This window comes from Prionailurus bengalensis, chromosome F2, assembly GCF_016509475.1.
Source record: "Prionailurus bengalensis isolate Pbe53 chromosome F2, Fcat_Pben_1.1_paternal_pri, whole genome shotgun sequence".
Lineage (NCBI taxonomy): Eukaryota > Metazoa > Chordata > Mammalia > Carnivora > Felidae > Prionailurus > Prionailurus bengalensis.
In genome coordinates this window covers 24,356,359-24,428,447 of record NC_057353.1, presented here as the reverse complement: position 1 = coordinate 24,428,447, position 72,089 = coordinate 24,356,359, and the positions used below count along the sequence as shown (strand labels likewise).

The window sequence follows — 72,089 nt, the reverse complement described above, 5'->3', positions numbered from 1 at the left end:
GGAGAGATCTTGTGCTTTGTGTGGTGGGTGCCGTTGGATGTCAGTGAAACATGACTTCCTCGGAAGGGAAAAGAACTTTTGGCCATGAGATAACCCTTACCAAAGTTTTGATGAGTTAAGTGTAAATGAATCGGAAATGTATCATATTTCCCTTGAAATGTTCAAGGATTTAAAAATTAAGGAGCAAACGGCTTGGTAAAAATGTGTTAGGAGGCTTTGCCAAGCCCAAAATATTAAAAAAAAAATCGTCTGGATATTTTCAGAATTCTAACTGCCACCAGTTTTGCCTATAACTGATGTTTATAGTTTGATATTTAATCATGGAATCTAGTGGAATAAGATTGAAAATTTCTGGAGAAAAGTAGGTTTTACTTTTTGCAATTTATTCTGCATTGTGTTTTCTTATAACTAGTTTCTAATACATTTTAAATCTACATTCAAAGCAAAAATTTTCTATTCCATCTGGGTTCGCATACTGCCTCCTCCAGTTACTAGCTGTTTGACCTTGAGCAAGTAACCTAACCTCTCTGTGCTTCAGATTCCTTATCTTTAAAATGAACATATTTGTGATGAACTTTCGGTATTCTATGTAAGTGATAAATCACTAAGTTCTTCTCCTGAAACTAATATCACTCTATATGTTAACTAACTGGAATTCAGGTAAAAACTTGAAACAAACAAACAAAAAAAGAAAATGAACATAATTATACAGTATTACTTGTATATATATTTAAGGCTCCTAAGCAGTACCTGGAACATAGTATATGCTCAATAAATATTTTTAGATTGTACAACCACTTTGGTTACCAAAGATAAGCCACTTATAAATAACTTTGCTTCCCTGATCCCTACTGAAATTGGAGGAATTAAATAATCAGATTCTGGTTATGATATTTGGCTTCTAGCCCCTACCCAGTTTTGTTTATGAACTCTCTAGTTCCTTTTCTCCTCTCTATACTTCTTCTGTGAGGTTGCTCTTGAACATTCCACCTGCAAGAAGGAGTTGTGGCCATTAGATGTGTACGGGCAGTTGGGACCATGTTCCATTTCTCTATTCCTGCTCTTCCGAGATTTATAACGTGGCAGTAACTCTATCTCTGGTTCCTTCTGTTGCTCTTTCTGGGGAAGAGAGGTGCCATCATAACACAACCCCCAACTCCTCCATACTCTCCCACTGCAACCCTTGACATTGTTAGTAGAAGCATTGATACCAGAAAGTCATAATCTCATCTTGAGGTGATAGCAGTTCCCTGAGATAGTGCTCAGAGCTAATCTTTTGTCATTCATGCATTTATTAAATATAAATACTGAGCATAAATTAGTATTTGATCTATTAGAGGAACTAGATTTTATGAAAGACAGGCAAGTGAATTTATCCTTGCCATTCAGAAATATGCTGTGTAACTGAAGAGATGATACACCTGTAAATCATGGTGTTGTAGACAGACTGAGAAGAACAGCCATGTAACAGAAGACGACAAAGGCTTGGAGCTCTCTGCAAGCTGAAGGGGTCCAGAAAGGCTTGTGGAAAAGGTAGACTTGAAAGCTAAATCTTGGGAAGTCAGACAATTATTAAATAGATTGAGGGAGAAGGCAAGGAGATTCTGAGAACTGAGAAGACACAAACTTGAGATTAAAGGGAGGGAATTCTTGTGGGACAATAATAAGGCACAACTGCTAGAAATGGATATGGCATACAGTCTAAGAGTACAGACTGAGGTCTTTGAGGATAGTCTTCCTTGGGGAATACACACAAAATAAATCACACTTGAAGTATACATAGTCCTAACTGAAGCAATTAGCTGGTGTCAAATGACTAAGAACACCTAAGGTTCTGTGTGCACTGAAATTCCTAGACTTGTATCTTTCGTCCTCTGGGTAATGTCCAACAGCTGGTAGAGTCTAACATTATTTTTTTAATTTTTTTAAATGCTTTTATTGATTTTTGAGAGAGAGAGAGAGAGAGAGAGAGAGACACAGAGCATGAGCAGGGAGGGGCAGAGAGAAAGAGGGAGACACAGAATCAGAAGCATGCTCTAGGCTCTGAGCCATCAGCAACCCAGTGCGGGGCTCAAACTTGTGAACTGTGATATCATGACCCTAGTGGAAGTCAGACACTCAACAGATCGAGCCACCCAGGCACTCCTGGTGGAGGATAACTTTAAAGCATGCTGTCTGATCAATGTCCACAAGTAATGTATTTGGGTAGTCTGCAATGACCTGCAAGCTACGTCTCTGCCTGTCCAGCTGCCTTGCTAGTCCGGGATCTGAGTGAAAGCACTTAACCACTACCGTCTCTTCTCCTTTTAGGCTCTGAAATTCCTTTTTTTCTTTCTTAGTCCATATACTTTGTTTAAGAAGAAAAAAAATGGAACTGTAACTTATACTGAAAACTGTGTATCTGAGTTTATCTGCCATTATGTTGTGTTGCATGTTCTGTTTTTTAGATCATTGCAAGCAATTTGTACCCCTTCCCCTCGTATACAGATCATGCTTAGTGCTGTGAGAAGGAAGAGTGAAGAGATGGACTTAAAACCTCAGTGATTTTGTAATGAGCTCCCATCAATCCTTCAACATACACACACACACACACACACACACACACACACACAATTAGTACATATTCATCTCATTCCATTAATACTTATCAGGTACTTAATAGTGCCAGGCACTGCTCTAGGCACCAAGAATGTAGCAGTGAACAAAACAAAGAAACTCCTGGAATGTTCATTCTAGAAGGGGAAGGAGAATAGAAACAAACAGGATTAGATGTTTTGTCTTGTGACAATAAGTATTATGAAGAAAACAACCCCGAGAAGGTGGCGTGGGGGGATGATCACCATCATATACTACTCTACCATTACTTTGCTATTCTTTGTTTACAGGATAATTTTTTGTCTCTATTCATCTAAAGGCTTTCATTTCACCCAGAGATAGGACTGCAAAAGATAGATGAGTGACTCATATTCAAATGTTTTCCTTTGTGGATGATAAAACTGTAGCTCATGACAACAAACAAGTATTTCAGGTCCATTTGAACTCAGGGATTATATATATATGTATGTATATATGTGTATGTATACATGTATGTATACACACACACATACACACACACACACACACACACATATACTTCCTAGTGGAATTAAAATGCTAAGAGTCTTAATTTTGGTTCTTTGAGAGTCTGAATATTGGCCTCAACTCTCCTGAGATTTTCATCCACAGTACAAGGGTGTTTGTATGTAAATGAAAATCCAAATGACCCCCTTGACACACCAGGGTTCCTCAGTTTCAAGGCAGGAATTTCACAAATGTGTGTGATTAAATATAGGGAGGGAGCATGTGACAAAAGTATCTAATGTCAGTTGGGTCTCGTCAACTTTTGTAGGAGAAAAAGATATTAATGAAGAAGTGACATATACCAATTGATTAAAAAAAGTGCTTTTTAAATTCTGTTGACATAAATCTAACTGTAAGAAATGTTAACAAAATTTTACAAAGGTTTACAAAACAGGCCCAGGAAGAATTGTGTTACTAACCAGGAGAATTTGTTCCATAAACTTTTCAAATACACTCCTTGTACATGCTATTTCTTTGGCTTGGGATGCCCTTCCATTTAATTAGTGAAATTCTTACCATTTACAATTCATTTTATGATTTACTTCTCCTTAATTGATATCACCCCTATGTAGATTTCAGTGCAATTCTGTGTTCTCATCAAACACTAAGATTTCGTCTGTTGCTGACTTTTTTTTTTAGTTTTATTTGTTTAGTTTTGTTTTGTTTTGAGAGAGAGAAAGAGAGAGAGAGAAAGAGTGAGCCAGGGATGGGGCAGAGAGAGAGGGAGAGAGGAATCCCAAGCAGGCTCTGCACTATCAGCACAGGGACTCGGTCTCATAAACCATATGATCATGACCTGAGCCAAAATCAAGAAGTGCATGCTTAACCAACTGAACCACCCAGGCATCCCTGTTGCTGAATTTTAAATCAGAAGCATAAGAACTCCAACCTGACTCTCATTTCCATTTTTCGTGGTTGGTGGAAGTTGTCCTGAAATTCATTTGTTTCTCAGTTATATGAAAAGGGAGGCTCATTCAGAAGTCACATCATCCAATGTTTCCAAGCAGATTTGGAAGTTATAGGATCAGAAATTATGATCACCATTGTTAGACTGAGGTATAGGCTGAAAAATAATATGAACCTTAGGTTAAGGTGACGCATTCACTATAGAAGCAATGAATCAAATGGAGATTAATTTATGCATGCATGCGTGCCCTCATGCATTCAGACATGATATTAAGCAGAATAAAGAGTTATAATTTCTTAAAAATTATCTAAACACATGATATAGGAAGGCAGAATGGCCTGCCATTAAAGAAGTTGAGCATTTTGGTCAGAATTCTCATGGAAAATCTGAGATCATTGAAATGCGATGAGACATCTACAATAAAAACATAAAATCATATTAAATGGTTTTCTCAAGATGAAAGAGAAATTGCTCTTCCAGGCTTCTAATAGTTTTGCTCACTGGCAGGATTTTACTAAGAATCTTATAAGTCAGTTTCAATATTTGCCCATAAAGAGAAAGAAATTGAAACTGTGACTTTTAATTTTCATTATTCCCCTCTGAGATATTTGGCTAAAGTTGAACCATATTATTATAAAGTATTTAGCTGTTATTATTATTATTGTTTAATGAAGGTGGCTAAACTGTAAAGTATTGAGATTTAATTTTAATCATATCTAAGACATTGGAGAATCCAACTTGTTATTTTACCACTTGTATTTAAGATTATAATTCCTTTTCCTTCCTAATGTTGTATAATTACTAATTAAAATTTTGAATTTTTCAAAATTAACTGAAAAGATTCATGAAACAAATTAGGAGGTCTTCTTTTGATAAAACATGAGCATAAATATTACCAAAAACTCTCTGGCTTTAAAAGCTCCTGAAAATACACCTTTTTTTTTTTTTGGTCGGCTTTTTCCATTCAGTATAATTATTTAGAGATTCATCAGTGTGTGTTTATCATGTACAGCATATAATTTCACTTACATAAAACTCTAGTAAATTATACACAGAAAGCCAATAGAGGTGCCTGAGATCAAGGGAGGGGCTGAGGAAGACAGCACAAAACAACATAGGAAACTTGAGGAGTAATAGGGACATTGTGTACCTTATCTTACTGTGCTGGTAGTTTCATAGGAATACACATATGCCAACACTTATCCAAGTATATAATTTAAATATGGGGAGTTTATTGTATGCCGACGATAGCTCAAAAAATCTGTCAAAATGTTGTTTAAAACTCATGTATGTTAAGATTTTCACATTCTTTTTTCGTAAGAGAAATCACTCTGATACTTCTTAAAATTCAAGTCCATTAATTCATTATTTATATCATATTTTCAAAAATTTTGCCTCAGAGTCTATGAATACAAGAGAAAACAAAGATTCAAAACTTTCGCTAAACCATACATGAGCACACACACATCTACATGACAAAACTTCAGTCCAATCTATGGCTTATTTTTAAGAACAAATAAAGCTGAAAATAGTGACTCATGCCCTTCAAAAGGGCATAATAACCCTCTAAATCGACAATTCATCATTATGTGGTCAAGTTCTACTCCTTGTAATATTTGGGGCCACCTGGCTCTGTTCAAGTCCCTTCTATGAAAGCGCCGTTGAAATAAAAAACTGAGAGAGACCAATGGTTAACTAACTAGATATTAGAATATTCTCCAAAAATGTCAGTTTTTCTTAAATATCAGTTTTCTAACACCATCTAAATTAATCAATACATAGCTTAGTTAATCAATAGTTAGCTTATGATGCCTTAACCCCAAATAAACAAAATCTTGGAGTATTTTGACATGCATTGGTATTGCTATTAAAAATATATTTATTGGGACATCTGGGTGGCTCAGTCGGTTAAGCATCTGACTTTGGCTCAGGTCATGATCTCACAGTTTGTGAGTTTGAGCCCCGCGTCAGGCTCTGTACTAATGACTCGGAGCCCGGAGCCTGCTTCGGATTCTGTGTCTCCCTCTCTCTCTGTCCCTTCCCCACTCGTGCTCTGTCTCCCTCTCTCAAAAATAAATAAATATCAAGTAAATAAATAAATAATATTATTTATATATCAATATAAAATTAAAAATATATTTAAGTACACTACTACTAGTAACCCCAATACACTATTGGCATTTCCAATAGTATCTTATGGTAATACTAGTATGTTTTATTGAAAAAATTGTTGTGCAGTCTTAACACATGCATTTTTGGTAGATAGATGCTTCTGGCCAACAGAAGTTCTGGATTATTTGTCATGAAGTGGCTCTCATGCAGCCAGCCCTCGCAGCCTCAGCTCCTGCCTCAGCCTCACGGAACCCTTGCTTCAATCTCATTGTTCTCCTTGCAGTCTCTCCAATGTACTGTGCACCTTTCTAGTTGTCTTTCTTTTCCTATGCTGTCCTTTATCTCAAGCCCCAGAGTACATCTGGAGAAAACAGGTTTCAAGCACCAGATTTAAATGTCGAATGAAATAAGTTAAATAAGAAACAAATAGTGTCCAGAGGCTCTATGCACTGTGTGATAAATGGTAGTTAAGTAATATTTTTAACTGTACTTTCTTGGCTTTTGAATAGCAATGGAATTATCATAATATACTTAGCAATGTGTTTTATTATCTTTTTGGTGCATTTCAAAAAATTTTAATATTTATTTATTTTTGAGAGACAGAGCGTGGGCAGGGGAGGGGCAGAGAGAGCGGGAGACACAGAATCTGAAGCAGGCTCCAGGTTCTGAGCTGTCAGCACAGAGTCTGACGCAGGGCTCAAGCTCACAAGCCGTGAGATCATGACCTGAGCCAAAGTCGGCCGCTTAACCAACTGAGCCACACAGGTGCCCCTCTTTTTGATGTATTTAACAACTCTATTAGACTCTATCCTTGTGAAGTGTAGGGACAGACTGCATCTTACTCACCTGTATCCTTGACAGCTCACTGCATTATGCCTGCTCTGAGGCACTTAATAAATATTAACTGAATCAAGTTGACTTGACATTTAAAAAAGGGTTTGAAGATATAAAGTGACTCCTAGAGCATATAATCTTGGTGGAATATAAAATACAAAATCATCTACTCTAGCTTGTCTCTTTTGTTACAAGCAGGTAATTAACCCAAGAACAAGAGTATGAAGAAGCTGAGATGCATTTGCCCACTTGGAGAAGAACATGCATCATTTATAGTCTGGCTTCATCAGTCCCAAGTTTTCTTGGGTCAGGTGTAGAATTTGCCAACTGATCATATTTTAGACAATGCCTTAAGTACACTGCAATGTGATATCAACTTTCAGTTCCAGCTCACATATAACAAAGTTAGAGTTTAGATTTCAGAAAGATCAATAAGACTATAAAATACTGAATCAGTGTAGGGTTATTTGGGGGGAAAAACAGGTGAAACATTCTGAGGATTTTCTGAACATCTTCATTTCTCCAATTTTCCTCAAAGAAGCAAGTGTAACGTGGATGTTCTGTTTTGAAATTTCTGATGGTCTTGTAATATTTCAATATTTATTCAGTACTTATCAATATCTCTTGAATCTATTGTTCTATCTATGTAAAACTTGGTCCCCACTCTCATTAAATTTGCTATCCAGTGGGGGAAAGAGACCAAAAAGTTAATTATCAAATTGATGAAATAGGAATAAAGTAAACTGTGAGGAAAAAATAAAGACCAGAGATAGAAAACAATGAGGTAAAACTTTAGACAGCATAGCCAGGGACAGCGTCTTTTAAAGAGGTACCATTTAAATGGTGCTATGAATGATGAAAGGTAATTTATGTAAAAGTCTGGGGAAGAGAGTTGCAGGCAGAGGAGAACAGGTCTAGAACTGAGGATGGAAAGCCCTGTAATAACTTTCTGGACTATTGTTAGCTTAGGCTGTGCTGTGAGATGGGTAGATCTACCCAAGAAATTGCTACGTTTTCTTCAAGATCAAAGACCATATAAAATAGCCAACATTTCTTGAGAGATGTCTCCAGATCAGGCACTGTTTCGAGTCCTTTACATATAACTTTCTTAATTATCCCAATAATCCTATGAGGTTGTTTTTATCCCCATTTTATAGATGAGAAAACTGAGACACAATAAGGATGAGCAAATTCCTCAAGACTCAAAGCCAGATTCAAACAAGTCTTTTGTCTCCAGAGTCTATGCCATTATGCTATTCTGCCTTTTTTGTGTTCTGTAGCTTTTAGGAAGCTAGTATGGAAATAAAATCAGGCTTGCTTGGATAGTAGTGGAATAGACCAGAGAGGATATGGTGAGATGAAGTAAAATCTACAAAGGAATCTCTCTCACACATACTCCTCTTCTCTCCTGATTTTCCTCCAAGACTGAAAGAAAAAAAAAGGGGGGGGGGCATGAGGCTTAGTCCATTAGTCCACAGGATATAAATCTGAAAGGAGATCTAAAGTGGGGATAGTAATTAAAAGAGGAAAAGACATGTGTACACAAACTGTTAGTAAGTCATTTCACATTCTGGTACCCAAAAGTTCATTTATCTAGCAGTGGTGGATTGAACCAAAAAGGCAGAGCCAAACTCAGGGTTTCAAGTTTAATTGTATATGCATGGTTTCACAGAATTTTTCCAATTGATAATGGCTGAGTAATGACAAGATGACTGGAGTTGAGAGGTGGAACTTTATTCAATGGGAGAACTAAATTTTTTTTTTACATTTATTTATTTTTGAGAGACAGAGTGAGACAGAGAACGAGTGGAGGAGGGGCAGAGAGAGAAGGGGACAGAATCCAAAGCAGTCTCCAGGCTCTGAGTAAGCATTCAGCACAGAGCCTGATGAGGGGCTCGAACCCATGAACCATGAGATCATGACCTGAGCCAAAGTCAGACACTTAACTGACTGAGTCACCCAAGAACCCCTCAATGGGAGAATTAGAAGGACAAATTAGGAACTGAGTCAAAAGAGACCTGAGGGTGAAAAGGGAGACCCAGGAGAAAAGATGAGCTCTAAAGAACTGGGATACCAAGGCCCTAGAATATCTAGTAGTGTGAATGGAAGTTAACCTATACTGATCTAAGTTCCTTTATGGTCTTCTTGCTTAGATAGAAGGTACCAGACCCTCACTGTTACTCTGTATGTCTCCTGACCCAATCTGAGAGTCATGACACTTGAAGACTGAAAGGACAGTTGACATCACAGGCTATCCAATCCACACATCTGTTCTGAGACCCACCATGTGCCCACTAATGGGTGCTCCCTTTGTAGCTGTCTCTCCAGACAAGCCAGTGGAGAGACAAAGGCACCCCTTGGACTTTCTTTGGCTGTCTTCCCCAAGCTGGATCCTTACAAATAGGAGAAGTAGGCACAGTAAATAAATACTAAACTAAAATGATCATTGCACACAATGTGTACCTCTGCCAACTAGATGTTCCTGAATGGATCGGAGCCAAAATTTGGGGAATACAGAGCAATAAGAGAAGCCAGCAGCCCGAGAGCATTAGAGACTGCCAGGACAGGGGGATATCACAGTGTCACAATATCTTACTCTTAACTCATCCCAACTCACTTTCCAGAAATCTGCAGTCTGTTCTTCCATCACCTTGGCCTGCCACAGGTGTTGAATCTATGTAAAGGAAGTGCAAAGTATTCAAGAACATACCTTTTCCCACCTATTCTCCTGGACAAAGTAAGTGTGACAGACTTCACTGGAAAAACCTCTCCAGCTCTCTTTATCCATGACATCCAAAGGAGCTATTTTTTGCGTTGCTGTGAGCTGAGACTGCAGAAATCTCCACAAAAGTGTCCCCAAGACAATTGTGTGTGCACAGAGACAGAATATAACGGCAGGGGTATTCTGTAGTGTGTGGAAAATCTCATATACTTCTTGGAAACTGTACCAGTATGGACAACAATACCAAATGAGAAAAGGCAGATGGGATAATTAAAACAATACACAGTGCCGAAGCAAAGCCTAAGCATTGTGTTTAAACTTAGAAACAGTACAAATCATCTAGTCACTGAAACACTTTTCCAATCACCGTTTCAATAAAGTAAATAGCTCCTTAAAGAACATGAAGAGCTAATACAACTTCAGAGAGCGGAAGCCGTCCAGTTTTCCATTCAATGTGGTGGAGAGAGTGCAGAGAGGGGGAACTAGTATATTAAAATCAGGTGATCCCATAGACTGTAATTGGAAGATTGAGGGCGAATCCCCAGCTGTTTAAATCCTCAAAGAAATAATGGGCTAATATCCTGTATGCACAGATACGTTATATGTAGGTCAAAGAGAGGGTAAACTTTTTTCCAAAGCTTCCCCTAAGCCAGAAGCTAGCTCTCTACCTTTTGAAATAGTGTTGTGTACAAGCAGGCACTGAGATCTCTGCTCAAGAACCAGCCAAACTGCCGGCCGTGGTTAGTGGAAATGCTTATTTGTTCTGGGAAGCAAAACTAGTGGGAGAAAAAAGGCAACTTTTGAACAAAACCCTAAAAAGAAACAGATCTGAGGAATCTGGTGAAATTGAAACTTTTAATCCAAGGAAGATAATAATGACTGAATGGAAAATAATCTTCGTACCCTCATATTTTGATTTCAAACATTGGAAATTATTTTACGGTCTAGAGTTGCTGCCATCACAGTGGATAATTGTGCTTGATCTGCAGTTGCTTATTGGAATTATTTCTTCTCTTAACCTCAGGTTAACTGACAGCAGCAAAAGAGTTAGTTGGGGAAATTACTTTAAAGATAACTGTTTCAAGTGAAAGCCTGAAAACTAATTTTAGTCTCCTTTAGCTTCCACTGGAAGAGTGATCACATTGTAAATGAGGAAAAGAACTATACATAGGCATGGCTAGTTTCTACATGGAGCAGCTAGCTCTGTTCACCAGGATCTCTTCCAGGTACTCACATGATCTTATTCATGAACAGACTGGCTTACATTTTGGGGAAATATCAGTGTAGATATTTGTCCATTCATAGGCCATGTCCAAATGTGCCATGCCCCTTTTGGCAAATGCAGGTGGGGAAAAGATAGGTGCCACAAATTAGAACTGAAAAAAGCGCCTTTCCATTTATTGCTCATATTGAGCAAGGTGCATACTCTGTTTTTAGTTTAATGAGCTTTTCTTTCCCCCATTGGATATAATTTCTTGTTTAAATATTTTTAGCAGGAATTTAAATTTTTCTGTAAAATCCTCTTAATCCAATTCTCCATGGAAATATATCTTCTGTCTCTATCTATCTATCATCTATCTATCTATCTATCTATCTATCTATCTATCTATCTATGTGAAGACCTTAAGTGGAAGTGTAGTGAAAATTGTATCCACTTTTTTTAATGAATTAATTTTTTAATAAAATGAACTGATAGCAGTAAAGATATCTTGTGTTCACTCCTTACATTGTTTCTCATATCGTTCACTCTATCAAAGTGTTTGTTTGAATTATTCATTTATACGAAATGTAGTGCCTTTAAGGCAAGCCTCAGATTCAGATCTTTCTTTAAGTAACTGTGAACCTGAGATAGCCAGTAGAAAAATTCTATTTCATGATGAACGAAAAAGTAGTCTAGAGAAAATGTGAATCCATCTGGCAGAGAAGGAGCTAACATTAGTTTTCTTTTATTTTTTTTTTGTCATTATAAAAATGTTAACCTTGCATATTCTTTGACTTCTAGTTAATGTTCCCCAACTCTCAGTCTACCCTTTGTCCAATCCAGATGTCCAGTTAGTCTTCTGGAGTAACAATATAGCATTTAGTCAAAAATCTAAAGCTATGTAAATTTTATTGCATTGTTCTTAAATTACATATTATTCCTATTTTTATATTCCTATTGGAATCTGGTTAGTTCCAGCAACGGATGGGAAACTATTCCTACTCTCTTGAAATTTTAGAATGGAAAAAGGTATTCAAAACAACTAAAATCAAGTTCCAGTTAAGTGCTAAAGTCTTTTTAACTGTACTTAAATGTGAATGCACTTTCATTATCATGTTAAAACATTATGTTTGGGATTGTTTCTCAACCATCTGTTCATGAAAATTCAGATTACTGGAACATATTCTCTTTTAAACTTGTAGGGGAAAGGTATGTTTGACAAGAATATTAGAAATTTGATGAAATCTCTAAAAGGGAAAAATTTTAAGGGGAAATTACCTACTAATATTTCAACGGAGAATGTGGGCAAACTAGTAGTTTCATAAATGTTTTACAAAATTAAATCTGCAGAAATGAAAGATTTATTTTGATTTGGGAGGAGGAAAGTCAAAATGTAAAAAATGTTTTATTTTACAAATGATATGATTATACCAGAAATTGAATTACATAGAGCAAAACTCTTGACTTCAGAAGAGGATCAAAAATATTAATGAAAAACCGTTTGATGATTTAGAGTCAAATAGTGGATCCAAAGGCCAGCTCAATTTTCTTGATGTGATTATGGGTGAACACAGCAACACATGGAGAATATTTGTAAGACTTGGTTTTTTGTTTTTCTTTACGACAACTATTTTCGCTTCTATAATTACTTGGGTGTTACTATCTATGATAACAATAGTCATTATTTACAACCAATTATTCGATGTTTAACTAGGGGCAATGTCATTATTCAATATTTATCTACTTTTTACTAATTTACTAGTCTTTCTGTCAAGAAATCTACCTATGAAATTGAGTAATGGTTTAACAACACAGTCTGGAATTAATTTGCCTGGGTTCAAATCCTGACTCTGCCACTTACTAGCTAAAGATTCTCAAGGATTCTTTCAAATCCTATTTGAGAGGGGAGGAATCTGAAGAATGTGATAACCAAAGAGGAAACAGGTGGGCAGTGGGCAGTTTCCTAGGGGACTTTACATAAAGCTGGCCCCCATCAGTGTAAGAGAAGATGAGAAATAAACCCACCACACAGGAGGGGACAGCTTGAAAACTTGCCTGACTTCATCTTGGCACTAGGTGGTAAGAAAATACAATCGTCCTTGAGAATTGCAACCACAAACAAGCCCTTATTCCACAAACGTTTCGGGTCCAACTCCACTCTGTCTTTGTGGTCTGAAAAATCTGAATCAAGGAACTTAATTTAAGGTAGTTCAAGATTCGTAGTGTCCTAGGAGACTAACTGAGCAAAGGAAGCTCCTATTGGAGGAACTTGGCTTGAACCCAGGCCCCAAATAATCTACAGATAACATTCCTGGTTGTATGCATGACGTGGAGGAGAGAATCAGCAGATACAGAGTATAAAATAACTACACTTAATTCCTGCAAGAAATAAATGAAGCCTAAAATACCCATAAAAGGAATAAGATGCTTCAAATAATAACCAAGAAATTTTGAGTAAATGCCAATTGTATCTTTGAAAATAAAAACTCAAATGTTTTGTTACTTACAATTATGCCTTTTTTTGTACTGATTTACTTAATAGTTCTGTATACAAAAACTTCTAGAAGTGCACTCTAAACTGTTTCTACCAATTCATGCTTTGCCTTTTTATTCTTATTTTTATTTTTATTTTTTTTGATACTATAGATTTCAATATGTTTTATTGAAGTTTTAGATATAATGGATACAATATAACATAAATCATACATAGGTGTAAATCTTACATTTGATGGGCATCTATTTCTTCAGTTTCATCCTTTTACTTCCCATTGCTGATTTTTTTTTTATGAAATTTATTGACAAACTGGTTCCCATACAACACCCAGTGCTCAAAAAATATGGAACGCTTCACGAATTTGCATGTCATCCTTGCGCAGGGGCCATGCTAATCTTCTCTGTATCGTTCCAATTTTTAGTATATGTGCTGCCGAAGCGAGCACCATGCTTTGCCTTTTTATTCTCTTGATACCATCTTTTGATAAGCAGTAGGTCTTAATTGTAATGAAGTTCCATTTATCAATCTATTCTTTTAGTTTTATTGCTTATTTTGTTCTGCCAAAAATGTCTATCCCAAGGTTATGAAGATAGTCTCTTTTCTTCTGGAAATATGATTGTTTTACTTTTTGCTTATATGTCTATCAATCTATCCCAAGTTAATTTTTGCATATACTAATTTTTGATTTGTCCCTCCTTGTACCACTGTGACCTAACTCTACTAATTGTAAAATGTTAGTACTGGAATTTTAAGAGGGATATCATTGAATTTGTAGATCAATTTGGAGGGTATTGATGTCTTTTTTTTAAATTTTTTTTTAACGTTTATTTATTTTTGAGACAGAGAGAGACAGAGCATGAACGGGAGAGGGTCAGAAAGAGAGGGAGACACAGAATCTGAAACAGGCTCCAGGCTCTCAGCAGTCAGCACAGAGCCCGACGTGGGGCTCAAACTCACGGACCACGAGATCATGACCTGAGCCGAAGTCGGACGCTTAACCGACTGAGCCACCCAGATGATGTCTTAAAAATATTGGGTATTTTGGGGTGCCTGGATGGCTCAGTTGGTTAGGTGTTGGACTTTTGATTTCAGCTCAGGTCATATTCTCATAGCTTCATGGGTTCTAGCCCCACATCAAGTTCTCCACTGGCAGTGTGGAGTCTGCTTGGGATTCTCTCTCTCCCTTTCTCTGCCCCTGGTGCTGTCTCTGTCTCTCTAAAAATAAATAAGCTTAAAAAATTATATGTTGGGTTTTCCAATGCATGAGAAAATATGTACATTTTAATTAACAAACTCTTACAATTTCTCTCAGCATTTTTTATGCATTTTAAATTGAACTCTAACGAACATGCCGTGTTATATTAGCTTCAGGTGTACAGTATGATTCAACAATTTGATCTACATCTTAGTGCTTATCAAGATAAGTGTACTCCTAATCCCTTTTATCTGTTTCACTCCTCCCTCATTTTTTGGATTTTTTAATAGTAAAAATAGTAAATTTTTTATCTTGCATATATTTCTTTAAAGACTAGACATTTGGTATTTTGGTACAATTGTAAATGAATTTTTCTTTTAATTTTTTTATGTTTATTTATTATTGAGAGAAAGTGAGAGAGAGCACAAGTTGGGGAGGGGCAGAGAAAGAGGGAGACACAGAATCTGAAGCAGGCTCCAGGATCTGAGCTGTCAGCACAGAGCCTGATGCGGGGCTCGAACCCACAAGCTGTGAGATCATGACAGCCTGTCATGAGAGTCGAAGTTGGATGCTTAACTGACTGAACCACCCAGGCGCCCCTGTAAATGAATTTTTAAATTTTTATTTACTTTTGTTGCTAATAAGAAGAAATTCAAATGGACATCTATGTGAATAGTGACTTTTTATTAATTCTAATTATTTGTAAGTTCCTTTGGCTTTTCTAGGCATGCAAGCATGTCTTGCATTAATAATGACAGTTTTGGGGTACCTGGGTGGCACAACCACTGGGTGGTTGAGTGCTGAACTCTTAGTTGGGCTCAGGTCAGCTCGTATAATAATCTCAGGGTTGCTGAGATGAAGCCCCTCTTCTGGCTCCCTGCTGACAGCACAGAGCCTGCTTGGATTCTCTCCCCTCTCTCTCTGCCCCTCCCTCTGCTCACGCTCTCTCTTACTTGCAAAATAAATAAGTAAACATTTAAAAAAACAGTGACTGTGAAAAGATTCTTTTCTATTCTTTTTATCTTTTATTTCCTTGTCATTTTACACTGGGTAAGACTCAAGTACAACAGTGAATAGAAGTGATGGTAATGTACATCAATGTTTTATTCTTAGTAGGAAATTGTTCAATATTTAAGCAGCTTAAATATGATGATAGCAGTAAAACATTTGTCAATAGCTTTTATCAAATTAAGGGAAGTTCCCTTCTTTTCCAAACCAATGAGAAGTGTTTTGATTTTTGTTTTTTATAATAGTGTGCTAATTGTTATCAATGATCTTTGCGCCTCTATTCAGGTGATATATGAATTTTCTTTTATTTTAATGAGAATTATAAGAATTATACTGATTGATTTCTGAGTGGTAAATAAACTTTAAACTGTAAAACTTAATACCTATTGGTCATAATGTCCACATATACTGTCTTTTACATATGTTACTGGATTCTAGTGTTTTTAGTGTTTTGTTTCTTGAGAGGTATTGGCCTGTAGTTACTCTTTCATGTAATGTCCTTGATTACCTTCATGTATCAAAGGTTATACTGGCCACATAAAACAAACTGGAAAGTGTCCCTCATTTTACAACTTTTTGGAAGAGTCTTTGGAATTTTACTATTATTTCTTTTTCAAATGTTTAGCATAATTCACTTGGGAAATCATCTAGTCCTGAAGAGTCCTTTGAAAGAATGTTTCAAAGGAACATTAATTGAATTAAATGTTTAATTACAGATTCAATCCATTTAATAAATATGCTGCTATGCAACATTTTCATTTCTTCTTATGGTAGTTTTGTTGAATTTTTTCAAGTAATTTGCCTATTTTACTAGAATTTTCAAATACATTGGCATAAAGCCATTTATAACATATTTTATTATTTTTTAATACTTATAAGATTTATAGTGGGTTCTAGTTTTTCATTCTTGATATATCTTGTTAAGGATATATCACATTTATTAATGTTTGCAAAGAAAATTCTTTTTGATTTATCTGTGTTTCCTATCATACACCTGTTTTTCTTTTCATTGATTTCTGCTCTTACATTTACTTTTTTTTTCCTTCTACAATCTTTGAGTTTACTTTGCTGTTTTTATTAGCTTCTTGTGATAGAAACTTAAGTCATTAAAGTTTGACTTCTCTTCTGCTACATGCATTTAGAAATGTAATTTTATAGTGAAACACTTTTTTGGTTTTTGTTGCAGCACCCAAGTTTTTATGTCATTGTTTCATTATCATTCAGTTTAAAAAAATCCTATAATTTCCATGTGATTTAGTCTTTGACCCATGATGAACTCCTTAATTTCCAAACATTCGGGATTGTTCTCTTTATATTTATCTTTTTTTCCTCCTAGTTTAATTCCCTTGAGACAAAAGGACATACTCTGTGTTATTTCAGTCTTTTGAGATTTGCTAATTCTTGCTTTCTAGCTCAGCATATGGTCCAATTTGGTAAATGGTCACACGTACAAAACATTATTCTGCAGTTGTTGGATGAAATCTTCTGTATGTAGCAAATAAGTAATCTTGGTTGATCAGACCTTCTATGTCCTTCCTAATTTTTGTGTGCTGATTCTGTCACTTGAGACATGTGTTAAGCCCTCCCTCCCCCATGATTCCTGAATTATCTACTTTTTCTTTTAATTCTATCATCTCTTGATATTGAAGCTATGTTATTTGGTGCAAAAAAAATTATAATTCTTATATCTTTCTATAGGATCAAGAATAATGAGTCTTTAATGTAATTAAAGACTGAGATAATTGGATTTTAAAATAAACATGTAGCTATTTATTTCCTATTTGTCCAACTCTTCTTCGTTGAATTCCTCCTTTCTTGACCTCCTTCAATTAATCACTGTCTTTCCATTTTCCTTTTCTGTTGGGCTCTTATTTTTATAATCTTTTATCATTCCTTAAATGATTGCTCTAGAGTTTAAAATATGATTTCATAATTCATTACTTAAATTAATACTGCTATCATTTCCTCATGATACTGCTTACATGTCCTCAATGCAAGAAACTTAGGACAGTTTAATTCCATCTATCCCTGAAGGAGAACAGAATACACCACATCCAAATATACCATTTGGTATATTGATTATTTTGAATAAAAGCTACTTAAGCAAAATCCAGGGCAAGAAAGACACTGTGACCCTCCTTTGTCTTCCTGAAAGTAGTAAATAAATCTCCTTGTGAAAGGTCCCTCCCCTGTCTCAGGAAGAAGAGACACCCTTATGATCAAGGATAGCGAATTTAGGGCTAAGAAGGCTGTAAGCCTTGTTACTTCTTTACTAATTTATTACTCCAAGCCCAAACCCTTCTGTCTTGTCAATCCTTCACAAATTTATTGTTTCTTTGTTTAAATGATATGAAAACTGCCTACTTCGGCTAGGTTTTTTATTTCCATATTTTAATGAGCTCCCCTATGTATGAAATTAAATTTGTTTTTCTCTTGTCAATCTGTCTGGTGTCAATTTAATTATTAGGCCAACCAAAGAACCAAGAATGGAAGAAAGGAAAGTTTTCCTTCCCTAGACTATTTGCATTATTACATTATTGTCGCATATATATTATTGTATATATTATAAACTACATGAGACATTATTATTATTGTATTTTAAACAGTTAACATTCATTTACATTTATTCCAATATTTACTTTTCTGACACTTTTTATTTCTTCATGTAGTTTTATTTTCCAGCCAGGATTACCTTCTTGTATTTAAAGAACTCCCATTAGTATTTCTGAAAATACAGGTATTCAACAATAATTCTCTCAACTTTGTTGTCTTTTAATCTGCAATTTTGTTCATTTCATCTTCATTTTTGAAGGATATTTTCCATAGGTATAGAATTCTAAGTTAGAGGTTTTCTACTTCTAATACAATACTTTAAAGACAATATTCCTTTGCATTCCATCTTCTAGAGTTTCTGTTGGAAAGTCACCCATCTGTCTTATTGTTGCTCCATTAATGACAATGGGCCTTTGCTTCCTGTTGCTTTTAAGATATTTTATTGTCTTTAACTTGTAGCAATTTGACTATGATGTCCTTAAGGTAATATATATATATATACACACACACATATATATATATACATATACATAAATATATACGTATATATACATATACATATATATGTATATATATAGTATATAGACACACATATATATACATATACACACATATATATACACATATATACATATACATATATACGTGTGTATATATATATAGTATATAGACACACATATATACATATACACACATACATATATATATCACATATTATATGAATGATATAGGTAATGTATATATGATATGTATTGAGATTCTTTAATCTCTTGGTAAATGTCTCATATCACTTTGGGAAAAATCTCAGTAAATCAGAGGAATGTAAAACCTGCATTATTATTATGGATCAGAGAACAGGGGCATAGGGAGAGAGGACTTAATTCAGATATCAGATCTTTTAGAAAGTCTTTGGACAGTCCCATACCTACTCATAAACCCTATGTCTCCCCTAGGTGTTATTTCCTAGAATGTTGCATTATAGCACATTTAATAACGTACTGTGCCTGTCTATCTCTTTCACTAGAAATGAGCAGAATGCAAATAATATGGACCTTTTTTTTCCCCAATATGCACAAATGTGTGTGTATGCAAACATATGAAAAATAATTTTTATTAATCATATAATCATATTCATAAAAATGACTTTATTATGTCATTATTTATTTGTATTTTTGTGTGTTTTGCTTGTTTAAAAATTTTTAAAACTAGACGATTGAATACGTGCTTTAAAATGCCCTGAATAGGGGAGCCTGATTGGCTCAGTCATCTAAGCATTTGACTTTGGCTCAAGTCATGATCTTGTGGCTTGTGGGTTTGTGCTGACAACTCAGAGCCTGGAGCCTGCTTCAGATTCTGTCTCCCTTTCTCTCTGACCCTCCCCCACTCTCTCTCTCTCTCTCTCTCAAAAATAAATAAATATTTTTAAAAACTATTTAAAAATAAATAAATAAAATAAAAAAGTTAAATGCCCTGAATAGTATTTACAATTAAGAGCTACTTATTAAAATTGTAAAGTTATGTTTTCCCCTATCATTGAATTTACTGGATAAGGAGATCAATGGTTACATTGTAATTGATTTCTAATTTTTTAGTAAGTATAAAATGCCTACAGTAGATTCACCTTTGAAATTACTTTTAATTAAGCATAAAGTATAACACTAAACCATTATTTAATATTTACAACTCTATATCAATTATTCAAATTCTTAGTGTTTCTCTTCAACTACAACATCAAATATCTTCAAGAAAATCACCATCCACTTGCTTGTCCACCTGTGGAATGAATTACATTATTTTGTCAATGGCTGGGAATCTTAAAATCATTTGCATATTCTTGGCATAGATTTTATTAACATGTATTGATCATTGCTTCTATATTTAATATAAGTAACAGAAGAGAAATACTAAATGTCCTATGATTAAATTCTTCTAAGTTGCTGTGAGTTTTTTAACAGAAGTATGCTCCTACAGATAGTTACAAGAGTGGCATCTGTAGGTTACTCATGTATATCTGCAGATATGGGACTATTGCAAAAATAATGTAGCACCTTAACCACAGTCTTACATAAAAAGCGTTAATTATCTAAGTAGTGAAAGGCTGTTCTGTGCTAATACTTTGTGATACAAAGATGACCCTACCATAGGCCTTGTAGCATAATAAAATAAGAGTTTTGGAATATTTTTTTTTCAACGTTTATTTATTTTTGGGACAGAGAGAGACAGAGCATGAACGGGGGAGGGGCAGAGAGAGAGGGAGACACAGAATCGGAAACAGGCTCCAGGCTCTGAGCCATCAGCCCAGAGCCTGACGCGGGGCTCGAACTCACAGACTGTGAGATCGTGACCTGGCTGAAGTCGGACGCTTAACCGACTGAGCCACCCAGGCGCCCCTGGAATATTTTTGAATATGCAATAAGGGAGGCTAAGAGGTAATTGCAGTATTGAGATGCAGTTCAGTGCTATTGGTGCTTAAAGAGAACAAGCTTGTAAGGACAAGCTTGAATCCTAAGATTGCCAGAGGAGTATTAAAGCTATGTGAGAAGGATGTATGTCATGGAGGGCACACACATACACACACACACAAGCATCCAGAAAATGTTAATGATACAAGACTAGACAGAGATGTTGAGAAGTTTAGGTTAGTTCATCTATAGGAAATGTCTATGAAGCACAGCAGGAAAAAGCTGTCAACAAAAACTGTCATCTCCGCATAGGGGAGGTCAACTGTAAGGAAATGTTTGCATTTATTCTATGGGGGCAAGAAGCAAAGGAAAGTATGTGAACAGGGATGTTACGTGTCAGGGTTGGCCTCAGAAAGACTGATTTAGCAATAAGATGTGCCATAAATTCAGTTCCACATCATATTTAAGAACCTACTTATTCCTCACTTGAACCACAAAAAACTACCAAAGACAATAGAGGTCAAAGAGAGTACAGAACCCAAGGAGAAGAATTAAAAACAAAGAAATAAAAACAAAACAGAATGAAGAGTGCCTTGAACCCAACAGAGTGAAGAAAATAAGTACTTGCTCTTTTCAATAAATAGATCACAGATCTTCCCAGTCAGTTCCAATTTCACCTCTTCAGGGAGACCTTTTTTGACTGTAACAGTTGGGGAGAGGAGCAGAGGAGCAGAGGGAGAGAGAAAGAGAATCTTTAAGCAGGCTCCATGCACAGTGTGGATCCAAGCAGGGGGCTCAATCCCAGGACACTGGGATCATGACTTAAGCCAAAATCAAGAGTCGGTGGCTGAACCAACCGAACCACCCAGGCGCCGATACTTTTGATACTTTTTTTTTTTTTTTCTATTTGAACGTGTTTCTTCTTCAAATTGGTTTTATGGCTTCAGTTCATGAATCCAGTCAAAATAGAATTCTCACTATCTCGGTGTTTTGTGTACAAGAACTCCCTAAGTGCTTTGGGGAAAAGACCCAGGTTTCACACGCAATTAATTCTGTTATTTCCAGATTGTCCTATTTGATTCACATGGCATTACTGAGCAAATGCAGATGTTGACATACTTCTTTTTACTTATTGCTTCTTTCTCTTTTTCTGTAGCCTACTCTCATTTTTAAGTACAAATAGTGCAGGAAAAAGCTGAAGAATTTGGTGCTGTTCTCTCAGAACTAGCATTCTTTGCCTCATTCTTTCCCATATAAGGGTGAAATCAGGGGTGAACATAAAAATGTTTCTCTAGGCAATCTCTATCATAAGTTGACTATTCATACTACATGGACATGTTCCCAAAAGGATATTAATTTAATTCTGATTTCAGCTACAGATTAAAGAAAAGGTAACTTAGATGAAAGATATTGGTTTTCTGGAAAAACAGGCTTGGGTAACTGGTTCTGTGGTAAATTAATTCTGTTAGCAGAGATTCTCTAAGGATATAGATCCCATAAAGCACAAATTTACATTTATGTTGGTTTAAAAATGTTTGCTAATCATAAAGCTTCACTGTCACCAGCTAATATATCAAGGCAAATGTTCATTATTAATGAATATTTAATAGCATCATCACCATTCCAAGTAGGTTTGGAAAATTTTAATTCTTTGGCCAGTCTGCCATGTGTGATTGGATCATCAATATTTTTACATCATTGTGCAGTTGACAGAAAGCCTATTATCATAAGCGTGGTAGTTACAACAGTTGAACTTCCTTAGGGTTAACTTGGGCTTTCATTAGTAAATTATTCTGAATATTGGTTCTGCAGGAATTTTCCAAGAACATTTATTAATGTTCAGTAAAAGTTAGATCTCAAAATTAGATAATTCTCTACCTGACTCGCGAAAATACACTGAAAGGCCCTGAGAGCAAATAGCCAGATAAGGAGCATGGCAATGCTGCCTTGGACAGCTCCTTATTCCTTCAGGTCACCCCACTTTCCTCAGAAGACATGCAATCCTTATATGTGTGGACCTGGGTAGGGGGATGCTGTCTACCCCATTAGCCTGTAGAAAATCTTAACAATATTTTTTTTCCTAGGTAAAATTAAATACAAATAGAAGTTCTTGATAGAAGTTCTTGTGTTTTTTTTATTTTATTTTATTTTATTTTATTTTATTTTTTTTAATTTTTTTTTCCAACGTTTATTTATTTTTGGGACAGAGAGAGACAGAGCATGAATGGGGGAGGGGCAGAGAGAGAGGGAGACACAGAATCGGAAACAGGCTCCAGGCTCTGAGCCATCAGCCCAGAGCCTGACGCGGGGCTCGAACTCACGGGCCGCGAGATCGTGACCTGGCTGAAGTCGGACGCTTAACCGACTGCGCCACCCAGGCGCCCCAAAGTTCTTGTGTTTTTTAAGTACTTTTCTAAATGGTTCTTCTTGTGCACACTCTGGGAGCACAAACCCCACACTGGACACCATTAATCTATGTGAGAAACTATGGCGACTTGGATTAGGTCAATGAAAGTTGAGCTGATGCCAAGCATTACGTCTAGTGGTGAATGGTGTCAGAGACAACAATCTGTGCAGCAAATGGCACTTATTGCTATTGGATTGCCATATAGCATCTAGGGCTTTTTACCATTCAAAACTAAAAATATATTAATTTTCAAAAAGAAGATGCCTTGAGTTAATAATTCATATTTAATATTTCAAATTCTTATTTAACATTTTAGTGTTTCTTAACTTTTTGGAAAGTGTACTTATTTTCTCGTACATTGAAAAACTGAAAAAAAAGTACCCTAATTCCTTATTTGCATTTTTCTCCCTCAGTTTCCCACTAATACTACTATGGATGGACTACTGAATAAAGTTAAGTGCTTCTTTGCAGCTCTGTCTTTACAATATATTCTGCTAAAGATATACACTCATTGTGGGGTTCCTGGGTTGCTTAGTCCATTAAGCGTCCAACTTTGGCTCAGGTCATGATCTCATGATTCGTGAGTTTGAACCCCACGTTGGGGCTCTGTGCTGACAGCTCAGAGCCTGGAGCCTAGTTCAGATTCTGTGTCTCCCTCTCTCTTTGCCCCTCCCCCCTTCCTCCCCCCCCCCCCCCCGCTGTCTGTCTGTCTGTCTCTCTCTCTCTCTCAAAAATGAGTAAATATTTAAAAAATTTAAAAAAGATACATGCTTATTGTGTTTCAAAGTTATTTGATATGTTTTTGTCCTCTCTGTCCTGTTCCCTTCTTATTCCCATAGGTAATCATTTTTATTCTTCTTAATTTATAATTCTACCTCCATTTTTGCAAATAAGAACAAATGTATATTATAACTGCATCTGTATTTAAGTGTATTGTTTCTGCTAATATTTCTTACAAGGGCAACATTCTAGTTTTATAATTGTGTACCATGCCTTTTCATTTAGTATCATATCCTGGAAGACAACTCTCTACCAGTATACAGAGATTTTTCTCGTTCTGTTTTTTATTTGCATAGTATTCCCTTATGTGGACGTACTATTCAGCCATGTAACTTTCCAAATATGTGGATGGGAAACTGGAGGCTTAAAAGATGACAGAGTGAAGTAAACAGTCAGGACCAGCAGGAGAAAGAGAAGCAATTGACAGAAAGCCACAAGACTCCTGGGGAGACCCTCTGAAAAGGCTTAGGTTAGTGAGGCTTTCTTGTCTTGGGTGAATTATGGTAAATTGGTTGTAGTACCAATGCCAATGTATGTGTGTTAGGGGGTAGGAGGCTTCCCATACATCACCAGTCAATTCTTAGGCACCGGCAGGGTATCCAGGAATTCAACTCAATTCTGACACTGTCTAGCAGGAGGTAGCATCGGATCCCACAGGTGAAGGTTCAGTCCTACAAGATTGCCCCCCCCCCCCACTTCAGATGCCAGCTGGGAGCCCTATGCTTCCAACCCACCCAGCTATAGACTGGGATTCCCATGACTCCTTCCTTGTAGTTCAGATGCCAGTGCAAGTCCAGGTTATTACCTGCACTTCTAAGCAACTGGCTATAAAAAAGAGGTTCCCACCACTTCCTCCTTGTGCTCAATTAATTTGCTAGAGCAGTTCATAGAACTCAGAGAAATTTACTTACTAGATTACCAATTTATTATAAAAGTATGATAAGAGAGGATAGGACTCAGTAGGCAGAGAAGGAAAGATTAGGGACTGAGGTCCCTGGGTGGGGAAAAATGCCAATTTTGGAACAATGCTGGGAGTCTGACCACAGCAAACCCCCTCAGGCATAAGGTTTCTCTTAAGAATGTAACAGATCCTACCTATTCCCCCTCAGGTTTCCCCTCAGGAATTTTACAAAAGACCTAAATCTGGCCATAGACCACCCCTCATACAATGGAAATAAGCCAATCAGGAACGGACAACCCGGGGCCTAGAGCTGTCAAGCCAATAAGGGTAGAACCTCAGAAGGAACACGGAGGAAGGGATGGGGGAGGGCTGACCAGAGCCTTATAAAACAGTGACCCTTGCTTATAGTCCTCAGGCATTCATTTTCCAATGTCCCCTCTCTGTGGCGAGAGCTTTCCTACCATTCTTCCTTTCTAATTTTATACTCTAATAAATTTTTTCCTGCTGCTCATTTTGTATCCATCTCTTCATTCTTCTGAAGCTGCGAGACAATGAACCTCAGGTATTGTGGTAAAAAATCCTGCAACAAAAGGATATAACTCAGGAACAGACAGATGGATGAGATGCATAGGGCAAGGAATGTGGAAAGGGCAAGAACTTCCATTCTTCCATTCCCTCTCTTGGTGTGCCACTCTCCTAGCACCTCTACGTGTTCACCAACCTGAAAGTTTCTCAGAATCCTGGTGTTTTTGTTTTTTGTTTTTTGTCTTTTTGTTTGTTTTTCTGGAGGCTACAACAGATAGGCATGGTTAATTACATCATTGACCATTGGCTGTTGATTCAACTTACAGTCCCCCTCTCCACAAAGGTCAAAGAGTGGGACCAAAGTTTTCCACCCTTTAATCACACGGTTGGTTCCATTCACAACCAGTGCCCATTCTTAAGTGTTTTCCAAATGTAACTTCATTAACATAACAAAAAACACCTTTGTCACTCTCCTTCCAAGAGTTAGGAAATTCCAAGGATTTGGCAGATGTGAGCCAAAAACCAGAGGAAGACCAAATATGTATTTCTTATAATAAATCACAATATCACACATGGTAAGGAGAAATTTAAAGTCTTAGATTCAAACCCTTCTCAGTGAACTGGCCTATTGGATCTACATCTCACCAGAGTGAAAGGAATCAATCACCCTTCTACAAGGCAGAGCCACCCTGGGAATCACTATCCTTGGGCCAGCTAGTGGCCTGAGGTGTGCCTTTCTGGAACATTTATGGTTTCTCTTCAGGCCTTCTGTGTGGGGAGCATAAAAATATTTATGTTCAACTGCTGCAATTTCCCTCAGCCAGAACTTCTTGATATATTGTTCTTTTCTTCTCCCTCCATGGAAATGTCTTTTGTATTTTACTTCCAACTATTTTTTTGGAAAAAAAGGAAAAGAAAGGAAGAAGAAAGGGGAAAAAAGGAAAATAGAAGATTTTTGGTGTATTTAAGTGATGCATTAAAGGTATAATCATTGTTGCTTTAGAAAAGTAGTTCCTAATACACCTTACCAAAATTATCATGCCATCTAGTTCTAGATTTATTTTAAAAACTCTATGGAAAATAAAAGAATTAGATATACTTTTAAAACAAAATTATTAATTATAATATTTTATTGAAAGAATAAAAGTACAGCAGAGCTCACAAAGCTACAGTTGTTATGCTTTATAAGAACAGAGGTTTACACAGGTTTTATGTATGCACACATTCATGACATTATATCACAACATCAGAGCACCTTTCACTGCCACAGTGTTAGGAAGTGAATAAAACATCCAAATTAATCTTTTAAAAAATTTAAAACGATATAGTATATTTTAGGATTATGTACATGTTTGAAACATTTAGATGCTTTAAAAATGCATTATTTTCATATGTGCACCACAATTGTCTCCAATTCTCAAACTACTATGATACCAAAATTCTGTTTGTCAAATAACAAAACACAAGATCCCACGATCTATATCCAAGCACCAGTTAAAGTCAGCATTTAATTCTTCATCAAACCAGAAACTTCTAACATGTGCAAAGTGAAATGGGTATTTAAAAGAATCATTGAAATAATTAAGTGCCTCAAATTTTTTCTTGCTTTAATTAACTGATTATATTAGAGAAAAATGGGTGGGGGGAATTGGATATTTTAGATTCACGTTTTTCTAACTGATGGAATTCTAGGCCTCTCAGAAGAAACTTCCCAGGCACTGGGGAAGGCTTGGGTATAAGCAGGTTCATTTTATGTGTAGCATATGTTAGAGTTTTATATATAATTGAGATCATAAAAAGTATTCTCTTGCTTTAAAATAAGTTTGAAAATACTAACATGGAAAACTGCTTCAAAATATATCTCATTTGGTTGTACTAACATAGTTTAAGAAATATTTCCGTCAAAACAGATCATCACAATTATGTGATACACACATATAATGTCAATGACATACCTCAACCAGAAGTTTACCTAAGAATTTTGTCTTCATTAATTATATCAGGTGATAAACTTCTAAGCTTTTATGTATATTTGTTAGACTACAAGGACTTTGAAGGGAATAATACAATTTTATCATTAGCTAAATACTATGACCAAAGAACACTATCAAATTTTAGACCAACAAGTAAAAATGGAGAGATAATCTAATTATTTTAACACATCTCCTTTCAATCTTATGTACTATGCCAAATAAAAATAAACACTTCTGAAATGAGACACACTTATAACTTTGTTAATTTTAATTCTAATTGTATTTATGATGTAAACTAAATGAAAAATATACTTTAGCAATACTTAGTTAAAAAAAAAAACACTTCGATAAGCACCTCAGAACTAAAATATCATTAAAACACATTATTTAGGAAAGTGAATGCCAAGATATATTCTCTCTTTTATCCTCTTAGAAAATTATGTCAATAAAGGCAAGAATTTTCAAATGCTGTCAGATTTAAGAAGTATCCAAGAATTCTAATACTGTGCAACTTCAAATTTTTTTGAACAAAACACTGGCTTTTTCTTGCAGGCCAAGCAGCCATCAAAATTTATTTTCATAGTCACCAGAGGGCGCCAGTGCCTACAGCATGGTTGATGTAGGTGTGATCTAACCTTCAGGTGGTATTTGGACTTGGATGTGGCCAAGCTAAAAAAGGCCTTAAAAAGAAAATTGATAACCTCTAAAGATATGTATTTAAATTCTGTAAAATCTAAATAATGTTGGACTGTCAGACAAAAAGAGTTCACTGGCCTATTTATGGGTAACAGGATTTTATTAATATATCTGAATCAGGAATTAAATGGATAATACTTTTAACAATGAATAAAAAGAGCATTACTGAAGCTATTAACACTAACAATTCATTTAGCACCATATATTTAGCACCAGAATCGATATTGCTAGTTCACACTTAATAAAAACTTTAACTAAAAAGAAATCTCAAAATTGTAGTAAGGATATGGTGGTTTAACAGATTTTCAGCACCATTAATGAGTGAATTGTTAAACTTCCTAAGGTTTTGATTGACTTCTCATAAGTCAAAATTATATCATGACATAACTTTTAAAAAGTCATTTTGCATGGGTTTAAATATGCCTTTCCCCACACATATAATGACGATACAAAAAAAAAATATATATATATATAGTCAAATATACTGTTAGACATTGATAGAAATCTAACTTTACTCTCCCTAAACACTTTGGTAGGTAAAGGCTTCCATTTATGTCTAGATTTGCATCCTATGATACTGAGGAACATAAGGAATGATGTTATACAAGGGGGAGAACATATACCACAGGCTGAGCATTACTTTCCTTCCTGGACACATTCAAATGATCTGTTTAGCTTCTATATTCATTTCATAAGCATTTCACAAAACACTTCAACTGGCCTAACTGTGTATTAGATTTGCTTAGGTGAATGTTATAAGTTGATTTAACACATGTGTTAATGAGAAAAATGCATGTTGTTTCAATTCAAATAGTCGGAATAAATTGTAGTAGTTGAACTTGCCTTAGTGTTTGGTCAGCTCTGTGCTGAAGTTGCACGGAGCTTCCAAAGGAACATTTCCACAAAGGTTTCAAGGGAACATTATGGCGTCACAGCCAAATGAAGCCAGTAGGGATCCCCTCAAGGACCACAGAAGTCCCAATGCTTAGGCTACTGAACAGAAACAAAAATGATAATAATAAAAACTGTTCCCACCACATTTGAAAAGCAGATTGAAAAGGTGATCTGTCCTCACCAGGGACATTAAGACTGTGCCTACACAAGTCCTCAAATACAATTCTATAAAGAAATCCATCAGAGTAACATCTAAAATTGTCATTTTCCAGTCTTCTGATGACATGAAAGCCAAAAAAAAATCTATACTGTGACAGAAATTTTTTTACTTTTTTACTGAATAAAGGGTGATAAAAAATCTATACCATAGAGGATCAGAAGAATACGTAGAATATGTAGGATGTAGAATATGTAGGATGCGACTTCTTTTGAATGAAATCATTTGAAATGAAAACCTCAATATTGACTATTTAAAGCTGCTCTTAAGAAATATCTTCTACCCAGACTCTTTCTGCCCCTGGGAATTACAGCGAGAAATAGCTCTCTTAGCACCACGGTTGAATGCTGTGAAAAATATGACACATGGTGTTGACACCAGCAAATTTTCATTTGCTTTAGCCTGGAAAATGAAACATTTCACATGGCTACTTTATATTACTAACTTTAAAAAGTACAGATAGCATAACAAAAATACCCGTTATATTTTCAGCTGAGTAGTTAAATTATAAATAAATGTCTAGCTCTAGTTGTGATTTGGAAAGGACTGTGGTATGAGTTATACATGCAGAGACCCTAGTCTTCATCTGGTATGTTTGATGATTTATCTGGATTTTTGATGCATTCAGAGCTTTGTATTTAAGACATTTTTTTTTTGTTTTAATAAAACATGGAAAGGTGGGACTCCTCTACACTGTTGCAATTCTAGACTTTTTAGTTAATTCTAAAAATATATTTGTAGACACATTCATTAAACACTTACTGTATTATAGCCACTATATAAGAAACTGGGATGAACACAAAGAATCAGACAAAATTTCTGCCAGAGAGAAGCTCATAAGACTTAATTTTATCCCAAATAAGTTTCATAATGTTAATGATGCTTTTCATATTCATTAATTTCTATTAATATGGTAATTTTAGCCTCCTAGAAATCTCTGTGAAATGTGTAGCAAATATCATTATTCTTTTTCAGAACTGAGAAACCAAGCCACACAAGTAGTCCAGCAACAGAACTGGAACTAAGAACAGTCTTCTTTGTTTAATAGTACTTTTGCTACTTCCATAGAACTAATATAGGAAAATGAAGGATGGAAATACTTCCTAGATAAATCAAGTAAACATCCCACTAATTACTTTTTGCTCCAATTGCCCTTAGTTAGATAAAAGTTAGACTGGGGGCCGAGTCTTACAACTACTTCTGTTCTCCATTTTAGTCTCCAAACATATTTATGTTTAGTAAAGTCTATATATGTGCCCACAAAAGCAGAATATTATGATATGAAAACATTTGGTCACCACATTCAATTTGTAAAAGGAATCAGGCCAATTGTTTGTCATCATGTAAACCTAAACTCCAGATGGTGGATTTTTCCCTCATTGAATGGATTTAATTAACTCATCTTTCAGTGCATCCACCCTAAGAAACTGCAAATGTGTAGAGAATTTTAAACAAGTAGCTTCCTTCTGTTATTTGCACTCTGGAACTAACGCCGTTTGCTTACTCTGTAACTCTGTGGAAGCTTTACATAACTTGAATCTCTTTCTCTCCCTGTCTCTCTCACTCACTCACCCCCACCACACACATGAAATTAATATAAGTGTCTTGACCCAGATGTTGACTTTTTCTCTCTAAAGCGGTTTCCTGAATGAGGAAACACCGCATTTCCAAAATCTTATGAGTGAAATTTTCATAGTGACTTTGATTGGACTTCCACAATCAAACTTAATGGAGGACTGAAAATTATTCTTCTTCACAGACATAGAAATAAGATTTGGTGAGTAGTCCTTAGTGAACCATCTGAAGAGGGCTACTCTGCAAAGCCATAACTATGGTGTGCGTGCAGGATCTTTAATGTGATGCTCAAAGGCTCATGGTGATTGGATGGATTCTCACCAAATAATGACATAAAGAGACAGAAGTGTCCTGGCATCTCTCCAGTTTTTGTTTTTGTTTTTGTTTTTGTTTTTGTTTTTTTTCTGGCATCCTTTACCCTCTGCTGACGGGCCTCAAGATATGCTACACTCTCAGGATAGGCCCTTCTGAAGCTCTCCGCCTATATTTTTTTGTGCAGTAACTGTATTTCTGTGACTTTTCATACCTTAATTCTCTTGGGCTTTCTCAGAATTTTTTTCGCGTTTTGTTTTCTGTCTTCCAAAGTCACAACTATTTACTCTAATACATCCCTGGGCAGTTAATTCTTGTCCTGCCTTTTTTAGTTCCAAGCATTGTAGCTACATTTTCATGCTAATCAGAAGCCTCACCTATTATAGAGGGTGTCTTATCACCTCCTATTCCCCCAACAGGTGAGCATGGTGGCATCTACTTCCTCAAACTTACATTAAAATCAATTTTAAAAAAACTGTAAATTTATAGTAAAATCATTAAACTGCATTATTTTCTGAATATTTTTGTGAGCTTCTTGAAGGCAGGAACTGTATCTCGTTATCTTTGCATTTTCAGAACATAACGAGCAGAGTGCCCTGCACACAGTAAGCACTCGACACATGATTACTGATTCAATAAAAGTGATTAAACAAAAAGCATGATTTGACACTTACATAAGTTGAGCATATCCTTTGGTGAACCCAAATAAGACAAAATATACCTCCAGAATGAAATCTTGGGTGATCAATTAAATTATTATGTCCAGATATCACTGAGTATTATTTGCAATTTATCACTTTGTAGTAATTATAGAAATGGGTGCTGAAGATGTCCCACCACCTCATATATATTTCAGAATAGTGTTTTTAAAAATTTCCCTCAAGTTAACTACTGAATCACGTTATTGTCTGCATTACATAATCTATTATATGTGTGTGCATGTATATAAATATACATGTGTATATATGTATCTATATACACGCACACATATAAGTCAAGTATATATTTTATTCCTTACAAATATAACATAATTCCTTTGGAAAGCAAGTTTTGGGATTGGATGCATCAACTATGTCAATACTATATCTACAATATTTTAATTTGGGCTTAGAGATCAGGAGATAGAAATGGATGTTTTGATTACTTCAAGATGAAGCAAACATACTAGACAAACACAAATTTATACAATGAATAATAAAAGGAAAACAAGATTATTATAAAATATGTATACTATGTGCAAAACTCAATATATATATATGCCTGTTCCCAGAAACCATTCTATTTCCTGAAGGAAAAGATAAGCTTATTTAAACCAGTATAGGTAGTTTGATGTTACTCCTGGAAAACAAAGATTGTCAGTACAAGATCCTCCATAACTTGGAGGGCAAGCTGAACATGGTACCCCTACTTTATATGGTGCTTCTCCAATCCAATTGCCCCTAGAAAGAAGAAAAAAAAACATATAAGTGCTATATTAATGCCAATTTAGAACAATTTGATTGTCCTTAAGCACATGACCACATGTATTGACATGTAATGATCTTTTTTGACAAGTTTAATCAGTTTAGGAAGGCACTGAAAATTGTATCCATTTCTTATTTATACAGCAATGTATTATTCTCTAAATCTCACTTTTTAAATCTTTCTCTCTGCAAAAATTAATATTATCTTAATTTGCAGACTAGAAGTAAAGCACTACAATGAATAGTGACATAATTAATGTCAAGCAAGGCTCGATGCTTATTCAGTCACCACATCTGTCTCTGTCCTATAACTAACTGCCTTCTAGAGCACATTGGCAGGACATACTCCCATTTTTAAAACTCCCACTAATGTTAAGGATGATAATATATACATGTACTTAGTATTTTCTGGGAGGCTTAGAAATGATGAGGTGAGCCTGAAGTTGTCATAAGCACAAAAAACAGAGGTTCACAAGATTTGTTTCTAAAGTTGTAAAACATTTTAAGTTCTCAACATTTATAAAATGAGATACAGAAAACTCCATTCTCATGGTAAGAGATTAAGGGCTCAGAGAAGCAATTAAAGGTGATTTCAAAACCTTTTGTCATGTGTAAACTCATAGCTTTCGTTCTTAGTAATACAGTTTGTTTTTTGATAAGGCTAAACAGACTAAATTGTTTTGTGTTATCAATATTTTTATCTGTATTGATAGCCATGATAATAGTAATACATTAAACTCATCACTCATGACAGTTAAAAATAGCCATAATGCCTTACTGTTCATTTATGAAGAAAATAATAGATTTATTTTCAGTAGCATGGTACCTAGAGTACTAAGAAATAGCAAGATAGCCAGCAATTTGAAGGAAATTGAATGGTCAGGAGAAAATTTGGTTGCCTGTCAATAGTAAAAATCAGGGTTAAATATAAGACAACAGTAGGTAAGAGGCTAAAATATGAAACAGGTGGTTCTCATCTTCTTTAAGAACTAAAGAAGACCAAGCAGTGACCCTTAAAGTGTACCTACATAAACTATCTGCTGAAATCAGTCATTTAAAAATTCAGGCTTTGATCTATAAAATATTTATAGAGGGAAATTTATCTATAAATATAAAAAACATGCTGATTAGCTATTCATATTACAGAATGTCATCAGATTCCAAGAGTGTCCACCTCTGTTTAGTTCTTTCTATACTCTGCCCTCTGGATAAGCTTCCTCGAGTATAATTTTTTTTTAATTTTTTTTCAACATTTTTATTTATTTCTGGGACAGAGAGAGACAGAGCATGAACGGGGGAGGGGCAGAGAGAGAGGGAGACACAGAATCGGAAACAGGCTCCAGGCTCCGAGCCATCAGCCCAGAGCCTGACGCGGGGCTCGAACTCACAGATCGTGAGATCGTGACCTGGCTGAAGTCGAACGCTTAACCGACTGCGCCACCCAGGCGCCCCTCGAGTATAATTTTGACAATGTCACATGCTTACCCAGAAACACTCAAGAAGCTCGTGCTCTTATGAGTGTAGCTCACCCTTCTATCCTAATCTCTCCTATTTTATATTCATAATCTTATTTCCCTCTGTATCTTTACCCAAACCTATAAATGTATATGGACCAAGCATATGCTATTTTGATTTCATATCTTTCTCTTTATTATACATACCTTTGGAAATTATATAGCACATATTTTTGGTAACATAAACTTAGAAATATAATTATATTGAATGTAAAAAGTATTACATATTACATTACAAACTTTTATATAAATCACAGATTTTTACCAAATAGAGGATAACTACATTCAATAGTAAGTCAGTCAACTAATAAACATATATTATTCATCCTTTTATTTTTTGTTTCCTATTCCATATAATTAAATTCTCCCTCCCTGTCTCCTTCTCTCACTCCAACTCTCTCTCTCTCTCTCTCTCTCTCTCTCTCTCTCTCTTCCCCCCACCCCCCAAAAACAGGCATGAGATAACTTTATATTGGCATTGGAAAATTCACACTCAAATATTAGGAATTTACAACTTTCTTCATTGCCTAGATTTCAAAATAGTGGTTCTTATTTATAACAAAGCATATTAACACAATATATTAATCTCTTGTACCCATAAAACAGTCAGATATCTCATCAGTAATACTAGAAAATTCTAAAAACAGAACAGTCAAACAATTGAAACACAAATCTCTTTTACCATATGAGCACTACTTGGCCTATTTATGTCAGGAAGAAGGGTAAAGGATTAATAGGAAAATATAAAGTGTGAAACTGAAAATATCCAGCAAATGCACAATTTTAATGCTTTTGGTAATGCAGACACATTTTACTTTCCAAACCTTATTATTCTAATAATTGTGAAGGGGGACCATGGGGAAAATCACTATTTTTCTAACTTTGCAAAAACACTGCAACTGGCATACTACCATATAAATGAGTAATGCAGTTATTTGTGAAACGTTTTCTCATTCCCTCCCCATATTGGCAAAGTCAGAAAAAATCTTTGTTTGGAACTTACTTTGGAAGACACCAAGAGTGTCATAAATCCTTTGCACATTTTGGTATTTACTCCAAATGGGAACAGACTCATGTATAAATACTGGAACATTTTATCATCTGAAGAATTATTGTTATCAAGAAGGCATTTTATCAAATGTTAACAAAGTCTTATTTATTCTCATCTTGTAAAGAATATTTATAAATATGACTATATTTTATAATCCTTGATCAATTTTCACAATACATTTTTATGTATTCCATAAGATAGAACTAATGAAAAAATTTTAAACTTTCAATATTGAAACTTAAATCATGACAAAGCTTTCATTTAAAAAGAAGTCATAGCATTTAAATTTTCCCTTCCAGTAACAAATGACTCCTTAGCCATCTATAAAATTAGTAAACTGTAACTTTTAGTTTTATTCTTAAAAGAAAGAAGGAAGAAGGGCTTTCTTTTGCTTTCCCAGTTAAAAAAATAAGCCAACATTCTAGTACTGATAGATGGGAATATTGCAGTGTTGATAAAGTCCCTATGAGATTCTTTTCTGATAACTTTTATAGAGCTATCGAAAGCCTGGAAGTACAGTGTTTATTTTACAGTTATCATCACTAAAAAAAGATGGTGAAGGGAATTTAGTGAATCTCCATACCTCAAATTACTTTGCCTACAATTTTAACCCCAAATACCAGTCTTTGTGAAAAATAATCGTTCATCTCAGTATTTTTCAGATATACTGGGGTGAAGGGAGATTTGAGAATTAGAGGCTATTGTAGTTAAGTCTTATTCATATTAAAACAATTATCTGACTGGAGATATTTAACATCATTAAAAGTTCCAGGAAGTAGAATCCAATCTAGTACTCACTTTGGGGCATAGTTGCACACCAGGTAAACTGCGCGTCGCCATACAGCTCCCCAAACATTCATGTTTTGGCAAGTATGAATTGCACATCCTATCCGATTGGAAGTGGCCCAGACCATCTGCAAAAATAAATCAATATGTCATTACTGAAGTTAAAGCTAAGAAAAGGCATATTCCCCAAAACAGCAGAGCATTTTTAAAACTATGAATCAAAACTTAACAAGACAATTGAAATAACCTGTGTATAATGTGTGCACATGGGGCCAAAACATCTCATAGGACATCTGGGGTTGCAATCCTGAGGATATGGAAAAGCATAATCTTTCACTTCATCATACCATGGCTTGACCAGCTGGAGAATAGAGCGATATCTAGATATCAAGAAAAACAATGACAACTTAGAATACAGTAGTGGTAATATATAGTGGACTCATGTTAAATTGTAAGTTAATTATTTTTTTTTTACTGATTATTCATGCTGAGTGAAGAGGAAATCCATGCCTCATAATTACCATCACCACCTAGCAGAATCCTCTATTCCTCCAAGTAGGGCCAAGCATGAAAATACCCGGGACCAAAGCAGGTGAGCCCATACTCACTTAAGAGTATGTCTGGTTGTTTCAAAAAACGAAGTACAAATATTTCAAGAATCTTCATCTTTATCTTGTTTTATCTATATCAAAAATTTCTCCCACCAGAATCATATATATAATTAAAAATTAGATATGCAAATGTAGTTGTGATACTAGAACTTAGTGCGGCTTTTTTTCCCTTAAACTTGAATTACTTTCATTGTAATAATAGCACACCTGATTTTTCTCCTCTATATGGAAGAGAATGGGTCTTTGAAATGTTGGATGATGGCATTCCACAGTGGTGGAAAAGTTATCCTCTCATTGGGGACAGCCTTTCTCATAGCTGCACATACTTGCATGTATATATATATATGTATATATATATATATACATATATATATATACATGTAAATATAAATATTTTGTATAACACACACAGGCATACACATACAGATATATGCAATCATGGGAAAGTTGCATAAACACAAAAATGCCTTCTGCCACAGTCAAAACTTTTCTTGAGGATATAGGATCTAGCACACATCTAATCTTTTCAAAGACTGTGTGAGGGAAGTGAAGAATACAGCCAAGGAATGGTGTTCCAAAGGTGAAATAGGAAACTGGTCTCATTAGGCCCTTTAAACCAAATAAATAATCCTTGAAGACATCTGAAACAGTCATAGGCCAAGCATCATTGCTTGACACATAATGAGCACTCAATAAATATTTGCTGATATTACTTGAAATTGGTGTCACTACCCCTTGGGATTCATAAGTAATAAACCATGTGGATGAACTCTATCAGTGAAACTGCTTCCTACCTTCCAGTTCGTACCGACAGATTTTGGCCCAAAAATCTCAGTAAGTAAGAAGGTCCATGGTCCCAAATGCAAGTAGCTGCCCAAGCCTCTGCAGATTTTGCAAGATTTTCATCCCAAACCTGTGAAGGGGAAAAAAAAAAACCTTCCATTTTACCAGTTTTGCTAGTAACTGACAAAAAGTAAAAGGAAGAAGTGGTACTACTACCTCCTAAAGTCCTTTCAATTCTGGTTCTTCAGACTATTTTAAATAAAAGGAAGCAAATTGAGGCCACTGATATTCAAAATTCTGTAATGCAATATAATCATATAATGGCATCCTCCAAATCCTAAGTACAAACATGTGTTTTTTTGGTTTTTTTTTTTTTAAATTTTTTTTTCAACATTTATTTATTTTTGGGACAGAGAGAGACAGAGCATGAACGGGGAAGGGGCAGAGAGCAAACATCAGTTTTAGTAAAGGATAGGTGAACAAAAATACCCTATCTGGTTGTAACTGGGGACACTTCATACTGACTACCGAAATTGTAGTCCACCATAGTCCATTGATTTTCCTAGAGGTCATCTTCACAGCAACAAGGAGCCATGTGATTAATATACCTTAAAAGCTAATATCATCCAATTATTTATTCAAATCAATTTACCAAAATTAATAATGTCTATTATTGTACTGTAATTTTTAAGGGTCAAACCATATGATAGTGTAATAATTCCCAAGGAGTCTTCATATTTTATATCATTTGAGTCTTTGGTAGTAGAAATAATATAATAATATGAGAAGTAAATTTTAGTTGGTATGAACTGGAAACAAACTATGATAAAAAAATAATTTGACTATGCTACATAGGACTGCTATGAAAATATAGCATATGATGGTCCAATGAAATAAATTAAGAAAAAAGTAATTTTTCTCAAAAAATGAAGGTGTTTAAATTGATGATGAGGGTGTTATTGATGTATAGCTTATTCTTTGGAAAGAATTGTGGGATAAAATTTAAATAAGCCTTAGATTTAATATACATTTATATTAGTTACCATATAGATTGACATTTTCATCTTTAAAGCTGTATGGGGAAGTTAAGCCAAGCATCTGTGGACCTGCCAATGATAAATCAACTCTAAAATGATAATACATATCTTTGTGAGAGAGTGTGTGCACACGAGTGGGGAAGGGACAGAGAGGGAGAGAGAGAGTCTTAGCTGGCTCCACATCCAGCAGGGAGCCCAACACGGGGCTCATCTCACCTCCGTGAGATCATGACCTGAGCCGAAATCAAGAGTGAGCCATAGACTCTATGAGGTGGAGTCATAGACTCTCTCTATATGAGATGGAGCCCTGTGTCAGGCTCTGCAATGGCAGCGGGGAGCCTTCTTGGTATTCTCTGTCTCTCTCTCTCTCTCTCTCTCTCTCTCTCTCTGCCCCTCCCCCACTCTTGCTTGCTCTCTTGCACACTCTAAAAAATAAATAAACTTAAAAAAAATAAATAAAGAGTTGGACACTCAACCAACTTAGCCACTCAGGCATCCCTGAAATGGTAATCTGTTTTATAACAAGTTACAAGGTACAAAAACAGAAAAAGAGAACATTTGTAATTCTTATAAATCAATATAGAAAAAAAATGCTTTCAAAATTTTTCCCTAGTGAAATGTCATTTAGTGAAGTGTTTTTCCTTTGTAATGAATGATTTTAATTGAATTTTATAGTTTGTATCATGACATTATTTCCTAAATCATTTAAATATTTACATATTATTCTATCTGAAAAAAAAGTTATTCAAATTGTGACTAGTGAGTGGTTAGTAGTATATTTTAGAAGGTTAGAAATTACACAAAAAGTGACAATTTTATAATTACTCAAATTCACATGGAACTCCCCATATGAAAGTGTATCGATGTCCCGCTGATCGTTGTGCTATTTTTCATAGTCTCCTTTATTTTATCATTCTTTTGGTGACTTTCTCCTCTATCAGGTTGGACGGAGCTAAGCAAGACTCACCTACATTAGGGTTGATGGCCATGAGTTCGCTGTGAGTTATAAAGCTTTTAAGCAAACTCACAAATCTGCTAAACTTATAACACTGAAAGCCTAAATTTTCCACAAGGGTAATGGGATACATATATTTATTTAATATAACAATGTATTTAAGTGAAGAGAAATTATTTTAGTGACTTTGAAATAAAACATGCAAAAATTAAAATAATGGATGAACTCTTCTAGAAATACTTTTGTCCCATGAGGCCATGGCAGTCACCTTCAACAGAAATTTGTTGGTTCTCAAAAGATGTTTTAAATTAGGAAAACAAAGCCATCTTACATAAACTCATCTAGAATTACGTTAAAATAAACTTACAAAGTTTGTATAAAATCAGAATTATTTAGAAAGGATCTGGAGTAGTTCTATGGTGGCAACAGCCACATCTCCTTTGTCCGTATAAAGGAAAGATTACTGAAGGAGTTATAGCAAGATACCCTTTCCTCAGTTATCCAGACTACATCTGCCAATTTTGAGGATTAAATTAAATGTGGCAAACCATTACACAATGCCATTTAATCAGTCAGTATTCAATGTTACATACAGTATCAAAAATGGAAACCACTCTTTCTATCATGAGATTTTGTACTACTGTTTTCAGTTACTTAGCTCAGACATAAATATTATAAATTATTACTTCAAACTTCTCCTTTGTTTTATCTGTAAAAATCTGGGCAAAGTGTATCAACAATACGAAATACATTTATAATGAAAGTCTTAATATTCTAGGACTGAAATGAACTTTTAAAAGCCATTTGTTTGATAATGGATTTATCTAGTATTTATTCTTTTCATGTTTTTTTCAATGAAATATGGATTTATTAAATATGGGTTACAGTTCACTGAAGTACATAATAGCATAATTAATTTACAAAGGAATTCCAGATGGAATAGCACCAAAAAATTATGTCCCCTGATGGGTTCCTAATTAATTGTAATCACTTGGGAAAACAATGCATCTAAATATTTACATTTTGAACTACAATGTGCACTCATATCAATAACTGCTAAAAACACTGAATTATAGTCTTGTCCTAAAATATCAGCCCAGCATGGCACAAATAACACTGACCTGAAAATCAAAAATCTTTTATTCTAACCCCAATTCTACTGCTAAGATCGTCTGTGACTGAAGACATGTCAATTATTCTTTCTCCCGCTTAACTCATTTGTGAAATAAGATTGGATGGGGTCATTTCTAGGGTACCTTTCATCTTCTCTTCTCATGATTTAATATACCTAAGTAGCCTCAGCATCAAAGTGGCCTACCGCTTGCTCAATTCTAACCTGTTCTGTTCCACAGAGAGAATAAAACTAGATTCCTTTCAAAATAACCAAAATATTTAAGGCTGTTACAAATTTAAAAGTAATTTAGCATATATAATTCTATCTTTATGCTCATTAATATACTTTAAAACTTAAAATTGTGTATGTCAAAAAGATAAACCAAAAAGTCATGCCTGAAAAATACCTTACATGAACATACTTTGTTAACCATGATAAAGGATTTTGATAAGAAGACAATGTATTTAGCATTGCTGATGTCAACATTTTTATGCATGACTTTCTATGCACAAATATTACAATGAAAATTTTGGAGAAGATAGTTAATGGAGGAGGGATAGTCACTTTCTTTCTCTCTGTGTGTTTACTTTTAAGGAACTGATGGGAGGGCTTTCTGCCTGTCTCTATATTCCTGAAGGAAGATGCTAGAGGGCATGTTGGGCATGGGCTAGGTCCCCCACAGAAAGCTGGTCATTTTGACTTCCTGTGGGAGACATGGTTCACTGTCCCTTTGATACCTACTGCAGGGGAAGTCAAAGGTGCTATATACTCTTTCTTGCCTCTTTGTCCTCAGGCAAGACTCACAGCCATCCCATAGAGAAGGGGAAGATCCAGCTTGAGTAGGGAGCTCTGAAATTTAGGAATTACATCAGTCACATCTGTGGGAAAGTTAAGATCTGCATTTGCCATCTGTCTTTCTCCATTGGTTACAACTTCCAGGAGAAAATGAGTATATTATTTATCCCCTTAATATCCAGTAGTATTTAAATTTGTTAATATGATGAGAGGTCTAGGAGGTTTGAAAATAGCAAGCAATGATAACTTTCCTTAATAACAATAGGAAATTTCAACAAAAAGTTGGGGGCTATAGGGAGTGGTCCAATATGATCTATTTGTCTTATCCAGAAGCTCTAAATTGCAATGAATGTGCAATGTGCAATGTGGCCAGTGTAACCATGTGAAAGAAACAAAAGTTCAGGAAATGAACATGTAAATTACTTAAGCATTTAACTTAACATAGCTTTCTGGATGCTTGATGGACAATCTATCTTCTGACTTTTTCTGAGTATGTGTAGCATTTATTTGAAATAATTTTAATATTATATCCTACAAATACAGCAACAGAAAAGGACACACATGTGCACTTACTTATGGAATGCCTTGTAAATATGCAGCATACTACTTGTTACCTTTATGGAAAAGCTAAATATCTGATACTTAGCTCTTATTCAATGAGCTTGAACATTCTGTATTTCTAGTTTTTGTCCTTCTTAAATAGGTAAGATGCAGTCACAGAAAATTTAGCTGTAAACATGTACAATTTGATCTTGCCTCCTAAACGTGAGGCAAAAAATTAGGCCTATTATGCATGGACACCCAAAAACATTTACAAGACCCAGTAGAACTTAGATATTGACTCAATTAGATAGTTCACAAAATAAAGATTGCTTAAAACACACATATGCTTGTAGGTATGCCCCAGTGCCCCAAATAGTATTCTTCCATTTCTTGTTGTTAGAGCCATTTAGTTGGCCAGCTTATAAATGGATTGATTTACTTTGTACTAAAATGTTCACCATGAGGTGCTCTACTTGTAAATATTAGCATCCTGTCTGTGGAAATCGTAGTTGGACTAAGCTATGAGAGATATCCAAAATTCAACCTGATGTCATTTAAATATCTAGAAGAGTTGTGGCTCCAAGAAATAGAAGGGGTGTGAAAAGAATGCAGATTCTCATCAAGTTCGGTGGTCTTTAGAGCCTGAGCTGAAGAAATACAAAATCAAATCAAAGAATGTTGCAGTGTGGGAGAAGTTTGCTGACTTTCATAAGCAGACAGAATTGAAGAGTGATGTGGTCCAGTCCAAGGATGAGGTTGTTTTGTCAGCTATTTCTGTAAGTTTTGGTATCCATAGCACAGTGACAGCCAGAGTCAGGAAGCACACTGACATCTGAAGCACCCATCTTAAATCCCAGTCAGTAGCTTGGACAACAAGAAATGTCGTCCGAATGGAAGGCAACCCTAGAAATTACTTGGGAATACATCCCCAACATTGTTTGGGATGACATAGTGCTTTTTTTTTGATGGGTAATATCTTTTAATTCCACACATAAGATTTAAATATAGAAGTGTTTGAAAGAATCAAATTAAAGTGTTAGAAAAGAATTTCTGACTAAGGAACCTATGTGAACTTAATATTATTAGTGGTGGTGAAGAAAATGTGCTCATTAAAACAAGAGGTTATCTTTGTAATTGCAACATTAAATATATAAATGAGTAATTACTTACTTTTGTGATTTTGAGTTGGGAATTATAAAACAAAATCTTGTTAAATTTTTAAAGGAGTATTGCAAAATATAGAGCTGAAGAGTCACTTTATTTTAGACTTTGAAGACACTTCAGTATATGAAAATTATTTTCAATAAAACAACTGAAATACTTTTAAAAGTCAAATATATTAAATGTGTTAGTGCAGTTTAGGAAATTTAGTTAATTAAATCTGTTGGTAATAAACATTAAACAAATGTAAAAATGCTAGATTTATGAATAGAACAAAAGATTTATAAATTGCAGCTAAATTAAGGAGGAACCAGGAATATTAATTTTGAAAACAAAAGTGACCTCTTGAAAAATCTATCCTGCTTATGGAAACCATCTTCAAAGACATAAAATGCTAAAAATAAAAATATCACACTTTGAGTTTTTAGAGATACATTTCTAAGTTGGCTATTGTCATGGATGCTGTGATAACAATGCCATTGGAGACAGTTTGACATGTCCCTTGGACATGTATTTTTTAGAGCATTGTGTGGCCATTTCTTGTATATTCTGATACAAAGTAAAGTCCATTTAGATAGACAAGTGTTGAGGTTTCAAAACGATAAGTTAGCTAGGACTGTTTGGTCTTCTCCTGAGTTAGTCAAATTGGAAAAGGAGTACTGACTTACAAAAATGAGAAAGAACCATTAAAAAGACATTAAGTGATGACAAAATTATTTCCTCCGAGGGCAGCCAAAAGCTTTTAAAACACTTCATGGGCTTTTGAAATTGGTGGGTTTATCTCTATTAGGTAGAAATGCCTAATGAAATGGCCAGTTAAGGAAACCGGGAGCTGAACACATAAGGCCCAGGGTTAAACCAGACAGGAGGGTAGGAATTTGTTTTGGTAAGGCTGGAGAGGGATGGGATGTTTGGGGAGGGGTAGGGCACAGGAAGACAAAAGGCTTTCCTATGGGAAATTGTTGGCATTAGACTAATGAAATAATACAAAACTGATTCTACTTTATAGGAGAAATAGTTAAAGGAACATGATTAAAAAATCCCCTCATGCCTCAAAAATAACTACAAAATATGGGAACACATTATATCACCAAATATCAAAGTGAGGTCCTACGCATTTTTTCAATGCTTAAAAGAAGATAATGAAGATTTCCCTCAGGTAAGGTGAGTACTACCTTTCATGTAGGTGGGAAAGGAAAATTTATATAAGATGATGATGTAAAGTACACTGGTTTTTAATGGGAATCATTGCCAATGACATACATTTCTTAACAGCAAACAAAAAGGCCTCTTTTGACCCCTTTTCATCTTCCAATTACTGCATCATTCTCTCCTTCCTTTTACAGTGAAATTCCCTGTCTTAACTGAGAATTACCAATTTTTCTCCCACCCTTCTCTCTTGAGTTCACACAGGCAGACTCCCCACCCCACCTCCACACCACCCTGCTCTTATCAATGTCATTAGTGGTCATTTCCTGGTAACCATCTTACTCTCTTTATTCGTAGCTTTTGACATGACTGACACCTGCTCTTCCTGGACACACCTCCATCTCTTGGTTTCATGACCCCACCCTTGCCTCTGTTGCTGCTTCTCCATATGTTTGCTGATTCTTCCTCATCTCTCCAACCTCTACTTATGGGAGGGTTCTTAGGACTCAGGCTTCGTCCATTTCTTTTCTTTTTTCTCCCCCTCCTTTGTTTCATCTCTATTCATCATTTAGGTAATCTCATCTAGTCTCACAAATTGAAATACCATTTTTATGCTGTCGGTATTGTTCCAAATTTTATCTCTAGATCATCAGTTGAATTCCAAACTAACAATCCATCTACCCACTTTAAGCCTTCTATTTAGCATATCCCAAACTGAGCTCCAGATATTCACAACCCTACCCCACTCCCTACCCCTAACCAGCTACTCCTGTAGTATTCCTTCTACTAGTGAAAGGCATTGCCCATCTTCTAGTTCAGGGGTCACCAGATCTGTCCCAGAGCCTGTTGATATATTGTCTATGGCTGCTGCTGTGCTACAAAAGTAGAGCTGAGCAGTTGCAACATATGCCATATTTACTATTCATTCCTTCACAGAAGAAATTTACCGACTGCTCTTGTTGTTGCTCAGGCCAAAAAATCTAAGTAGTCATCTCTACTCTTTCTTTGCTTCATTATCTTATCTGCTCCTCCCCAAATCTTGTTGAGACCCTACCTTCAAAATACTGCATATTCAGAATATAACCACTGATCACCACCACTATTGCCACCACCTCAGTCAAAGCCACTACCATATGTTATCTAAGTTATTGCAAGAGACTCCTAACTGAGGCAGGGCTTCACAGGTACGAAGCCTTAATATATGCATTAATGAGGGTATGGATAAAAGATATGTATTCAGATTTGAGTAAGAGTACTTAAATATGATTGGTGGTTAGGAAAGAAAGTTTCAGTGCTTTAAATCTATGCATGGCTAAATCTGCACTGTGAAACTGTACTTGACTCAAGTGCTTTGAAGACATTAGAGCTCTGTATAAATATAGTCACTCTCAAATGACTGTGTTGGGGGGATGGGCTAATAAGGAAAATGAATAAAGTAGTGTTGGGTATAAGATGGAAAAGTACTGTTGCTGCTGGACCTCTGATAGTTACATGGGGGGAAAAGAGAGAGAGAAAGACTTAGAAATGAGAAAATTTATCCCATCCAAAGAGGCTACTCCTCTCTAACCAATTGCTGACAAGTATGAAGTGGGCTCAATATCTCTCGAACTTTTCACTCCGCAGGATAATCTAGAAATCCTGATGTATATGTGAAATGTATCAACTTTAACATTTGGCAAATAATTTTTTAAATGTAAAGTTATATACAGTTCAATATCATGCAGAGAAAATATGCTCACTAATTAGAATGGTTGTTGAGACTACAGCTTATGAACTCTGAGTAAGGTATAATTATGTTCACATAGATGTGGCATCTTCCCTCCTAATATCCATGGACACTGGCAGGGAAGAGTGACCCAGGAGCCACCTTTGCCCCAAAACTCCTACAACAGACTTACCACACAAGGACTGCTATTTTATCCTTAACAATGAAAAATGCAAGAAATACAAATTTCTAGATTAACCAGTAAGATCCTAGGTAATGCATTCATCTAGGCAGCCAGTAAATTAATATTCACTGGGAGACACTAGGTATTGTGGGTTCAGCAGTCAGCAGGCCTGACATGGACTCTATCTTAAAGTTTAGGGAAGAGACAGGTAACAAAAACACTACCAAATAAATAAATGAATAATTGCAAATTGTAATGCATCACATAAATACATTATTAGGTAATACATTATACATATATGTAATGTATATAATGCATCATACTAGAATGCTCCAAAAGAATCATGTGCTACTTAAAAGTTTGCTTCTTTTAAAGTTTCCTTAGCCAATCAACCATATTCTCAAGTGAACCTTGTTTCATGTTCTAGACCCACAGTGTCCACATGATGTTTGGTTTTGAAAGCAGGTGGTGAATACTTTCAAGTGAAATTTTGCAATAATATAGAATTATACTTAGGATAATTCTTCCTTTTGCTTAGCCTATTAATCCTTTCAATATATAGTTTCTTGACAAATAAGTGGATATTTGAGCCACGTAATGTTTTCTTCAGCTCACTTTTGTGTCCTAAACCATGATTTAAGAAATTTCTCACCTGGGAAATTACTCCAGGATCTCCTGGGGGACTTTTGAGAAGACAGATGCCTACCCCAATCCCGGACCTATCACATCAAAATGTTAAGACCGGGGAGCTTGAATGTGTGCTTGCAAAAATAGTTCTGTTCTCTTCTGGTTAGAAATAATTGTGTAAAGCTTTATCTGGTGGAGAGTCATTTTGACTGCAGAGAACTCTGGGCCTCCCCTCACCTCTCCCATCCCTACTCACCTCCTTGTCCTGCCATACCACATGGGACTTTCAGTAAGAAAGGGATACTTCTAATGGTTAACATCTGTTAATTGTCACATATAAGCATGTACATCAGTATCCTTCCTCTCAACTCTGCTCTATTACTGATTGAAGTTTAAATAAAATTAAAAATAGCATTTTATCAGAAAAATGTCTCACTGTCACAGACACTGGGTGGTAAACTCTATGAGGATGTTTGTTCTCTGTGTTCACAGAAAACAGAACTATTGGTGAGAGAGGTAGAGATATGGTAGTGTGTGTTGCTATACAAATAAGCCAACATCATTCACTCTGAGACTGACAATTTCAGTAGAAAGGAACATGTATTCTATGGCTACACGGATATGAATAACAGAGATAACAGAGGTATTTACAGTGCTTATTTAGAAATCATGGCAACTTTAAATGTCTTTATTAACTAACATATCACAAATAACATATGGGAAAAACATATACAGAACTTTCTGAAAATCCAAAATCTTGAAAAAAAAGATAAAAATTTTAAAAATAAGGCAAACACTTTGCATTATAATGACACTGAATCTGTATTTAACATATACATCCAACCTACATGCAATTTATGAGAATATGAGAATATTACACGAATCAGAGGAGAAGGTGCCCACTGATTCTGCCAACCTAACTTTAGGATGCATCCACAGAAGTAGAATAAATGGAGAGTGATTTGTCATTGGTATTCTGCACTTGACAGGTCCCATGAATTCTAGGCATCTAATTATCAGAAGAGCATGCACATACAGGAACTCCTTGCTCAGAGCCACATTGCTTCCATTTCCTGAGACTTTAATGGGCACCATTCATCTGTGTATGTGTGGTAAAAAGTGTGTGGGGAGTACACTGATTTTCCATTTATTTAATAATACAGTATTGTACCTTTTCCAGTATTTTCAGAAAGCAAGTGTCTTTGTACAACCTTCTTGATAAGCTATGTTGGAATACTGTGCATACAAGAGGTACTTAATACAAGGGCTGAAGGCTAAGAATGAGCTGAGTGATTTAAGATCAAGAGTCCCAGACATAAATGTTCATGGCTCTCAAAGACTTGAGGCACTATCATAATACAGAGTTTTCCTATATGGTTGCCAAGGGGAGAGAAAGAATACTGGGAGTAAGATTTGATTCTACATGAAGAAATACTTTCTAATATTCAGTGAGGTCCTCAAATAAAACGCATATAGGGAAATTCCCCAGCCAACGGTCTCAACAGTGGGAGAGGAACACATGAAAAGGAGTGTGTATCATATGGTCTTTCAAAGCAGGGGCTTTGTTGTCATCTAGAATGGTGTTCACACCATTTTGATTTACCTGCTTTGGGACCTGGGGGAATTTACTCACTGCTTTCCAAGTTCCAAGTCCTGTTTCTAAATGAGAAAAATTGTCCTCATCTCTCAAGACTTTTCTAAGGTTTAGACAGGATTGTGACTGAAGAGTATTGAGCACAGCCCTAGGAGGACAAGGGTGTGCTTAATGGTAAACATTATCATTGGAGGTTCAGGCCCTGGAATGGCTGTGATCTCAAATTAACTAGAAAGCCACCTAAAACCAGAAGCAGCATGAGGTGCACTTTTGATCATGTTATCTGGCAGCCTAAAGTTTAAGAGACCAAGCTTTAATCTCAACAAAGCAGGCAATCAGATAAAGTGAAAACAGATAGACCCTTAAGCAACTAAATAATCAGAAACAAAATTGTATGTAGATAATGAGTTTGCTTCCAGGGGAAATAACATCAGGCAGTGAAAGATAAAACTTAGAGAACATTTTAGATGTCTTAAAACTTATTAATGCCCCTGTGTAAATCCCTCTCTTACATATGTTCAATCTTTAAATTTTAACATCATTTGTTGATGGATTCTGGCAAGAATTCTCCTTCCCAGGGAAATGTAATACCCATCACCTACCATTTAATACTGGAATTGTGAGCCAGGAAGACATTTTCATGCATGGTTAAGTTTTTTCACCAGCTCAGTGTTACAATAATCTAAAAACTGATTTCTTGATTGTTAAACTATCCTGTGATACACATGCAAATCCCAAATCTTGCCATTGCCCACATCGTTAGAAGAATTCAAATGCCTTTCCGCCTACCTACTGCCTGCTGAAAACATGATCTCTCTGGAATGCAGAGACCAATTTGGTAGAATGTTCATATTTAATGAAATTATGAAACGTGAATTTGATGCACTTTTTAGGAGAAAAAATATTGTGTCCTTAAGCAACATTTCTCAAGTGTTTCAGTTTGGAGTATATGGTGTGAAATTTTAAGAGTCATGAAAAGTTTAGTCTAAAACCCCAACTTGTTGGGCATTGTTCCATATTGATGTCAAAAAAAAATGCTTGGTACCTGATTTTAGACACTATGGGTAACACAGACTGGAAACATTCAATTCCCATTAATGTACTTTATGCCAAACATTTTCCTTGACCACTTTAAGCTGTTAATCTTGATTTTTCCCTACCCTCTTCCTACAACATTCTTTAGAAATTCTCGTTGGCAATTAAATATCCCAAGTTCATAACTATTTAATGGCCACTGACTATTGCATGCCTTTTAGATATGCTAAGTTCAGGACATCAGACCAGTCAGACTAGTCAACTTCTATTTTCCTGAAGTCCTCTGATTAGTTTCCAAAAATATCTTATCCTGAATGTGTCAAAAAGACTAGATGGGCTTGGTGCTACCCAGGCCCCTGAAATGGATTTATATTTGTGTTGATTTAAGCCTCAGTACTTGTTAAAAAAAAAAAAAAGGTACATGAAACCTTCTTGCAAAAATTCTTGAGTAGATTCCCAGACATAAAATCATCCATCCACGCTGTCTCCATGACACTATCCTACCCCTATTATGCAAAGTAGTCCATGTTGAATACCAAAGCATATTCCTATCCAAACATTTTTATAGTGGAGGAATGTTCCCTCCCATATACTAGCTACTTTTTTCAATCATTATAGATGCATACCTTGGAAAATAAATCTGCAGCCACTTCATAACTACCTAAAATCTGATTTTGATTTTGAGTTCTCCAAAATCCAGAGAAACCTGTTGTCCTGGTAAAAAACAGAGGTAACCCTCTTCACTGCTTCATCATATACATCTTCAATCTCTCCCATAATGTAAATAACTTACTTCTATTGATTTGATCTCTGAATTCACTTTGTCATATCCCTATGGGCTTAAATGTCAGTGTTCAGTTATCTCTTATCCAGACTATTAGAACAGCCTCTGGACTATGCACCCTGCCTTTACTTCTGCCTTTTCTAATCCCTTCCTCACCTTGTAGTCAGAAAGACCTTTATGAAATGCAAATTAAGTATATAACTTTCCTGATTAAAACCTTCAATAACTTCCCTTAATTTTAAAATAAAACTAAACAAGATTTTGCATGCCTTTTCCAGCCTTATCAAACACCACTTTTTCTTTTATACACTATATCCAAGCCACATTGAATTTTTATCCTTGCCTTCAGTGTACCACTTACCTTCTTAGAGCACCTTACCACACCTACCACACCTTCTCTGCCTCTATACCTCGAGTCCAAGTCAGGGCAAAGTATGTCTCATGTAATCCCAAAGCACCCTGTATTTTTTCTACTTCAGCACTCAACTCGCTGCTTTTCCACTCACTTGTCTGCTCACAGCTCTTCCTATAAAAGAGTGTCTCTTCGCTCCCCATTGAATCTCCTAGCACAGTGCCAGCACATGAGTAAATAAATACTGTGGAATGAGTGATTGAATAATGAATGACTCTTGCCCATCAGATCACCATAGCCATGCATTCTTTACATTGGGTGCCCAGAAAATGTTAAAAGTTGTTCATGAAGTGTGTTAACATTTACATTTGCACTTTAGAGGCTGTATTTAAAATGGTTGCAAAGAAAATGTTCTTAACCTTCAGCTGACTCCATACATGAATAGCTGAACATTCATATATAAGTAACACGAAGTAAGTAATATTAAGCAACATGCACCTTGGAAGAAAATTCCTACAAAATGTGCCCAGTGTCGATTGGAAGCCAAGACACTTAAAAGGCTCTACATCTACAAGAACAGGAATGTGGCGTTCCAAATGTGCTGGAGAAATGCCTTCCTGTCAGCAGTCTTTCTCAGTTCACCGCTGGCTGGCAACGGGTCTCAGGAGGCTTTCTAGTAGTCATAAAAGCAGTCATTGAAAAGATTTAGGTTAGACACATCAAATTTCTCATGTTTATAACAAGAAAATTGAGTTATCCTTCCCAAATGAGAGGAAATGCACCATCTGGGACAATATATGGTTTCATTTAAAAAAAAAAAGACATGGATAGACATCATAAATGTTTGGTCAACTATTGAATAAAGAAAAAATAAGGAGTTTAACATTATCTCCATTCTCTTCCCATGAAGCCCAAATGAACAAAATCAGCATTTTTCATCATTCCTGAGTCATAAATTATTGTGGGCAAATAGTTTATTGGCTGTTTCAAGGATGGATTAATCTATTCTCCATTCATTCATTGAAGTTATGCTTTCTGATACTTTACTACCTGCTGTGACTTGGTAACTAGTATTTTTCTCTTTTCTAGAAAAGTCTAGGAAGCCTTATTCTCTTAGCTCTGCAGATATTTACAGACACCAAACAAATGAAATGGCCCATATTATCAAAATAGTGAAATTATATTACACTTTTTCAGCTTTAAGTTGTTCAGTACATATCCATCATTGTCTTTTCACTGTCCCTCACCTGCCTTGCCATCACTATACTGTCTATGAAGACTGCTATCTCAAGCACCGTGCTTCAGTTAGCTGTTCATACCTGTTGCTCTGCAGGTGCAGGTGTCTGACTTCTCTTCACCTGGCCTAAAGGGATGGCACTCCTAACCCAGTGGTTGCCTATTCCCCAGTCAACTTCACTGGCAGTCTAAACTCCATCAACTGATAGGGCCATCTTTCTAAAATGCACCTCTGACCCTGCTCCAAGACCTCTATAGTCTCTCTAATTACTTTTGTATGAAGAAATGATCAGTCTCTTCTCAAACTCCTCAAAAGTATGGCTAACACATTATACTCTTTTGTTCCTGGTGATTTTGTTCATGTGTTACTTTACCTACTATAACAGCCAAGCCTGCCCCTTCCTGAGCATCTATCTCAAATGTTCCTCCCTCAAGGAGCCTTTTCATGATTTTGCCAACAGGGATTATCACTTCTTTCTTTGATTTCTCCATGGTATTTTTCTGTACCTCATTTATTACATCAATCTTATACAGCAGCGTATTACACTGAATTATATACTTAGTGTTTTCTTTCCTGTGTTGTTTTTTTATGGTTTTGTTTATATTTTAAAGACAAAGATTCTGTTATCGGTGGATCTTATCCTCTCATGGAGGGACCTCATCATTTTTAAAATCAATTTGTTCAATTGACTTGAATTCAAGGAATATCTTACAAATTTTACTCCATGTGTGAGTCTTGCAATTTCATTCTTTTAGGGATAATTCTTATTCTAAGAAACTAGTGTGGTTTGTGGTTTAGAGTCATGGTTTAAGCTGCCCTTAGAAGAATGAAAAACAGCTGGTGTCCAAGGAGCTCTGGAAATTTGTCAATAAACTAATTGTGGAACAGAGGCCAAGAGTAAAGAAGTTTGACTTGCATATCTTAAGCCCTATCAATATTTTTTTTAAAAAAAGATACTATGTTTAGAAAATAAAAATTTTCAATATGTGGTTTTTTACTAAAATCTGGCCAAATATCCAAAGAAAATATTATACAACTATAACATGAATGTCAACACTCAGAGTTCAAATTGCTTCTACTTTATTTTGTCAAGGGTACACTGATATAACCAAGTACTTAAAAGATGATAAAATCATTTAATTTTAAGGGGCTTTTTTAAAATTTAGGAAAAACCTTTTATTTAAACTTCAGGTTCATGTGATAAAATATCATATGTGATTAGAATACTTTCATTAAAATATGTAATACCAAAATTGATGCTACTTATAAACATGTAACAATTCACAGACGTTTCAACTAAAGTCATCAAATAAATGTTGATCACTGCTATACTCAAGAATTTGCTTAAAACATGGAGGTATGAAGGTGAATAAACATGGCCTGAAAGCTTAAAACTAGAAAGTTTGCAAGATCTATACAAATAAGCGTAGACTGAATTCAATTTTGATGACAGCAGAATAACAGACATGAATGGTTATTTAAAGAAGTTAAAAGAAGGAGAAATCAAATATAGTTGTGAGGGTAATATATATATATAAAAGACACAGCATTCTAAGACTTGAAGGGCAGAGCTGTAGATCATGGAATAACCTAAGGAGGAGATACAGGGAGAGAGGCAGCATGGGAAAAAGGTTCAGAGAAAAAAGTTGTGGGTAAAAGGGACCCAAATCAGGCCACACAGTTAAAGAAAGCCCTGGGCTGGGGCACCTGTGTGGCTTCATTGGGTAAGTGTCTGACTCTGGATTTTGACTCAGGTCATGATCTCACGGTTGGTGAGTTTGATCCCTGGGTTGGGCTCCCCACTGGCAGTGTGGAACCTGCTTGGGATAATCTCTCTCTCTCTCTCTCTCTCTCTCTCTCTCTCTCTGTCTCTCTCGCTCGCTCTCTCCCCTCACAGTCCCTCCCCATCTTGCACATATGCGCACTCTCTCTCCCAAAGTAAATAAAAAAGAAAAGAAAAAGCCCTGAGCTGAATACCCTCTTCTATGAGGCTCCCATGGCTGCTATCACTCACTGATGAGGATAATCTGAAGACACAGTTGGTGGTCCTAGTGAGGTAAGAATCCTAAATTTTTGAGGTACCTAGTAGAGGTTAGGAACTAAGCTCACTTTCAGACTGCTCACAATCTAAATCAATGTTGAACATGTTAAAATGAAGGCAGTAGTGTTAAATTGAGATCTGTATTTTTCACCTGGCCCAGAGATTAGTCACTTAACAGTTTCTGCTCCCAACTCCAAGCTGCCAATTACATTGTACTTCCCTCAGTGTTTCTCTGAGTCTTCACGAGGGATCCACATGAATTATTTCAATGGTTCAATTTAGTCAAACCATCCTTCTAACCCACAATTTCATTAAATTGAGCACATTTTTTTTTCTAACTGAACTAATCAATTTTGTCCTACCTCAGGGCCTTCTCCTTGGCTCTTCCTTCCACCTGGGAAGCTCTTCCCTCACCTATCAGTGTGCCTGACTCCCTTACTTCTTCCAGCCCTTCCCTAGCCACCCTATTCAATTTCACAACCTGCCTACAACCTGCTTTATTTCTCTCCTCAAACTTATCACCTTCTAATGTACCATATAGTTTATTTATCTTCTTTTTTCTCTGGTTTTCCACCCAGGGGAACCTGATACATTTTATTCATGAATGTACCCCAGTGTTTACAATAGTGCCTGACATAGAATAAATGCTCAATAAGTATTAATTAAATAAATACATGGGCAAATGAAGTGTATGCAGTATTTACATGACAATTTGAGACAGTCATTTTATTTTATAGGATTTATTGTGCTAATTACTGCTTCTCATTAACTTGACTAAGTGAAAGAGGATTTATAAAGCATCCATCTACTGATACAACCAGCACTGTATCTGGGTCTTACAAAACAAATCATATTATAGCTCCCATATTAGAGAAATATTAATAGAAAAGAATATGCATATTATAGGATTTCAGGTGGTATTTTTAAAGGAGGAAAGATATCCTGACACCTCTAGGAGTTTCCCCCAATGGGACATAAAAACCTAGCAAATGAAAAGAGGCTTCCTAACACAGGCATCAGCTTTGAAATTACACAGATTTAAATTCTAACTCTATTAATACCATTCACTATCAATACCACCTTGGCCTACTCATTAACTTTTCTAGGTCGAAGTGATTTTATTTGTAAAAATAAAGATCACAATCTTAACCTCATAGGGAGAATGTGAGCTATCAAATGAGATCATCTACAAAAACAATTAGCCAACTCGTTGGCATGTAGAAAAAAAAAATAAATGCATTCGGAATGAATTAATTCTTGACCAGCGGGGGAAAATATAACCAGAAAAATGTGTCTTTTTTTCAACCATTTATACTGTGTTGTACCCCAATGTTACTCATGATGAGCCCTCTGCCTTCACTATCATTAAAATAGTAAATTGTATTATATATTGGTTGGTTATTATCTATATTATTATTTTTTTATTCAAAATTTTCTAATGTTTATTTGTTTTTGAGAGAAAAAGAGAGAGACAGAGCATGAGTAGAGGAGGGGGACAGAGAGGGAGACACAGAATCAGAGGCAGGCCCCAGGCTCTGAGCTGTCAGCACACAGCCCGACGTGGGGCTCGAACTCAAGAACCATGAGACCATGACCTGAGCCGAAGTTACAAGCTTAACTGACTGAACTACCCAGGTGCCCCGGTTATTATCTACATGATTATTCCCATTTTAAAAATAAGGAAATTGAGTCTCACACACATTGTGTAACTTGCGGGAAGTCACAAAGTAGGCAGCAGAGTTAGGGTTTGAACTCAGAGGATCTTGCCTCTAAAGCACTTCAGTGGCCTTGGTCCTACTTTGGTCTGCATAGCCATGTGATTGGCAGAGGAAATCTTTCCTAAACTCACAGTCTACATACTAAGCTTTTCTGATCTCAAGTAGAATCTCATGCACACTGCTCTCACAATTTATGCTAAATAAAAAAACGTATTTGTTCTTTTTGCTACATCGGTGTATCACCTTCTAGAAAGTGCTAATGTTTATTGAAGTCTATTTCACTCTAGGCTCTGGTCTAATTGCTCAACCCCTCAACTCATACCTTCCTGATAACAACCCAAAGTGGCAGATACTACATGTATCCTCATATTAAAGGTGATGAAAATGCAATAACAAATTCATGCATGTTATATTTCAGGACTGAGGTGTGAACCTAAGCATTTAGATTCCAAAGCCCATATTCTTAGTCATGAGACTATATTGCCATTCATAACACCAGAACTGATTATATCCTCTTTTCCTCTTCCTTTAAAAAATCCTAAGAAACTGCATTTTCAGGGAGTCTAAATTGTACTTCTATGAACTATGACTCTCTTATATTTGGCAAGTCTTTATTTTTCCTGTAACTGACATCTACAATTAGTCAAACTTAAAAAGCTTGTTTAAATAAAAGGTGAATTTAGAATCTGATAGAAATACTAAATTTTTGGGTGAGCACTTATAAAAGGTTTTTTGTGGTACCACCCCCACCGTCGACCCCAACTGAGAAATACCAGACTGGTGATCTTCATTGCCTTAAACAGTCTCCAAGCTGTGCTCTCAGAAGGTGCTGAACTTTAAACCATAACCTTGCATAATTCGAAACAAAAAATAAAGTAACTTTAAAGAGACATCTATCCTTTCAATACCAACTCAAGGGTTTTGTTTTGTTTTTTACTTCCTAAGCAGGATGATTTAAACACAGCGTGCCTATTTTTAAAAGAGCAAAGAATGTGTTCATGGCAAGTTGGAACAGTGTGCAAGTGTGCTGGCTTCACTGTTATCTGAACAACAAGGCACTAAATCACAAAGAGGAAAAAGTCAGCATGTTCACTGAAAATACAAATAGATCCGTGTCAGGAAGAGCTTTGTCCAAGAAAGGGAAAAGACACCTACCCAGAGGACAAATCATGGACACAAAACCTGTAATTTAAAAAAGTTAGTTTCAAGAAATGTTTGAGCTTATAAATATGATTGTTAGATAAACAAAGCACAGAAAAATCCCATTTGAGTCTTCTTTAAAAAGTGCACCTTTCAAATGTGGTCAGTCAACATACCCCGCTCTTTAGCTTTGTTTCTTATATAAGACCTGATTCATTAGTGGTTATGGGACTCACAAAAGAAAATGAGAACTGCCCCCCCCCCACCTACCTCCTTTAATTCCATGATGGAACAAAACTTAAGCTGACTATGCACATAAGAACCTAAGTTAAAATGTGTACAGGGCTCCATATCCCTTTACACGTAACCACTGTTTAGATTCTTCAACGAACAATCGAAATACAGCGTCCTCACCCAGAACTTAAAGGAAACAAACTCCTCTTACCATATATTCCATGTTCGCAGCTGGTGGGAACACTTTCCCCCGAACTTGATTATGGTAATCAAGAATGGCGATCATGTCATTCTGCGAAATGTAGCGCTTCCGCCTGGCTTTAGGGATATCCGCAGAATCTAGTTGTGCTTTTAGTGCTGCTTCAATATCAGTGAAATTATTGGTTGGCGGGGATGAGTCAGTGGAATTGAGTAAGACGACTGCACTTGCTTCACAGAGAAGGGAGAACAGGAGTGCGCTGCTGACTGCAGAGATTGCTATCATTTTGAGGGGTGGAGAAGAGGCCACCGAGTTTGCTTTAAAGCAGAAAGATAGAGTTAGGGTCTATGAAAAGAAAAAAAAAGGGGGGGGGGGGTCCAGTGGGTATGAATTTACAAAGCCATCACTTGGGAGCATTTATTTGATTTTCTCTGAAAAATTCAAACAAATGTTGAACTCAAGCCTAGGAAACAACCTATATAGTAGTCGTTATACATTTTACTTGGTGTTATGAGTCAGATACCTAAGAGAAACTGCCTATAGCTAGAGAAAAATAAACAGTGTGACTACAAACCCTACAATAAATGTGAACCGCTTGCCCCAAATGCCTGTACCACATAATGCATTACTGCACATATTCAGAGGGAACTCTTTAGGAATTGAGATTACTCTTGAGAGTGAGAAGGAAAAATGCATCACAGTTAACAACAGAGAATGTGCTGATAATGTGTCCCAGACATATATGGACACCAAGTGATAGAATACATACCAAAAAAGTTATAATAAGCCAATCTCATTTCTAAAAAATAAAAATAAAAATGTGAGCTAGTATAAAATCAATGCATGCAAAATAAACTTGTCGAGCTAAAGAGCTTACCTCTGCACAATGCCAAAATGAATATACTGTTCTTCCAAAAATTTAAAGTTCTTTGCTAGGTTGTAGCATGAACTCTTGTAAGAGTGTGTCTTATTACAAACTCAGAGAGCAAAACTCTGCAAGGTTTGAATGCTGCTGGCTGCAGGAGCAGCTAACAGCTTTTATATGTCACAGTCTGCAACTTCCAGAAAGGGCAGTCTTTCTTAGGGTCTCTCCTAGCCAAAATCAAAGGGGAGGGGTTTGGGATAGAAAAAACAGTGATTGGGTGGCAACCTTTTTATGTGGGTGGTGAGGAAATTGAGTCACACCCACAGCTTACAAAGTAGAAACCATAAAAGACAAACCCCTTTTTCTCTGGGCTTCTACCTTTTCTGTGAGTGGTTAATTTTCCTCATTTAATGCTTTCTAGTTCCTGGTTCCCATAAAAAAGGAGAGAAAAAAAAATAAAAGAAGACTGAGTTCTTGAAAACAGAGACGGCTGAGTAACAAGCAGTACATTTTTTTTTTTAAGACAGTAAATGACATGGGAGCTGAAAAGAGCAAGCTGATATTAAATCAAGAGATCAGCTCACATCATTAATCTGGGTGGCCACAAATATGATTCAAGAGGAATGCCAGGCAGATCAGTAGTAGCCAAACTATAGCATATGATATTAGGATAATAGATGCTCAAGTGGTTGTACTTTCTGTCTCCATGTGGCTTTATTCTTCCAGTTTATGTATTTATTCTCTCCCTTTGTTTTGTTTCACCCTCTCTCCCCTTTTTCTTTCCCCAAAGAGTGAGGCAGCAAATTGCCTGCCTTTTACCTGCCTTATATATAATGCAAATAGAGAAGCTCCTAACAAAATGACAGCAACCAAGATCACATCTGTTTCAGGTTTAAAAACATATAGTTGAAATCTAAGCAGAGTGGGGTTCAGCCTCTCAGGAAGCATAGTGGAGGGCATAGCACAGAAGCAATGAAGAATTTAACAGCAGCAACTGGCTGACAACAGTTAGAAGTTCCTTCTCAGAAAGATGGCATTGGAGCAAAAGCCGTGTCCAGCAAGACAAGTGCCAAGAATGTGAATGTTAGGGCAATCTGCAATGGAAGGACCCTCAAAAATGCCATGTGTCATGGTATCACTAGTAAAATATGGACAATTCATAGTCAGTGGCAACAGGAATCCTGGAAAATACACACTATTCAGTTAGGAACTTACTTAACCTGCACTGACTTGTCCAGTTTGCCAATGTGATTGTCTTCTGCATATTTCAGCAGGAAGAGTACTATGTGAATTTACAGTCATCAGAAATGATGGTCATGTGGTTAGAAACACACCGGACTGGGAGCCAAGTTTCCTGGGCTATATTCCCAGTTGGGTCTTCAGCAGTATGTGTGGCCTGATGCATATTGTTTAACTCTTCATTGGTGCAGCCAAAAATGGGAGGAAAAAAGGTACATATCCTATGGCGAGATTGACGTCATCAAATTCCTGAAGAGAACAGTAAGGCATTTGAAGCCAGAAGTTTCTCTGAATTTCAAAGTACGGTGATGAGATGCAGTCTTAAATGTTAACATGTATCAAAGTTCAAGTTTCACTATATTTTAGCAAGTATTGAGCTCCTACCTAAAGTGAAGTCATTTAGGAGAGCTTAAGGTGCAATACTGAAAGCTGTAAACAGAAATTAATTAACACTGTAGAATTTAAAAGGCAAGAATATATAAGCACAGGAGGTAAGCAGGAATAATAACAAAAATTAGAGTAGCTTGAGACAATGCATGTGGCTGCTCACAGTTACAGATATCCAACAAATGGAGCTGTCCAGCTAGTGTCTTACCCCTTCAGAAGGTACTCATGCATGGCACCTTGAATGAATCTCAAAGATACAGTGTTAAGGATTCCTGAACTAAATAGGAAGTTGGGCAACATACTCTCTGGGGCCATCCATTCAAAGATCCTAGGACTTTTGAGACTTTAGTGCTAGCACTGATTAACCTATACCTTTCAATATATCTCATATAGCTGTCCAGCATATATAGGACTAAAGGACTCTATTGCCCAAGGAGCAGATGAGCCTTTCTTCAGGATGGCTGAGCTGTTGCTTAGAATCTCATAAAAATCAACCATTGCCTTCAAGGTTACCTCTCTGTCATGTACACAAAAAGGTACTATCTCTTGAAGTTTGACTTGACAGGCTTCCATGGAGATCAAAATGCATTCCTTAAGAAATGTGTCTGAACCATAAATGGGTTTTCTCTAAGAGGAAGTACAGGGATAGAGGAGGAGAAAGAGAGAGAAGGAATTTCTGAGTTGGACCTAAATGGGAGGTGACCTCTTAGAGTCCAATTACATGAGGACAGAGCTGATAGTTGCTCAATCCTGAGACCCTGAGGCATGTCGATGATTTCAGATGTCTTTCAACACACATGGATTATATTGTGGAATTTCAGACTATTAAGGAAACCCACAAGGCTATGGAACCATAAAAGAAAAGACCTGTGGGAGGAGAGTTAGAAATTCTGCTTCCAAGCAGACATTATTGCCAGGAGTATTTGAAATGCTTTGGAAGTAATTTTAATTTTAAAATACTTGCAAAATTAAGAGGCATACATCCAAGTTGCCAATAAGAGAACTATTAATGAACAACTAACAATGAGGTGGTTCTTTATGAGATCTCTCCTTGAAAAAGACCACTAACGTGTTGAGAGACCTTTAGGAGAATCCTTGCCAACAGCGACAGAAATGGAATGTAGCTACATTCCTGAAAAACACAAAAACACACATATAATGTATACAATTAGTAGCAATTTTTGTCTGTCTTGAAACCTGTGAGAAAATGATTGTGACTTTTGAAGTGAAATAAGATACAAATATCCCAGAATGGCACACCTGCTTAATCAAAGGCACTCCGTGTGTGTCTATGTGTGTCTTTGTGTCTGTGTGTCTGTACAAATGTATGCGTGGCTTTGGTCTAAATCCTTTCTAATCAAAATTTGTTCCATGGACTAATAACATAGATATTGCAGGGAGCCTTAAGAAATGCAGAATTTCAGACCCTCATCCCCTGAATCAGATTGCATTTTATTAGGATTCTCTGATGATTCGTATGCGTTTTAAAGGCTTGAGAAGTACTATCTAAATCACCTTTTTTTCAGAGACCCAACTATATGCCTATTAAATAAGACATTGTAAAAATCCATTCCTCTAGTAACATGGGGAGAATCAAAGACAATATAGGTGTACACAAGTATCTTTGAAATGGGGAACACAAGTCAACTTCTACTTTCTAAGGAAGAAAGGTCACTGGGAAAGGTACCTGCATATAGTATCTCCCAAAGAAAGTACTTAGTAGTGGTCAGAGCCTTTTAAGATTGTTATATAAACCTTATTTGTAATTTAATTCATATTAATTTATCACAGATGGTTGAAACAATGGAATGCAGCGTACATGAAAGTGCTTTGTAAATTGTGACATGCTATATAAATAGAAAGTATAATTGTATTCTGTCACCCCCAGGACAGAAGTCCAAATCATCCTTTGTGCCTCACTCTTTCTCACCTTGCTTCATACATACACTAACTTTGTAAAACATGTGCATATATTTTTAATTGAGCATCACTGACACACAGTGTTACATTTGTTTCAGGTGTACAACTTAGTGATTTGACAGATTTATACATTTTGCTACATTCACCACAAGTGTAGTTCCCATCTGTCCCATTACATTATCACTCTTAACAATATCACTATATTCCTTAGCTGTGACTTTTATTCCCGTGATTTATTCATTCCATAACTAGAAGCCTGTATCTCCCACTCTCCATCACCCAAACCCTTACCCCATCACCCTTGGCCACCATCAGTTGTAGATTTTATCTCTGGAATATCTCACCAATCCACTCCCTTTTAAATATCATTTTTATGACTACTTTTTTTCATTTCTCTACTGTTCAATTTTATTTCTTTAGTCAGTGGTTTTTATTTTAATACAGTTTATTAACATTCAGTGTTATATTAGTTTCAGATGTACAATATAGTGTTTCAACACTTCCATACATCACCTGGTGATCATCATGACCGCAGGACTCCTTAGTTTCCACACCTGTTTAATCCACCCCCCTGCCCTCCTCACATCTGGTAATCACCAGTTTGTTCTCTATAGTTAAGAGTCTGTTTCTTGGTTTGTCTCTCCCTCTCTCTCTGTCTCTCTCTCTCTCTCTGTCTCTCTCTCTCCAAATCATTATTATGATTTCTTAAAGTTAATCCCATTATCTTTTCCTAGGATTTTCCAGTGTCTCTCCTCTCATTCAGCAGGCACGTTGTTTTTGGTTACCTTCTTAAAAAGCAAATAGAATAATGTCACTCATGTACATGTAACTCTCTGTTGGCTGCCCATTGGCCATAGAGTCAAGTTCAATTACTTTCACCTGCCTTGCAAGGGCCTTGAGAATATAAATCAATTTACTTTGTAAACCTTACTTGCTGAAACTATTCCTTTCTATTTCTGTACCCCAGCTTTATACCCCAACTACAATTAACCACTTTCTTTTTCCTGTTAGAATCAATAAGTTCACAAGCCCATGCGTGTTCATTATTTAGGTAGGGTAACAGCCTTCTTGTCTTGGATAACGATATTATTACAGGTAATTTTATGTTATTATAAAAAGAGTTTAGTAAACAGTAAGAAAACATTGCATAAATTGTGTATTAACTTCTCTTTAATAAATTTTTTTCTTGCTTAATGACAAATCTCAATAACATTCTGGGGTCATCAATATTTAAAGATGTCTAGGTGATCTTTGCAAACTTTTTTCACCAATTTAACCATTAATAATTACTAATCAATCTAAAATGTATTTGGGGGCAACTGATGAAGGGTGGAGGCTTTGTAAGAATGATAGAATTTTGGTGTTTAATATGTATGTCCATTTATAATGTCATAGAGGATCATGAATTTATTGGATTCAGAAAATGTGCAGAATAAACCTACAAAATATTCTCAAAATTTGAGCTCTCTAAATAATACTATATATAGACATAATAATACCAAAATACTACATTTCTAAAATAGTTGATAAATTCTATAAAATATATATAGTTATAATTTATTTTGTTATATTACATGGTATTGTGAAGCCAGATTCAAGTATCTGTATTTTAATTCACCATTATCTCTTTTTTTAATCTTTCTTACAAAAAGTGATTAGGAACTAAATGTATCATAATGATATTTGTGTGATTATTCCAACTTCTGTGTGTTTATTTTTCTTCAAGTAAAACAAACAAAACCACACCCAAAACAAACAAACAAAAAAAACCTTTTAGATTTTCTGCACTTTAAAAGCATAAAAATTAACAATATTAAGTGTGACCAAATTTGAACTTTCTCATTGGAAATAGTTCTGAAAACCAAAGCAGTCTTTTAAGTTCCTGACAAAACTTGATTTTAAAATAAACAAATAAGGGTGCCTGGGTGGCCCAGTCGATTAAGCATCTAACTCTTGGTTTTGGCTCGGGTCATGATCTCACAGTTCGTGAGATTGAGCTATGTGTTCGGCTCCACACTGAGCATGGATGGAACCGCTTAGGATTCTCTCTCTCTCTCTCTCTCTCTCTCTCTCTCTCTTCCTTTGCCCCTCCCCTGCTTTCATGCTCTCTCTCTTTCTCAAAATAAATAAACATTAATAAATAATACAAAATAATAAAGAAGAATTGTTAAATGAATATTTAATATAAGAGCACAGCAAAATTGTTTCTTATTCATCTAAGATCTTCAAAATTTACCATTCATCAAAAAAGGAGAATCCATTAAAGAATTTGCTACAAATAAACAAAAGAATAAATAAAGGTATTAGATATGTACTCCAAGAAATTGGTTCTACATGAGAATTAAAAAAAGGAAATTCTCATCATATTGGTGAAGGGAAGTATCAGAACACAAGCTTTATATAATCTGGAGAGCAACCAGTCAAGATTGGAAAAAAAACACAAAAAGCCCCAATAGAGAGTGTTTCCAAGGAAAAATAACTGAAATTGATGGGCTTTCTAATACTTTTTAAACATGCTGAGAGTGTGTTTATAAAACACTGTGGGAGGAAAAAGAAGTATAATTATAGAATACTACATGCTATACATAATCCTATGTACTATGGAATGCTGTTTATTTAAACATAAATTAATTTATTAATAAAAATTAATTTGGTCAACAGTGCAGATTAAATATGTTCACTGAGCTAATAAACACATGACAAAAGAAGAGATTTAGATAAAAGAGAAACCACACTGGGATTGATTCTGTTACAGGAGCTTCTAACTGACAAGAGCCTCTTATCTTAATAACTCAATGACTGCACTCCTAGAACAACCCTGCTGTTTTAGAGGGTCCATGTCCACCTTTTTTGTCCTACTGAATTTGAGGCTATGCTTTCATCTTTCTATATAATTCATGGAGTAAATGAGGCCCTGAATGAACATGTATGTAGCAGTTGCTACTGTGGATATTTCATGGTTCTGGATAAGGGGTGGGCTTTAACTCATCTCAGGGATTCTCTTAATGCTTTAAAACAAAGTGTATGGAACACCATGATCTATGGTTTCTTTAAGGTGAGTAAAAGACAAAGGCACTCTTTCAGTTTTCTGATCAATCCTTAAAACAGGCACATATTTTTCTCTACCTCCCTGAGACATCCTTCAGAAATCTTGGGTAATAATCTCAAGACCAATGTGTCTGGTGGATAAAGGAGAATCTCATAGCTTAACTAGACTTTATAAATTTATGGACTTTGACAGCCCTGAAGGAGGACAAGCATGAAGGAACTCTTCAAACAGCTAGCGTGTTTGTGTTGGTGTCTGCGAAATAGCCAGCTGGAGACCTGTGTTATTTTCCACTAAGAGGCTTGTAGATACATCAGACTTTAATGGGTATGAAAGATTGTATAGTTAAATTTGTAAACATCTGGCTCCAGGAGATATACAAAAATCACATTCATGGTGAATAGATAAAAGATATAGTTACAGTGGTAAATTCTGGCATGAAATATTAGTTATATCTGGTGAAACACGTGAAGAATCCAAAGTACTTTATAAGCAGATGGTTTGAGTTGGGGTATGTGTGTTGGTTATTTAGTGAAGGGAAAACGGACTCAGATGTTAGGATCATCCAGAAATTGTATGGTTATCCCACAGAGACAAAAAGCCCTCAAGGTCTATCCTAGTCAATAAAAAAAACCGTACATCTCCACCCCCTAATGTTTAGGAAGTTGATGCTAGAAACAAAGAACTGTACAATGACCCAAAGATAAGATATTTATTTTCCCTGTGCCAAGAATATATCAAAATAAAATCCAAGAGGTTCATGTTGTGGTCAAGTAGACTGAGAGATTTTAATGCACTTATTCATGGCATAATTTCAGACTTTTCCTATAGTGGGCATTCAAAAGATGTTTGTTAAATTTGATAAATAAACAAATGCAATATCAGCATGGCCTTTTCCTAATCCAAGACCTCAGCACACAGCCAGGAAAAACTTGGGCTTTCCAAAAGCCATCTGCACTCCAGCCAGAGTCATCAATTCTCTTTGGTCCTTTCACTCACTATGAAGAAGGTCTGGATAAACTTTGTGGGAAAGTCTCATTAGCTGCCCAGTAAAAATTTAGAAATGAACATATGGGGTGGTTATATTAGGCTGTGTGGAGTCATTAGTCAGATTATGTATGGCAAAGTACTTCATTTGTCATTCACACAGAACATGATTAGAAACGTGCAGTTGGGCAGCTCTAGTGAAGGGTGACAGGAAAAGAATTAAATATGTACCATTTGAGACATTTGATAGTAACCTCCGACTATCTGGTAATCAACAGTTATGACAAATTATGCTGAGTAAAATTATACATAATGGGTTAATATTCCAAAAATGATAAGCTGAAATAACTATTATTCTTCCCTCAAATCATGTTCCCACAAAGCCTGCCTGCCACTATGGCTCCAAGGAAAGGAACAGGTTAATGAAGCATGAGGAGGCTAGCACATAAGAGAAGTATTTTATAGACAGAAAAGGAATGAAAAGAAAGCATTTCTCATTCCAGAGAACAGAAGAAGGGAAACAGGAAGATAAGCACTACAGTTATAAATCCAGGTTGCAATCCTTGAAGATAAAGCATGGATGGAAAAAGGTAGATACTTCATACAGAGCAGGAGGCCAAATGTAGAAAGGCTTTGACTCACTTCTAATATGGGCTTTTACAAGGAAAGTACATTGCAGAGTGCCCCGTACCAGTATGCCATTCCCACTGAATGGAGTAGTGGCATGGATAGAACGGCATATTTGCCAGAGAGAAGAGCAAATATGGTAGATGGCTAATCTCCCTCTGATCACAAGTATCACAGAAAGCAATTTCCTGCATGTCCAGGGGTGGAGAGTTTGGGGAACAGAAGAGGGACAACAAAGAATGAGGTAACCTTGTAACAGAGGCCGCAGGTGGAGATGTAAAACCCAAACCAAGAGTGTGAAAGAACAACCAGATTGAAATTCTGAGGACCAATGAGAGCTGAAATGAGAGCAAAACATCAAGGGAGGACCACTGGACTCCATTCTAAGTGATAGGCTCAAGTTTCACTACAATTTTAAGAGCAGATGTTAACATAAGGCCTAGCTACCAGGCAGTGCAGGGAACTTTGACACTAATTTGACTTTGACTAATTAGCATCCAGAGGACATAAAAACAGACACAGAATTAAAAAGCTCTATATATTTCATCTACCCCCCCAGTGTCCTCATGGCTAGAAGAATGGAGGAGAAACCCTGAACTAAGTAGTACTTACCCCAAAAAGATTGAGTTAATCTGTGTGTCTGAAATTCCTCCTTCTGGCAAATTTAAGGATATATTTGCCCCTAAATCCGACAACCTAGCAGTGGGGGCTTTGGGAGAAGATTAGGGAAAAGAATAGAGCTAAATTGTTTTTGGAACAATCTTGCACTGTGATGTGTAAACTTTCAAATACTTTATAGATGTTTACATAGGGTTGTTTGGAGAACCTATCTGGATCGTCTAGATGTTATCTCTGGATTAAGCTAAATGTTAACAGAGAGCCACACTTTTGGACTACATTTCTTTCAGCCTGCTGCAATGATGCTTCACCTGACCTGAGCATTGGGACTATGTCTCAAGTGTAAGAATGCTAACTTCAAGAGGAATGGTGCCATCTCAGTAATTCCAGGTATATTGTGAAGTGTGTTGTCAGTCACATCATTTAGTGTTTCCACCAGAAGTCTAAGCATGAAACATTTATTTCTTATACATAATAGGAAAAACTTTATTTCTCCACTAGACTTTGTAAGTTTTTCCTTTATGTCCATTTCAAACCTTGTTATTGATTGTGTTTCCGTTTCTGCTATGGTTAACAGAAACTGACAGTCCATTTCAGCGCCCATTGTTGGCCCTAGGATTGTATATCTACGTATTCATGTGGTTTTATATTCCTGGTCTGTTTGTATTTTTGCCAGCCATCATTTTAAATTATTATCTTTATTTTATTTGCTTTTTAAATTTTTTAAATCTTTATTTATTTTTGAGAGAGAGGGAGACAGAGCGTGAGCAGGGGAGGAACAGAGAGAGAAGGAGACACAGAATCCGAAGCAGGCTCCAGGTTCTGAGGTGTCAGCACAGAGCCCAACATGGGGCTCGAACCCATGAACTGCCAGATCATGAGCTGAGCTGAAGTCGGACACTTAACCGACTGAGCCACCCTGGCACCCCACAAAGCTACATCTTTCTGAGGGCAAAGTCTGATCTCTCGGTTGCTATAGTATGCCATCATTTTGGAGGAAAGTGAGGTTTATATAAATAAATTATCAATTATTAAACAATTATGAATTGTTTACTCAATTTTTAATCCTCTGTTGAGCACTAAAGTTCACAACAGAAATAATAATAAGAAATCAATCACCCTGCATTCTTAGGGTCTTATATATGTTATGGGAAAATTGCAGAAGATAACTTGTAATTAAATACATTCATGCACAACATCACTCATCATCAGAGAACTACAAATTAAAACTACAATGAGATATCACCTCATACCTGTCAGAGTGGCTGAAGTTACCAACATAGGAAACAACAGATGTTGGCAAGGATGGAGAGAAAGGAGAACCCTGTCCATGGGAATGCAAACTAGTGCAGCCACTCTGGAAAATAATATGGAGTTTCCTCAAAAAGTTAGAAATTGAACTACCACTAATAGAAATGACCCAGCAATTACAGTACTAGATATTTACCCAAAGGATACAAAAAATACTGATTCTCAGGGGCACATGCACCAATGTTTATAGCAGCATTATTAACAATAGCCAAATTATGGAAACAGCCCAAGTGTCCATTGACTGATAAATGGATAAAGAAGATGTGATTTTATAAGTAGATAGATATAGATATAGATATAGGTATAGATATAGATATAGATGTGGTTATTACTCACCCATAACAAAGAATGAAATCTTGCCATTTGCAATGACATGAATGGAGCTAGAGAGTATTATGCTAAATGAAATAAGTCAGAGAAAGACAAATACCATATGATTTCACTTATATATGGAATTTAAGAAATAAAACAAATGAACATAGGGGAAAAAAAGGAGAGAGAGGCAAACCATAAAACTGAATCTTATCTATAGAGAACAAACTGAGGGTTGTTGGAAGGGACGTGGGCAGAGGGATGTGCTAAATGAGTACTGAGTTTTAAGAAGGGCACTTGTTGTGATGAGCACTGGGTGTTGTATGTAAGTGATGAATCACTAAATTCTACACCTGAAACTAATATTACACTCTATGTTAACTAACTGGAATTCAAATAAAAACTTGAAACTAAAAATAAATAAATAAATAAGTTCATGTACTAAGTAATAGAAGAAAGTCATCCAGAAATATTTAAATGGAAGATAAATAGCCAATATCAGGTTAATTGGGGATTTCTTATCAAGGTATAAAAATTAAGCTGAATATAAAATATGGCTAAAAATAAAATTGATAGAGGTGAATACAGAGCCTTCTACATAAGGGGAATAGGTAGAAATTAGGCACAGAGACAAAAATAACAGAGTAATTTTATGGGACAAAGTGATTATATGTAGCCAAAGAATAGGGTTTCATAAGTGGATCATTAATAAAAGTTTCAATCTTCAAAAGTTTTAAGCCTAGAAGCTCGGGCGGGGTGGGGGGGGGAACACTCTTACTAACAATTTGGGAAGAAAATCCCATTTGAGTAATAAAAGGGGAAGCTTAATTTGCATGTGTTGAGTTTGAAATGATATCTACTTGGAAATATCAAGCTGTGGAGTTAGAGACACGGTACTGGGAATTGGGTAATGGTCAGGATTTATTATGTTGGGCCAGATGAGCACAGGACACAGAACATGCTTGCAGGTCAAGTTCTGTCCAGAAACCAATCAACACTAGAGAATTACTTAATATGTGAATAAGTAACTTATCTTAGTCCAGTCAAGGGAGCAGGTGTAAAGTTTGAGAAAGTTATATAAATGAGAAAAAGTAGTGGAGAAATCTAGGGGAAAACAAAGCAACACCAGAATGTACAATCTCTCATTTGAGGCCTAAAGTATATGTTTCTAGGTATGGATGGGTGGTTAGATAAGAGTGTGTGCATTTGGAAGTAAACAAAGACTAAATTCCATAAAATTTAGTAGACTGTGATTACAAGAAATGGCCCTGGACTTCCAAAAATATTCTGAGAAGACTAGAAATAAATATACTCTTCAAAATGGGGATGCAAATGAAAGCCTTGAAATTGTACTAGTTAAAGTAGTTTTGGTAAAGAGAGAAGTAGGTCAGAGAACAGTCTTTGGAAAATGACAGGTGTTAAGAAGCAAAAAGAAGAAAATCAAAGGAAGGAGATGAAGGAAAGATTAGGACGAAGAGGACAAGAAGGAATTATGTTGGCTGTCTTTCAACTACAATCATACACATCATGTTTCACCCTAATTTATCTGCATTTAAAGATTATATCAAAATAAGTAAATATAATTTATTATATTTACTTATTTTATAAGCTATACAGTCTAATATTACAGAAAATAGAGGCCTTGACTAATTTGAAGGTGTCATTGTGCAGAGCTGGTGTTCCACACACCTGTAGTTACTGATCATAACACATGTTTTGAAGAAATTTCAAGACTCTACTTACCACTTAATCTTACCACTATCTACTGTGGTGGAACTCCATGCCCCTTCTCTGATGTCAATGCCCACATTTAGAGTCTTTAATGAAATGGGCAACAAATGCAAGGTGAATGTGTACAAAAGGCCAATGGTAACACTAATTTATGATACCTAAAAGCAACTTTTTAATCTTTTATCCCTACCAATTCACTTATATCCCTATCTGATATACCCCTTGAAAGGCTGATGGTCTGCCTCATGGACCTCCCAAATCCCAACCAACCCACTCCCAGCCTCTAATTCACCTTACCTTCCTAATTCTCTTAGACAAGAGGCTCTCAAATATTAGCATTATCAGAATCATCTTGAGGGCAGGTGAAAACACAGGTTGCTGGGGGTGCCTAGGTGGCTCAGTTGTTTAAGCATCCAACTCTTCATTTTGGCTCAGGTCGTGATCATGCAATTTGTGGGTTCTAGCCCTAGCATATAAGGCTCTGTGTCAGCACAGAGCCTGCTTGGGATTCTCTCTCTCCCTCTCTCTCTCTCTCTCTCTCTCTCTCTCTCTCTCTGTGCGCCCCCCCAGGTCTCTCTCTCTCAAAGTAAATAAATAAAGTAAAAACAAAAACAAAAAAAAAACACAGATGGCTGGTCCAGGATGGGAGTAGGGTCAAGAATTTGCTTTTCTAATATATTCTCAGGTCATGGTAATACTGCTGGTCTGACAACTATGAGCACTATGATTTAGAAGCAGATTGTACTTATTTATATAGCTAGACTTGTTAGTTAATGTTGTACTTATCTCCTTCAGAAAGTAATAAGGTAAAGAGAAGACTCTCTCTTGTTCATCTCTGAACTCTCACTGGGCTGGCACACTACCCAGTACAATAATAATGGACAGTACAATAAAAATGGACAGAATGGACAAATTTACCCTATTTCTATCTCTCAAGATTTTTTTTATGTGTATGCCTATTCTCTAACTTAGTATCCCCCCACCCACCCCGTATTTAGAATAAGAACTACCTCTTCTCTCAAAAGTTAAATCTTCAAACTTGTGACTTTAAAGTCTTACATTTCTGGAAGGGATGGATAATGGTAGAAGTGAGACATGTCCACAATTATTCCCTCTTCCTTTTCCAGGATTTCAGTATTTTGTCTCTACTTGTTTACTGTTTCCTGACTGAAAATTTATACATGACCTGATTATTTTAGAACAATTTTTGGATATTGTTTTCTAACACGTTAGTCCACTCTTCCTCCCTCCACCTTTACCTTGTAAGTTTGGTATGCCTTCAGTCTCTGGCCTTGTGTCCTCAATCATGTCACAATATCTCATCAAGAAAGCTGTCCAGACGTCTTTGTGTTCAGACTGCACCTCTCACTCACACTGTGACTTCATACTCTACACTGCTTTCTACTAATTTCATACTCCACAATACCAGAATAGTTATTATATACTTTACAAAATATTTTCTTTCAACTTCTCTGTCTCTATTCATGTCACTACTGGTCACCTATTCCTAGTATATAATTTAGCCCAAACCTACCAATTCCCCCTTGAAATATCTATTTATTTATCTCTATCCATTTAGACTTTGATTACTCCATCTTAGGCAATTATGGTATGGGATGCTCAAATAAATGCTCAACTAACTACTTGACTTCAGTTTTTTCTAAAGCCTATATAACCCATTTACCAGAATTTCATAAACACCCTTACATCTTATTATTCCTCTGTTTGAAATTCCAAAAGACTCTTAGTCCACAAATATAAATCCTTCTTTCTCTGTCGTGCTATCACTTCCTATTTCCCATGAATACTAGGCTAGTCGGGTCAGTTGCCTCCATATGAGAGGATGCCTATCACAACCTTGGTGACTTGGCTCAGGGTGTGTCTTTAGTGGCATAAACTCACTTCCTCTTTACCTCTACAAGTCTTCTCTATAGGTTTTCCAGATTATTTCTACAAATTGTCTCAAATCCTTTGTCTCAAATCCTTTTGGAGACAAGATGAGGAAGTATAAACCAACATTTATTGCACCTGGAACTAATACCATTTTATTCTGTATTTGATTTTATGCTTTAGTATTCCTTCTCTATCATGTTCAGAATTAATCTTATAACTGCCGCATGATCATAAATTTCTTTTGGACAAGGATTATAATTTCTGTAGCTTCACAGTGCCTAGAAAAGTAGTTAGCACATAATATTAACTCAATAACTACTTTTTGGCTGGTAAGTTATTTGCACACCTAAAACTCAAGAAGAACACATCTTACCTTAATGAAAAGTACAGATCAGACTATAAGTGAAAGAAAACTATATAAAAAAAGTTTGAATTGTGATTCGTATAAACCTTTAAACACTTAAAAGTTATCTTTTAAAAAAATGACTACCCTTGAACATTGGAAGTGAAATT

General features: G+C 35.9%; 1 protein-coding gene and 1 non-coding gene across 2 annotated transcripts; both read right to left on the bottom strand.

Moving 5' to 3' along the window:
- Window positions 1–13,727: 13,727 nt before the first annotated feature.
- Window positions 13,728–13,835, bottom strand: LOC122496161. The gene has a single exon (XR_006300700.1). It is a non-coding gene; the product is annotated as a U6 spliceosomal RNA (small nuclear RNA).
- A 12,438-nt stretch (window positions 13,836–26,273) lies between these two features.
- On the bottom strand, window positions 26,274–57,669 carry PI15 (peptidase inhibitor 15). Its single transcript, XM_043601225.1, has 6 exons — window positions 57,518–57,669; window positions 56,653–56,957; window positions 37,048–37,166; window positions 35,890–36,022; window positions 35,655–35,770; window positions 26,274–32,267 (listed from the first exon to the last, which is right to left on the bottom strand). Exons 2-6 carry the CDS (start codon window positions 56,923–56,925, stop codon window positions 32,132–32,134), a joined length of 777 nt encoding a protein of 258 aa, XP_043457160.1. The 5' UTR covers window positions 56,926–56,957; window positions 57,518–57,669; the 3' UTR covers window positions 26,274–32,131.
- Between the last annotated feature and the right edge of the window lie 14,420 nt (window positions 57,670–72,089).

Bases quoted from the DNA above. Each gene is read 5' to 3' on its own strand.
- PI15 (XM_043601225.1), bottom strand. From the start codon at position 56,925: ATGATAGCAATCTCTGCAGTCAGCAGCGCACTCCTGTTCTCCCTTCTC. The intron at 37,167-56,652 runs GTAAGAGGAGTT...TCCCCTTCACAG, and splicing joins CTGCGAACATGGAATATATG to GTTTGGGATGAAAATCTTGC. The intron at 32,268-35,654 runs GTGAGTACTAGA...TCTTCTTTCTAG, and splicing joins GTGTGCAACTATGCCCCAAA to GGGCAATTGGATTGGAGAAG.